This window comes from Apus apus, chromosome 14 (genome assembly GCF_020740795.1).
Source record: "Apus apus isolate bApuApu2 chromosome 14, bApuApu2.pri.cur, whole genome shotgun sequence".
NCBI lineage: Eukaryota > Metazoa > Chordata > Aves > Apodiformes > Apodidae > Apus > Apus apus.
This window is the reverse complement of record NC_067295.1, coordinates 3301014-3370223: the sequence shown is the minus strand read 5'-3', so window position 1 is coordinate 3370223 and position 69210 is coordinate 3301014. Positions and strand designations below refer to the sequence as shown.

Sequence of the window (69210 nt, the reverse complement as noted above, 5' to 3'; positions counted from 1 at the left end):
TTGGCTGAATGCAAAGTTCCTGTACGTGTGGTGGAGGGTGACCCAGAGTCCTCCTAGGTAAGTCACACTGTTTCATGCTCAGAGGCATTAATAACCCAGAACTAGCAGCCAACTCCATGGAAACCAACTGGTACTCAGTGACAAGTTCTCCTGTTGCTATAGGAACAGGGCCCAAACAAATAAAAATCACCTATCGTTTTTCCTCCCCAAAGTTCTCCCACATTGCATCTCCATAGCGACTAATTAGCTCATTAGTGATCTGAACCAAAGCAGTGGACTGGTGGAAGTGCCCAGCTCTGTCCTCCTCACAGTTAGCTGAGAAGAGCCATGAAGGCAGGTGATGGAAAGGCTTGAGCACGAGGAGCTGGGTATCTCAGGGCTGGATTCCTTCACACCTTCCTCATGACACCTCTGATACAAGTATTACTTGATACCTTCTATTTCTAGCTGACACCTTACACTGCAGTTTCTTGACCTTGTAGTTTCCAGGCTCCTCATGTCTCCTGCAGGCTCAGGATCAGTCTGTTTGACAGCTGCATGGCTTGGTCCTCTCATCCTTCTGGCCACGATATTCAGGTCTCTTGGCTTGTTGTGATCTTCTGCACCCAGCTAACACACTTCATCTGCAGGGGCCTTGCAAGGCTCTCTCTTTTCTCATTTACACTCCACAACTACATCCCTCCATCCTTCCCTGGCAATTTACTCTCATGGGTCTCTTCCACCTCCCAGCTACACTGGATCATTGTTCAGCCATTTCCACCTGAGTCCCACGAGTCTGAACCCTGGGGAAGCCACCACTCAACTTCACTTGGCCAAACCAGTCATGCTGGTCTGAAGAGACCCACCACTGCCTTGTTTCAAGTAGCACACAGAATATTAGGGTTTGCAAGGGACCTCTGAAGATCATCAAGTCCATTTATGTCACCTTCATGGCCAAGGAGAGAGGGCAGCTTTGCAGATGTAGGGCTAGAAAGATGCATTGGGTCATTCTCTCTTGATTTCAAGACATCCTGGACACAACGTAATCCTCCCCCAAGGTCAATGGACACATTCACACCCCAAGAACTGCCTGTTGGGCAGAGTTCAGGCTGAGCAGCTGGAGCCAGGCTGGATGGCAGCAGCCCATGAGAGCCATGTGTCCTGCCTGAGCTCAGTGGTCACAGGAGGCGAGTGATGACAGGTGGCAAACGTTGTCCAAGAAAAAAAACCAAGAGAAGACAGTGGCAGAATTGCTGTTGACAAGCGTTGGTGTAATTAACACAAACAAGAGCATCCAAGTAGATTAGGCCAGTTACACCACAGCTTCGTGCCCACTGAGAGGAGATGCTACCTCTAATTAGTGCCAGGGACTTTGGAAAGCAGAGAAGGAGCCTGGTGGCCTTTGCTGTCACAAAAACCTGCTGAAACCTGAAATCTGCTGAAAATCCCCAGAAATCTGCTGACTTGCAGCCTGAGGGAAACACAGCCCAGGTCTGCTAGGGTTTGTTTCCTATGACAGGAATATTTTGGCACCTCTTGAGGAGTAAGTTATGAAAATAAGGTATAAAGGGGGGGGGGGGGGGGGGGGGGAACAATCAGTGATGAAAGGCAAGGAACTGAGAGTTATTCCTTGCTCCAGAGAGCTGTGTCTCCAACCCTCCCTGGGAATCATGTAAAGCTGCTGTGCCTTCTCCTTTCCCTTCATCATGGTGATTAGCAAACTGCTCCCAAGGATAATATAAGTTGGTATCTTCTGGGACAACCTTCCTTTAAGATCCTTTCCTGGGACTTCTGGCAGAGTCGTCTGCACTGAAGGTTTCTCCTGAGCCCCTGGTATAAATTGTTCATAAGGATGAGTCAGTGGAAACAAGAGATCTGAGTGCTGGTTTCATCTAAGGCAGGAAAAATTACTCTAATTTTTGTGGATTGGGACTAACCAGATGGGAAGGAATCTGTTGCAGAGACCATGGGGACCAATGGGAAGCCTGCCCACCCTTTGCCTCCTCAGCTCGTGACACTTTCTGGTACAACCTCTGCTCCCAGACACAGCAAAGCCTCTTCCATCCCACGCTCCTCACCAGGCACAGGGGGTAATTCACCCCTTGCAATACATGGTTGTGCCATTTCTCTTGGTTAGATGCTATTTGCTCTCCTTGTTCCCCCTAAACCTAGTCTGGTTTATCTCTAGCTCTGCACATCCTTACCTGCTCATGGGGAGCTGTTTATAGCCATGGGGTCTCCACAGCCAACCCTGGACCCCAGGTCTCACCATCATACCTCTGTGCTCCTCAGTGCCACATCCCCCATCTCCACTTCTCCACTTTCAAACCAGGCCTGTATTTCTTTACCCAAGATCATTATATTAATCCCCAAAAAATACCTCATTTTTCATGGAATAACTGCCTGCTGCTGTGACCTGCATAAAACTAGGGCTGTACAACACAAAGAGAAGTAAAACACATTAGCCATAGCTACCTGCCCCATTAGAAAAACTGCTGTTACAGCTAAACCAGGTGGAACAAATCTGAGGGAGGTCAGGAAAAGCTCAGGCAGAGCAGGTCCCACCAAGCCTCAGTCCCCAGGCCTTGCAAACTTATGGCAGCACCATTTACAGGGCTGCAGGTACCAGGGGTGCATAGGGGAGCCCCTTCTGCTCACCCCAAATACCACTGACACCCTGGGGTGGGGACAAAGTGTCCCTCCCGTGGGTCCTTGGAGAAGGTGAGGTCAGGGTGGAGGATGATAGTTTTCACCCCAAGCTGGGGGATAAATGCCCAGCGTCTCCAGCAAGGAACAACTCAGGATCTCTGATGCCTTCACTGCTGCATCCAAGCCCTTTCCAGGAGCAGGGATGCTGGCTGGCTCTTCCCTGCCTGCTTCATTACTCCAAAATTACACACACAATAAATGCCCAATTAAGCACTTGCTGACAGAAAAACATCTGGAGCAGCAGCTCTGTGAGGAATATTCCCCCCACCCCAGGGGCTGCTCTTCCAGGTGAATCCATGTAAATCACACATTAATTCCCATAATTAGTCCCGCGTGGCGGTGCAGGGGGTAGCACAGAGCTGAGCCAGGGCAGGGTGAGGCCGGGCTGGGCACCACAACTGCTGGAGGGGCTGGAGGTGCTCCCCAACAGCCCCTGGCTGCAGGGAGATGGAGCCACCTCAGGGTTTTGCCAGAGAAATTGGCTTTTTTTTGACCAGAAAGAACACAACCTGCCTGGTGAAGCCCCCAGGGAGACACGCAGCCAATTCACCTAGCCCCAGAGTGGGAGCTGACCCCAGGATGGATGGAGCCTGGCTCCTCTGTAGCTTCTCTGGTGGCTTGTAGGGATGAGGCAGCATCAAGACGGGCACACAAAGCCCCCACCTTGCCTCCACCAGCCCCCTCTCCACGTCACCCATGGGAAGCTGATTACCAGCCAGCTCTGTGCCGCCGTCAGATGTGATCAAAACCACAATTCAATTAAATTTGATTGGATTGAATGCCAAGGTTTTCGAGGAGACAGGCACGTACACCCCGAGCGGGATGCCATTCCCTGGGAAAGTGAGCTCAGATCTGCAGGGTGGTCACCCCCAGCTGAAGGAAAAGCTGGGACGTGGCTCTGGCCTCAGGATGAACTCCATTCCTTGAGGCCAGGAGCCTTTGCCAGTTCATGCATCCACCTTCTGGAGGTTCCTGGGCAGAGTAAGGTGAGCTCAGCCTCCCTGGAGACGCTTCTAATTCTTTCTCATCTTTTGAAATCAAATAACATGCCAAAGGAGAAACTTTGTCATCTGAGCAACTGGAGGGGGTGGGAAAAAATAAAACCCACGCCTGGAGATGAAAGGGAATTCTAGATGGATATTTCATCTCTTGCTCTTGTACTGAACATGAAAACAAGGGGAAAAAAAAAAAAAGAAACAAACAAAGAAAAAAACATCCCAGACACAGTTAATGAGCTTTGCATTTAAATGTGGCAGCAATGTCACCACACAGACTGTTCCCCCAAGGCCCCACATTCCTGCTCACAGGACGACCCCGTCGGAGCAAATATTGGAGGAGCTCAAATTGCACTCCTGTTTACTAAATAAAACCTTCCTTTCCAGAAATCCAGAAAAAAAAAAAAAAAAAGAAAAAAAGAAAGAAAAAAAAGAAAAAGAAGTTTGTTAAATATTTTAGTACATCTGGTCTCCTCTCCCCCACCCATATATGGACTTAGAAAATGCTTTGCATATTTATTTTAGCATGCACTAGATATATTTAAAAATAGCATCACCAGCACTGGAAACAGCCCACTTGCTTTTCATCTAGATCTTTGCATTGAATCAATGAATCCAAAATTAAACAATGTTGGGTGAACTAAATGTGTACAAGGACCTACTTGCTGATCGATAGAGAAACGGTTGCTTGGGATCTCTTTACTGTGTGAAATATGAGGCCTTATGAAAGAGAAATTGCTTTTGTTATTATATTGAAAAAAATCAGATTTAATCTCCCCACATTAAAAAAAAATAATATTATTTATGGGAGAGACGTTTTGTCCTAAATAATTCATGCTGGTTGTATAGTACCCAGAAGAGAGAAGACTCCTGTCTTCCATTCCTAATGAGAGGGCAAAAGACCTCAAATATTTTTCTTGGGTTCAGTATCATCAGTGGAAGGAGATAAAAATTTACTTGGCTTCTAGAGGGTGTCCTACTCTATGACCACAGGGGAGATGACTCCCCCAAAACACAAGGAGAAACCACAACATGCTGCATATGGAGGGAGAAGAGCTTCAGACTCCTCTGGAGGCCAAACTCGGATCATCAATAAGGGGCACGTGGCTCTGGCATTGAGGTTCAAAGGATGATGATGGCTACCAAGTAGCCAGAGCCTACCTGACAGAGGGAAGAGGATATCTTGAAGAAGCCACCTCAACATGCCCATAATATAAATCTATCCACCAGTGTCTGTGTCTGGATGTGTTCCTCCAAAGTGGGGTGGAGTTGAAGCCACCCTGGGCCACACCCAGCACAGGGCAGCTGGAAGACCACCAAAAGTCAACCCTGGCCACCCCATTTGAAGTACAAGGGAGACAGGTCAGAGGAAACCACTCCTGGCCCTAAACAGGAACAGAATCAAGGGGTTAAGAGCGTGGATTTGGGAAAGATGACTGACCTCTTAAGCCTGTCTTGGGGACAAGATTTAGGGCTGGCTTTGGGAACTACCATGCACAGCCATGTGCTGAGCCAGGTCCCTTTCTCCTAAGTGTGCTGCAAGAATTGACCCATCCAGGGCTGTACCTGCTCTGCTCTGAATAAATCTACATATCAGCTGCTTCAATGAATGAAAAATGCATGTTCCAGGAAATGGCAGCTGATATGATACATCTGTTGTCAGCACTTCTCTTGCCTTTTTTTCCCCTTCTACGAGTTTCATTAAGAAGAGACATATTGTCTCTCATAAAGTTAACACCACCAGTTCACTAATTGTTCCTGACACTTCCCTGTTGCCTTGATGATGGATGGCTGCAGAAACACCAGCCCCAGGCAGGCAGGGAGGGATAAAGTCACCTCTTTGGGCTATTTCTGGAAGAAAACACAGCGAAGCGGCAGAGCCTGTGCCAGGGAATTGTCCTGAGCCGTGGTCAGGCTGGGGACATTGGGGTGGCAGGGGTGATCCAGGAGCCCTGCAAGGTGCCAGCACTGGGTTTGGATCCTGCAGTGCTGGGTCCAGAGGGCAAACTGAGCTCAAGGGACAAACTCAACCCCAGCTTCCCCAGTCACCTTCATTCACCTGCAGCTTTCAGTCCTTTTCCAGGCCAGGAGTTGGGCAAAACCAAAACAACTGGGATGGAGCCCAGTGCCCTCACCCCAGGGTGCTGGAGACCACGTGCACCCTCATGGGGAGGGACTCCATGGTGGGAAGGATGCAGAGGGACTAAGTGCTCCATTCCCACTCACATCTCAGATGATTCCAGCCCTCCTGTGGGCAAGGGTGGTGGTAGCACCCAGCTCCACTCAGCGTCACCAGCTGCCTGGAGAAGCCAGGTCACACAATGACCACACCAGTGCCCCCCACCTCTGCATGATCCCCACCCCATCCCCATGCTGTCCCCTGTCCTGTCCCTGCGTGGCCAGCAGGCAGGTTGGCAGCTTGCAACACACCCAAGCATACAGCAAAGAGGCAACAGCTGCTGGCCCAGATCAAGGATTTTAATTAAGGAGAAGATTTGGGGGAATAAAGGGAAAGATTCCTCCCAAAGCTGTAATTAAAGAAACTCAGGGCGAGGCGGGACGAGGAGAAAGGACACGTTCAGCTTCTGATGGGGCTCAGCTCAGGAATAGTGACCTCCCCCGTGGTCCTGTGGTGCTGGAGCAGCTCCCTCCCTGAGGATGGATATCCTCCCCTGCCACAGGTCACAGGGGCTGCTCTGCACCCACACTGAACTTTCAACCATCTCTGAGGTCCCCAGACCTCCAGCAAGTTGTCCCAGGACCCAGAAGCACTGCAGAAACCAGGGCTGTGTTCTTGGATGTGCCAGGAGACATGGCTGTGCCCAGGGCTGTGGGTCTCCCACCACGTTAGGGGTCAAAAAACGAGGTTCTGAGGAGAACAGTGAAGCAACAGTCCCTTGTAAAGGGGAAGAGCCCCTGGATAGGGCATGGAGCAAAGCAACAGACCCTGGCACATAATAGCCACAGGGGAAGTCTCAAAAAAGAACCAAACAGCCCAAAAAATAACCCTCACAGGGTGGGAAGTCAACCTGGAGGTACCACTCCCTGGGAAGTGCTGCTGCCACCCTGACACTGCGTCCTAAGAGCCACCAGCACCTCTGCATCCTCCTGGCTTCCCCCAGCCTACTAGAAACCACACCCAACAAAGTCACCCGTTGCTCCAGTTTGCTTTTTCCAGGTCAATCCCTGTCTCCAGAGCAGCACAGAACCAGCCTGGATCGATCTGGGTGAGGCAGCTCCGGATCCTGTGTGTATTTGCACAGCGATCACCAGCCCTGCAGAGGTGTGTGTGGGGGGGAAAGCATCTCTGGGGGCCCCCATTCTCAGGGTGGTGACAGCTGCTCTGGCTAAACACCTCCTGCCACCAGCATGGGCTCACCAGGCACAGCTTCCCTGGCACAGTCACAGCCTGGGGCACCTCCAAGCTCATTCAACAGCTTCTCACCGCCAACACAGAGCAGGACCTGTTGCAGGCAGTGATATTCTGCAGGGCCTCTGCAGAGGGTCAAGATGACCTAGGAAATAATTAATTGCCTCCCTGAGCCAGAGCAGAGATGCTGAGAGAGGCCATGCAGGCTTTATGGTATTTGGGGCAGCTTCAGGCCCAAGCTGGGGTTTTTGTCTGAAACCTTGAATTTTAATTATGAAATCTCAGCTTCCAGGGCGTATCACTCTAAAAGAGACATAAGCAGCCCTGAGCAGGGAATGACACCAAGCAAAACACAGGGGACATCAAGGTAACTGCTTTGGTTGATCAAGGTTCCAGTCTTTTCTACTCTGAGCTGCTCCAAGATGTAAATCAAGTGCAAAAGCCACGAGACTTCTCTGCAGCCCTCTGCCCACATGCCTGCAGCACCCGCTGCCGCTCCCGGCGTCTGGAAATAAACAGCCTGTTCCAGCACCACTTGGTATTTGAGAAAGGTTAACGCACCATCTGAAGGGCCAGAGCCACCACTCACAGGGGCTGGAAAGCCTCCAGGCAAACCTGCCAGGAGCCCAGGGGCTCCCTGCACAGGAGGTGACCTCCTCAGCCCCCCTCCGAAGCGTCGGCATCAACCTTTGGTATTTTCAGGCTTTGTGCTGCTCAGGCTTCCTTCTCCCACCCCCACATTTCCCCACCTCTGAAAAATCAACAGGAATTTCAAGCCAAGGAAGCCAGGAGGTCCACACTCACTGGGCAAGATGAGTGTTTACTCCCTGCTTCAGTGTTCATACTGGAGGAAGCAGAAAATCACCCCAGTTTTCCAGCATCCCATCAAAAGGGAATTGCCTGGTGCCAGTCCCAGGGGAATGCATCAGCTCCATATGGACCAGCCCCATGGCTTGGTCCATAAATATGCACACGCAGGGTCTGGATTTGCAAACCAGGCTTCTAGGATGGACACAAAAGGCTTAGAGATACTTAATCCAAGCCAGTGGTGAAGACAGAGCAAAGCTTCACACCTCATCTCCAGGAGGAGAAAAAGGGAGGGCACCAAAGCACCTAGATACCAATGGTTAAACTAGACCTTGAGCTCTCCTCACCCCAAAATGACCCACTTACTTCCCCTTCTGCTTGAAGAGACAAGCTGGGAAACATCACAGCATCTCACCACAGGCAGCAAAACCTTCTCCAGCCAAGTGCACCTCACTCAACCCCTTCCCCCTCCAGCTGGGCTGCACCAGTCCCTCCAAAGTACCAGCTGAAATGAATTTTAAAGCCTCTGGCCAGCCTGGCTGGGCCTGGAAAGGCTGATCCATATTCCTGAGGTCTCATTGGTATTCTGCAGCTTCAGCTCATTAGCACTTAGGTGCTACAAGAGCGGGAGCCTTGGAAGTTTCTGGCTGAGACAGCTATTAGGGGAGGATTGAACACATCTCGCACAAACCGGTGGCCTGTGTGAACTCTCTCATTTATGCCATCGATCTAGAAGGTGCCCACAGGCCACCTGAACAGGAAAAAAAAAGCCCAGAAAAAAAAAAAACAACCCACACCAAAAAAACCCTGCCCTAGATACAGCCTCAGCCACCTTTGGAAAATAAAAAGAGAAATTAAGCAAAAATAAATAACCTGCAGCCCTAGAAAACTGGCTGCATCAGCCCACCCCCTGCTCGTGCTATTAGCCAGCCCTCCTCCACACACTGCTCCTCGGGAACAGCATGAGCTCCAGCTCAGCAGCTCCTGGAGAGACCCACCAGCCCAGCAAAGGGCCAGTATGACCAGTACAAACTCCCACGCTGTACTGGTTCAGCCTATTTGGGGGTCTGCTCTCTTAGAGGGACTGTGCTCCCAGCACATGCTGCTTGCTGAAGGCCAGGGGAAGCTGCTGGCACCTAAACTGGGGAGAGCTGAGCTGCTGCAGCCCTGACGGTCCCAAAGTCCTCTCTCTGTGTTGGATGTGCTGAGTTTTCCCTTCTCTGCAGTGGGGGCTGTGTCCTCCTCACCCAAATTTGAGTTCAAACCTCATAGTAGACCTGCAAGGAAGTCACTGGGCAGAAGTGACTTCTTGTTGCCTGTATTTGAAACAGACTGGGGGACACACACACCCCTTTGCTCCTAATGAGGGAACTCAAAGTGATGAATTTTCTGCTTCTGCTGAAGTTGCACCGATGCATTTTTAATGGCTTTCAATGTAGTAAGATGGTAATTGAACCAGAGAGCCCTCCAGCTCGGCCCCAGCCCCACGACAGTCTGGCCCCCTCTGAACGGGTCCCCCAGGCCACGCAGGTGGCCTCGTGGCTTTTCCTGAGGTCCCCCAGAGCATCCCTGACCCTCCTCAGCCCCACAGGGCAGAACCACCCGCTCCCCGGTGCTTGAGGGACCCGATGTCCCCGGCTTGATCCTGCCTGGCAAGAGGTGACAGGGAAAAACACTTAAGGAGAGATCCATTCCCCTTCTCCCTGTCCCACTGCCTCTGGGGGGTGAAATAACACACACACCCCCCCAGCGAAACGGAGGGAAGGATGGGGAGGATGCTCAAGCGGCGGCGGATGCCCCAGCCCTAATCCCGGACATCCCCCCGCCCCGAGGAAGGGCTGGAGGGTGCTTGGGGGGGTCGGCACAGGAGGCTGGGGGGTCGGCACCGGAGGTTTTGGGGTGAGAGGGGAAGGGGCGATCCCGCCGGGTCCCGGCCCGGCCGAGGCGCGTTCCCGCGGGGCCGGTGCCGGGCGCTGCCTCCCCCTCGTGGCCGCGGGCAGCGCGTGCCGCCCCCGGGACCCCCACCCCGGGTACCCCCGGGCAGCCAGACCCCCGATCCCCCACCCCAACCCTGCGAGGGGGCTGTGACATTCAGGATGTTCAGTGCTTGTCTCGAACAACCCAAGGGGCACGTGCGTGCTCAGGCCCTCGGGATCTGCCGCCTGTCCTGAGACGGACTGAAGGGGCGTCTCAGCAACCCACCTAAACCGTTTTATCCCCCCTCCCCTCTGCCCTGTGTGCCTGAAAACCGGGGACTTTAGCGTGGGACATGCTGAGATTGGAGACAAAGGAGTTCTAGGGCAGAATATGGTGATAAACAGGCCTTGATATCTCATGGAAAGCACCGACTGAGCAGGAAAAGACAGAGCACCCGTCTCGAGCCGCCTCCCGGGACCGAACCTCCGCTGCGATAAACTAACCCTGTGGTGCCACTTGTCTCAACCTCCTGTTTTGCAGTGGCTGATCTCCTCAATTAGCCAAACCAAGCCTATCTGCAGGGGGTAGCCCCGGCACCACAAGCCCCCCCCCCCCCCCGCCCTCCTATCTCGGAGGAGCACGGAAAAGATAGAAGGATTTTCTCCCCTTTACAGGGAGAAAAGTGGGGGTGCAGTGGGCAAGAACTGTATAAAAATCTGGGACACTGTGGCTGCAGGGAAGCACTTCCCCACCGACGACGTGGCTGGACCGTGGTGGTAACTTCTCTCCCTCGCTGCCCTCTGGATCTCTGCTTTCTCCTTTCTCTTCTGTCCCTCTTTTCCTCCCTCTCCTCCCCGCTCTAGGGACTTCGTTGTGTTACTCCAGTAAAGTTTGTTGTGCGCGTGACATCTGACCCCGTTTGCGCCTTAATTTCACCCTTTGGGATTAACTTTTAAACCTTTTCACGGGTCCCGCGGGACAGCAAAGGCAGCAGCTGCCGCGCGGTTTATCCCAGGGGAGGGAAGGCAGGATCCAGCCGGACCAGCCTCCCGCGGCGGTGAGGAGGGTTAGAAAGCAGGGGGGTTCTGCCCGTGAGGCCGCACGCCAGCCCCACTGCCCGTTTGTGCACCCGATATCGTCTTATCTTCGTTTTGTCCAGGCAAAATCATAAGAAATTGCCCCGTTATCCAAACACCGGGCGGTGACAGGGACCCACCCTCCTGCCCAGCCCCGGGGGGATCGCAGAGCCCTGGGTGCCCCCAGCAGTGGCCACGGGGAGAGATCGGGGGGTCCTGGCATCTAAAAACCCTGGACAGGGACCAGCAGTACCCCACAGCACAAAGACAAAGCAGACAGGTGCCAGGACCCCATCCTGGGACACCCACCCATCCCTGGGGAGCTCAAGAGCCCGACTGGACCAACTCTGGTTCTCAAACTGCAGCAACTGATGGAGAGCAGCCCTGAGAAGGGCTTGGGGGTGTTGGGTGATGAGAAGCCCAACATGAGCTGTCAGTATGTGCTCACAGCTCAGAAATCCAACCAGGTCCTGGTGTGACCCCCCTGCAGTGCTGGGTCCAGTTCTGGAGCCCCCAACATAAAAAAAGGACACAGAGCTGTTGGAGCGAATCCAGAGGCACAAAGATGCTCAGAGGCTGGAGCAGCTCAGCTCTGGAGACAGGCTGGGAGTTGGGGTGTTCAGCCTGGAGAAGGCACCAGGGAGACCTCAGAGCACCTTCCAGTGCCTGAAGGGGCTCCAGGAAAGCTGGGGAGGGGCTTGGGACAAGGGCAGGGAGGGAGAAGACAAGGGGGAATGGTTTCAAACTGGAAGAGAAGAGATTTAAATGAGATATTAAGAAGAAATTATTTCCTGCAAGGATGGTGAGACACTGGAACAGGTTGCCCAGAGAAGCTGTGGCTGCCCCATCCCTGGAAGTGTTGAAGGGCAGGTTGGATGGGGCTTGGAGCAACCTGGGCTGATGGGAGGTGTCCCTGCCCGTGCAGGGGGGTTGGAACTGGGTGATCTTTAAGGTCCCTTCCAACCCAAACCAGTCTGTGATTCTACAACAAAAGAGACGCCAAGAAGCAGATCTGAGGGTGAATTTTATTGAAACCAATGACTGGGTTTAATGGGTACAGACTGTTCTCAAGAACACAAGGCTAGAGGGGTTTCCACTGCAAGTCAAAATCCTCGTCCAGCTTAAAGCCAGGCTGGTTCCCCCCACCCTGGCAGAGGGGATGCAGCAGGACAGGTAAGCCCTGCATGGCACACAGAGGGGTTGTGTTTGCCTCTTCAGCAAAGCCTTGCTTCATCCACAGGGTCCCAAGCCCACCCTAGAGGCATCTCCCCAGTGTTTGAGAGGGCAGATGCTCCCCTTCCCCAAAACACAGGAATTGGGACTTTATCCAGGAGAAATGCAAGGAGAAGGAAAAAAAAAAATTAAAAAAAAAATAAAAATCATAATTTTCCAAAGCACCAAAAAAGGGTGAGACAGAGGAAGGGGAAAGGGGCTGAAACAAGGAGAGAAGAGGGAGGGAAAAAATGTTCAACCTCAAAACGAAAAACAATCTGAAGTAACCAACTATGAAAGAAGAAAAAAAAAAAAGACAATTGTACATCTGATGCAAAAAGCTGTCAAACCAAAAAGCAGGTGCTCCTGGAGAGCCTCGGGTGGTTTGCAGAGCAGGACTGAGACGTGGGGAACATCAATTATTTCCTTATTTTACACGAAGAGGTAGGGTGGGGGCTTCAAGGTCAACCCAAAGCTGAACAGGGTTTGTCCAGCTTGCAGCCTGGGCTGGTTCTCTCGGGGTTTATCAACTCAGAGAGGAGGACTGGAGCAGTGTGTGTTGGGGGGGGGAACTGTGCCCAGCAGGGGGGCACAAAGCACTAAAAACCATTTGCTCTGAAGCAGCTTCCCCTGGGAGCAGCTCACAGGAATAGATGGTGGAGCAGCCCTGTTCCCAGGCAGAGGGTCCCCAGCATCGCCTTCAAACCCTGAGCTCCAGGAGTGGGGAGATAATTAATTTAGGGGCACATCATTCTTCATTGGGTGGGGGGCCCTGAATGCTGGAAATGCACCCTGAAATCCAGACCTCCAGGGTGTGAATTTCAGGAAAACACATTTTTAAAAGATTCAGCTAAAAACCAGATGCATTTCTTGTTTTGTTTGGGTTTTTTTACCAAGAAAAAAAAAGTCTTAGGGCAGGGTGTCTTCTAATGATCCCTTCCCCTCCACCCCAAATTTAGCCAGAAAAACACTAGCCATTTCACCAAATCTGCTGGCCACATAGACATTCACACATTCATCATTGATTTAAAAATATAATATATATATAGCACACACATACACACACACAAATATATATTAGAAAAGAAAAAAAAAACAAAAACCCCTCTGAAAACTCAATCTATTAAAAAAAACAAACAAACAAACCCCAACAAAACCCACAGCCCGTGCATTTATCCCGTGATCATTTACAGTAGAAGACAGAAATCCCGTTTGCTCCCGGAGCTCCGTGCAGGTTGCTCAGGCTGGGAGAGCAGGGAAACACACCAGGTTTTCACAGTGGATTTGTTAGTGGAGAAGGAACTGCTCCTCCCTCCTCCCACGCTGAAGGGCTTTAATTTATAGCAAGTTAGATTAAAACTAGGAAACATGTTACAAAGTCCATTATATATAGATATAAAATGTACAACTGTCGCAGCCCCCGCGCGAGTCGGTGGGGTTTGGATCTTGGCTGGTGCCTCGGGGGGCAGCTGGAGGGGTTGAAGGTAGTTTGGGACACAGGGGTGAAAATACAGCCTCCAAAATGAGCAGGTGTCACAGTGCGAGGTCTTACGTGAGCCCCAGCTTGGAAGGGAGATGGAGCAATTGGAAGGGAGATGGAGCAACGTAGACTCCAGGTGCCAGAGCTGTGAAAGGCGTTGGATGTCTGGAATGGGGATGTGTCCTCCCAGGCCCAGGGCTTGAAGGAGGAGACAGGCAGTGCCCAGGGACCTGCTTGTCCCCCTGTGTCACCTGGTGCCAGTGTGGGGAAGGGAGCAGTGTGTGCTGGGTGAGGCCCCGTGGGCAGGCGCGGGGTGAGCGTGGGTGGCAGCTTCTGTCCAGGTGGCTCCTTGAAACATGGTGGGTTCCCCCCCCAAGGGAGCAGCATACGGATTGAGGGAGGGGGACAGTCTGGTGCTGCCTTGGAACATCATTCAGATGTTGAGCCAGGCATTAAAACAGCCCTTGGAGTGAACAGTGGGTGTGCTCAGGGAGCCCCACAGCCCCCCAGAAAGCTGTGCAAGCTCCTGGGGGCCTCTAGAGCTGGGCACAACGGGCAGGTGAGCAAGCCCTGACAGGCAGGGGAGGGGAGTGGGGCAAGCACAGCAGAAGGTTATTTTTTCTCTCTGTCTTCCTCAGGCAGCAAAGACACACAAAGCCCTGCACTGTACCCCGTGCTGCTGGGGAGGGGAGTTGTCTCCTGGCACACTCTGCCCTGGCCCAGCTCAGGCACCAAGGACACCATCCTCTCCCCAGGAGGGATATGCTGGCATCAGCAGGGAACTCCTGAGCCTTCCATCTCCATGGCTTAGTTGGAAAGGTGTTGGCTTCAAAAGGCTCATCCTGGGGGATTTCGTTTACAGGGCAAAGAGAAAAGAGATGGCGAGGCCAGATGGGGCCACAGATGCCCACGGGCTGGGGAAGTGAGATTTGTGCAAACCACCATCAACTCGAGTCCTCAGTCGCTCTTGTGCGGGGAAGCTGGGATGGAGGGGACTGCACGAAGCCGTGAGGTTGGAGTTAGGAGTCTTCCCCGAGGATCTCTGTCACAAAGGAGGCCATATCAGTCTCTTTGGTGTCGTGCAAGGTAAAGAAAGGGTGTTCCTGCCAACAAGACCAGAGGAAACATCAGCTGACACTGAGGACAGACAAACCCAAGAGACCAGTCACACAGCTGGCAAGGTGCTGAGGGAAGGACACCAACCTCCTCCCACAAACACCATCCTTTAGCTAAGAGATCAACTAACGCTTTCAGGCTTGGTGTTTCTAGGTTCAGCCCCAGCAGGACAGCCCACTTTGGCAGCTGCACTGCCACCGTTTGAGGTCTAAACTCGCCAAACAAGAGCAGAGGATGAAAACACCTGGAAACCCTGACCCTAACACCCATGAAATTAACACACCCTTCCACCTTAGACACACTACACCCATCCTACTCCATTCCTGAAAAATCACCCACACATCCCATTGTCCCATTTTCCTAGCACCTGCTGGACCATTTGTTTGACTTGTGAAACATGTTGTGATGAAGACCAGCAGAAATGGCTTCACACTTACCATAAGTTCTAAATAGTTCATTCGCTCAGCGGGGTTCTTCCTTAAGCTGGAAGACAAAAAAATGGGAGAGAAGGGCTCTTTTTTAGGGTCTATCACAAGGCATCTCCCCTTCCCAACCAACATGACGTCCTTCTCAAAAGCAGAACTCCCTCCTTGGCCAAGCAGGTTTGAACCACCAGCAAAGCAGCCAGGCAGGTAACTGGGCAAGGCCAACTCATGGTGGCTTTGCCATGAAAAGCACCAGGCAAGCAGCCTGCTGCAGTCTGTCCTGCACAGACCAGCACAGACAGGGAGGAGATGGTTTCCCACCATGTGAAGGGTGGGCAGATCATCTCAACGCTCGTTTGAGCCTTGCCTGGGTGGGTTGACCCCTGCCTGGCAGCTCCAAGCAGCACCCAGGGAGCAGAGGGACACCCTGAGGAGCAGCCACTGTACGCAGAACCCACAAAACCACAAATCAGCTTTCACCCAGATGCTGCCAGGGGTTCGTTCTTGTTTCATTGCTGCTTTGCCAGGAACCACCAAAATTTCAGCAGCAACGACCTCAAAGGAAGAAGAGAAACCTCTGCACCTTCCACAACCAGCCTGGGTGAGTCAGGCTGAGAGCAAAACCAGCTTGGGCAGCGCTTCCTGCTGGGTGAGGTAAGGTGTGAAGAGGAGCACCAGCCTGGGTAGGGTGAGGTGGGGAGAGGTGGGCTCTGAAAGGACAAACCCAGCCCCACGCTCTGCTCCAAACCCCCACAGATCAGGCCTCCTGTTCAGCCAGGCTGGGGGAAGCCACCAGTCCCTGCTGGTCACTCACCACTGTGCCGTGAAGTCCACAAACTCCTTGGAGAAGCGATCGGTGGGCAGCTGGGGTGAAGGTTCCTCCACCACCTGCTTGAGCTGTTGGAAGGGGGTCCCCCAGGACTCATATGGGAAACGAAGAATGGCCAACTCGATCTGAGGGTGGAGACAAGCTGACATGAGACACCAGGTTGAGCACAGCCCCAGGCAGCCTACCTCAGCCTCTGGATTCAAAACAAAAAACCTCTTTCCTTACAAACCATTTTCAATTTGGGTCACACCACTTTTTTTCTTCTTTTTTTTTTTTTATAGAAAGACCCAGAGGCCAAAAATACTTCCTTTTGAGGCTGGTTCAGCATATTAATGCATTTACAGGAAGCCACCAAAGATATGTAAAATGGGATTATTTAAAAAGATAACAACAGCACGCTGTTCCTGCACCAGCTTCCAAAGTGCTTTGCTCTCCATAATCCAGCCTCTGGGCTTCAGACTAATACTGTAGGAGCTAGACTGATAAAAAAATCCACAAACCCAAGAAAAACTAAGTGCTAAAACATCACTTGGGAACAACTTTGCCTTCCTACAAGTCACCTCTGTTCTGTCACCCAGGAAAAAGCCTGTCACAGCTCTTGGGTGGTTGCCTCATGCAAAGGATCAGCTCTTAGAACCTCCAGATATGCCTGGTCAGGTGGGATGGGATGGAAGGAATGAGAAATCCAAAAGGATGCAGGGTAGAGCCAGGGACCCCTGCCTCTGGCTCAGGCCAGGGGCATCTCAGCCACCAGCTGAATGAAGCCACCAGCCCAGAACAGCCTGGAGTAGCCTCGCAACTCAATGGTCCTAAAACCAGCAATCAAATCCCTTCAGAATTATTTTTTTTTTAATTAAATATAAAGAAATAAATAACCCTCAGGAAGCCAGCCCAGGACAAAGAGGGAATCAGCCAGGTCAGGGTTCCACTCAGTTGCAGGCTGGCAGTCTGTCAGCAAGGTCCCCTCTCTCCCATCCAGCTTTGGAAAGGTTGAGATTTGTCATTCAGGCAATCTCCCATCCCACAGCTTCCTGCACCTTGGGAGGAACACTGGAGCTGATTACATTTCCAGCTAGCTCTGCTCTGGCATGGGGACACCAAGGAGAGGGGTTTGGGTTTGGCTCTGTGGCCAAAACTAGCTGGGGCAGAGGGAATATCTGCCAAGAGATCTGTGCAGCTCACAAAAACACAGGGACACGGTGCCCAAAACAGGTCCCAGCTCACAGGGTGCATTACTGAAAAACAATCTACCCACAAAGAGACAGTCTCCTGGAAAGTGAAGAACACGTTCCCAGGCAGCATCCCCTCCAAGCCAACAGCTGGGATTTCCTTTGTCCTCTGGAGCCAGATTTCAGCTGCTTTCTGCACGATCTGTTTCTTGCAGGAGGTAGATAAACCACCCTGAGCAGCTGCGATTTTGGAACTGAAAGTATTTCCCCTTCCTGTTGGCTGTTCTGAACTACCCTGCAGGCAGGACCTGCTGCAAACCATGCTCAGCACCCCTTGCTGCAGCAGGGCAGGATAACTCACCCCCATCCTGCTGCAAGGCTTTGCTAACTGAGTCTTCCTGCATGTGGGAAGGCTGGGACCCAGCTCCAGCAAACCCTGCTCCACTGGCTGCTTCCCCAGCCAGTGCACAGGGAACTGCAGAGCAATTCAAAGCCAGACTCTTGGATGTCCAAGCCCAATGCCATCCAGGTACTGCCTGCTGGGAGTCTGTCATCCACACCACCCTAGTTCAGAACGAACTGGAGCTGTTTGGAGCTGGCATTGTACACAAGCAACCCTGTGAAACCAAGCAAGGGGGTACAAGGGACCCATGTGGGTATATCAGACCTTTGGGTATCCCCCAGGATCCAGCAGGAACAAGCAAGAAGGGAGAGGAGGAAAGGGAAGGGACAGAAGGTGGATTATGTAGGGGGGCTGGAACTAGATGATCTTTAAAGTCCATTCCAAACCAAACAATTTCATGATTCTACGATCCCCTAGCAAGCTTGCAAGAGCCTGCAGCAATGCTGGCTGCATGTCCCAGCTCACAGCAACCCTGCTGAGGGCTGAGGGACCCCTGAGTGCATGGGGCAGCACCCCCACCCTGTGCCCTGGCTAATTCATCTCATGCCCTGTGCTCCCACGCTCACAGTTCAGCCCTGCTGGGTGGGAACCCACCCAGGGGTGAAGCCACCAGCTGCCACAGGGCAGGGCTGGAGCCCCACCAGCACAGACCCCAGCCCAGGGCTGCAGGTGTTACCATTGTGATCCCCAGGCTCCAGACATCCGACTTCACGTTGTAGCCCTTCTGGTTCAGCTCAGGGTTTATTCTTTCTGGCTGTAACAGCAAGATGGAAGATATTACAACTCTGTCTTGTTTTCCCAGTGTAAATTCCCCCAGAGCAAGTCTCTGGCTCCAAAATCCAGGTTGGGTGGATTTCCCTGGCTCATATCCCCATGGAGACAGGGTCAGAGGTTACATCTAGTACTGATTGCTCCACACAAGCCACATAACTCTCTCCTCCAGCTCCTGAGTGAGACTTGGACTGTCCCTGCAGCCTGATCCTTTCTCCAGGAGCACGAGCTACCCACACAGATGCCACAGATGGCAAAGGGAAACTCATGCTGACTTGAGAGGATGAAAATAAATGATCCTGCCAATAAGAGCCTCAGCATTTTCTCGCCAACAAGAGCAGCCCTTCCAACCACCACAGCCAGCACCAGCCAGTCTTTCACCCTTCTGCAAATGGAAGGTGGCAAAGGAAGAGTCTGCTGCAGGATTAACATGCTGAGCTGGGCCTACAGGCAGGTAATCCCACCCATGGAAGACTTTACTGTGTCAGGAAGCCCGGAGCACTCTGAAGTGCTTTCTATCTCAGGACAGAGATGATCCAAGACTGATTCCTAAGCAGCAGACTCTTCGAGAAGGCAGCTGAAGGCTGCCAGCCCCACAAAAGCACACTTACAGCCATGTATGGTTTGCAGCCAGCATCCATGGTCTTGGCCACAGAGTCCACCAAGTAGCCACTGATCCCAAAATCACACATTTTCACGTGTCCCTCCTTGTTGATCAGCACATTGGAAGGTTTCACATCTAAGAGAGAAAAACATAACAGGGCAGGTTGGGCCTTTGCAGAGCCTGACATGGCTGTCCACCATGGTCCCAAGGACCACTAGATCCCAATGTAGGCATCCCAGAGGGACATATCACAGATCTCCTGGGAAGGGGTCCTCACACAATTTATTTCAAGGCTAGATCTCCAGCCACATCACACTAACCTCATCCAGCACCTACCTCTATGGATTACGGACAGTTTACTGTGCAGATGCTCCAGAGCTCGTACAATCTGGGAACAAACACAGCAAAAGAGCCTCCATTAATCACTCACAGCTCCAGATTTCCACCACTAACACACCACCTGTTTCCACATGCCCTGGGGTTGAACACAGACCTCCAACGGGCTCAGAGGATGCACAAAACCATGTAAGAACACAAAAGGCACTCACAGACACGGCCATTTTCCCCAAAATGTCCTCAGGGATGGTTTTCTTCTTCTCCAGAACTTTCTTGTAGAATTTATCTAGGGAGGTGTCCATGAGCTCCATGCAGATCCACACATCACCCTGCAGATGAAGAGGAAGCAGCTGAGAGGGAATTTCCTGAAATCCCCAGGATAGGAAGGGAGAGGTGGGGACAGACGGGACACAGACACTGCCCCTTCCACACGGGGAAGCCAAGGTCCCTGCCATGCCCAGCACCAGCACACAGGCTCTGCACTGGATAGTGATGGGCACAGATGTCCAAGTGCCACTAAAACCACCTGCAATGGCTCCCTTTGAGGGTCTACACCAAAGCCAGTCCAGGCCATGGACAATGTGCTTGGGCACCTGCCATAGAATGGGACCTGCTCAACACTGCCCGATAGAGACAAGCCTTTGACTTGAGGTCATGGCAACATCTCAAATAGCCCAGGTGGGCTGAAGGAAGCAGACATGGTTTGGGACACTTTAGTGGCTTCAGCACAATCACAGGGGCCCCAGGAACTGTGCAGCCCACCAGCCATCCACCGGCTCAGTACCTCACGGAAGAGGGCTCCGTAGAAAGTGACCGTGTAGAAGCAGTCAACTGTCCTCATGGAGATGTCCAAGTCCATCAATAACCTCTTCTGCTCCTGAGTGTTCACAGTTGCTCGAATCCTCTGAGACAAATACAAGAGAGGTCTGAGGTAGGTGGGATGACACCACTACAACCCAGGCTGACACAGAGGACCTGTGGTTCTGAGACCAAGGCGGGTGTTTTGGGGATTATTTTGCAGCTAGTAGCACCCCAGAAGATGCCCAGACTCCCTCTTCCAAATGAATGACAAACCCTTGGCAAGCTCTTCAGTGGATGCAGGATCAGGCCAGCAGCCTGGACAGGCACTGTGACATCCAAACCCTGGACTATCCAACAGCAGGCACCAAGCCTGGCTTTCACAGCCTGCTGATCAACCACACAGTGTCCACCTGGTATCAGCACAGACCCTCCAACAGCCACACCGGGGATACCAGAGGCTGCCAAACAAGAGACAAGCCTGTCTCCATTTTGCCACAAGCAGTGGAGTTCAGTAGAGTCTCTCCCCTCCCTCCATGTCCCTCAGCAAGCAGCTGTCCTCACCTTCACAGCCATGATGGTGCCGCTCTGCGCGTGCCGGACTTTCTCCACCACACCATAGGCCCCACGGCCCAGCTCTGAAATTGTCACCAGGTCATCAGCTTCCACCTCGAAGTTCTTAAAGAAGAGAGACCAAAAAAAAAAAAAAAAAATTCAGATCCAGGCACGCTCATCACCAGGGACATCAGCAAAGGTCCAACACTTGCAGAGTGCTTCCAAATAATGGTACCTACAGGACTCAACCAGCTTCTGTATGTATCACAAGCACCACACTTAAGAGAAATTGGGTGTATTTTTTGCTCTATAGAACCAGAGCCCAAACCCTCTCACCCTGTACTCAACAGAGCTCATTTAATTCCCCCTCTGCAGCTAGAGATCAGGACTTTCATCCTTTAAGCCAGGGCATGCTGCCACTGGAAAGGGCACCAAAGGTTGGTGCCTCTCTGCCTGCTGGGGATCCCCCACACGAGGGTGTTTCTGCAGTTGCTGAACTACCTGCAGGATTTTAGCAGCTCCTGTGCCAGCACGGGCAGCAGTTGGAAGCCTCTGCCACAGCTCCAAATCCCCACGTGCAGCTGGGATCCCCCCACCTCACCCTGCAACCCAAGAGATCACGGGTCATAAACACACCTCCCTGTCTAATAACACCTGTGCAAAGCCCTTCTTAGATGGGATGGTAGACCCAGCCACCCAGCAACTCCATTCCTAATGACTGGGGAGTTTTACCTGCTTTCCAAACTTTCTCCCACCACCAGAAAGCAGCCAGCACCATAAATCAGGAGTTAGCACCAACAAAGGAACTCAGACAAAGTGCAACTACATAAATCTCACTTCAAGCTGGGAAAAAAAACCCATCTCCAGTGCTCAGACAAGTGGGTGCCCCAGGCAGCAGGGAGCTAGGGAGCTCCTGCTCAAGCTATGAACAAGTTTCCCTCCAGACGTGTTCCCCTGCAATTGCTCTGCTGGGCAGGGCACGAACTGTGCAACGAGACACGGGCTATTTTTGGTTGCTGCGTTCATCGCTCCTAACAAGTCACAGACCTTTCAAGCCAGGCTTTGCCCTGCCTCCAGTTTTCCTCCGGTCTCAGGGAACACAAAAATATAATAGCAGGATGCCAAATTGCCCCAGTAGCCACAAAGGCAGCCAGGGTGGGAAAACACCCAGGGCACAGCGCCGGATACTGTGCCTGCGTGCTACGCCCAGAGCGGAGAGGAAACAGCTTCTGGTGTGAAGGAGCAAAGCTGGGAGATGCGGCTGCTGGGCTCCTGGCCAGCAAAGCTCCCCTTGGCGCTGGCCGCAGCATGGCCAGCAGCGACCAGCTCCAACAGACCTTCCTGCCAGCCCTGCCTCTGGTTATTGGAGCCAGATGTGGCTGGCGGGCGGCCGAGGGAGGGAGCAAGAGAGGTCTGTGCCTGAGCTCAGCTCCGAGTTATGCGCTGCCCGGCACAGGAAGGGGCCGGCCCTTTCCTGGGCAGGACTGGGAGAGGCCAGAAAAGAGGAGAACAGGGCTAACGGGGACACATCCAGCCCCCCGGGCAGCTGGCAGAGGAGCAGCACAGGCTCACAACTCCTGCAGGGGCCTCCAGGAAGGATCTGGTGGTGCTTTTCAGGACACGTGTTCTGTAGTTGTTCCAGGTTATTGTTTGGGGTGTGTTGGTTTTTTTTTCCTGGCATTTACCCTAAGGCTTCCCCAGAAGCTGGCGGTTCCCAGCACGCTCCAGGAAGCAGCATTGCCCTGCCCAGCAACAGAGGCACCGACGGAGCTGGTGCTCCCCTCCCCAGCATCATTCCTCCAGCCCCAGAATCATTCCCCCCACCCCAGCATCATTCCTGTCCCCAGCATCACTCACTCCGTGCCCTGGGGTGTTCGGTGGTAGAGCGGACACGGCATCACTTCCATGAATCCCATGGACCCAAGGTCATCACCCACACCCCAAAGCTGGTCTTCCCCCCAAGCCCTCTTCCTCCAAAAATACCTGGGCAGACCCCCCCTGCCAACACCAGTGCAGGGTGCAAGTCTAGAGAGCTTTCCACAAGCTCCAGCACTCCCTCATGCACACCCTGTGCCCAGGCTGGTACAGAGAGCATCTCTCCCCAAGCTATTAATACACACAACACAATGGCCAGAAAATGACACAGGCAGCAGGGCTGTTCTCCAGACCCAGCCAAAGCTTCTTCTCCTCTCCCCTTCTCTACTATTGTATCAGTCCCTCAAACCTAAACCCTTGCACAGAGGCCAAGGGGCCCAGATCCCATCAGACAAGCCACCTCCCAGCCTGGAAGATAAGCAGCTAGATACAGGGCTGATCCAATGGTATTTTTAGCTCATCTGCAAACAGCCTCCTGCAGCCCCAGGAGAGCCAGTAACAAGAGAAAGAAATAAAAGAGAGACCCTGGCTATTTCTAGCAGTGTTTTTCATCAGGTCAGCAGGAAAGGCTTTGGAGAGCAGGAGAGAAGCTTTGTGTCCAGCTTTCTCCTGGGCCAGAGGCACAGCCCTGCGGGTCAGTAGGACAAAGGGGACTTTGTTTTGGGTAGCCAGAGAGCATGGGGAGGCCATGCTGATTCAGGGTGGATGGGCTGGGTCCCTGCATTCAGATCACTGCAGCCAGTGGGGCTGCCAAGGGACCACTGTGATCTCCCACTATGGAGAAAACTGCACACCCAGCCTTGGACACCCACCTGCCTTGCAGGGACTGCCTACAAGCAGAAGGCACCAGCCAGGGAGCACAAAGGCTCAGAGACAAGCTGTCTTGCAGGCAGGGTGACATGTTCAGCTCCCCCAGGTAACTGCTCTAAACACACAAAGACACCCCATTGCTCCACAGGGGAAAGGTCCTGCTGTGGGAAGTCTCAGCCCTGCAAAGATGCATCCCATGAGGCTGCAGCACCAGGATGGCACTGTCCTCGTGGGCTGCTCTGAAGTGTCAGGATCTGATTTGACAGGTTGTCAGGCATGATCAATGAAACTCCCCATACCAGGGGCAAACAAAACTGGAAGCAAGCAAAAAAAATAGGCCCCATTGACACGTACTTTATCTCCGATGGTAATGAACGTTCTGGAGTCCAGGTTCCTTGGGGGCCTGCAAAAAAAAAAAAAAAAAAAGAAAAGAAAAAAAAGAAAAAAAAAAGAAAAAAAAAAGAGAGAGTCAGGAGAAAGCCCAACTTCATTAACCCTCTTGGCCAGAGCCAAATTTCACGTTCCTTCAAGCACTTTCAGCTGCTGCTTTCCACTGTGCCTTGTTGTGGGTTGAAACCAGCCCCCCCCAAAAAGTCACAAATGCTTTAATTGTGCCAGTGCCACCTCAGCTGCACACAACCAGCAAGAACCCCAGAGTCAGCTTGGTGGGATGTGCATCAAACCAACAGGCTACAAAACTATCCCTGCTCAGGAGCCCAAGGAACCAAGACCGAGGAGACGAGACACTTCTGTGACAGAGCAGCCCAGCTGTCATGTTTTGACAGGCAGGTGTTGTAACAGGACAGCCACGTAGCCCGAAACACACGCCGGGGGAGCAACAGGTAATTCCTCACCCCTGAGTCATTTGTGTACACTCGCCTGCCTGTTTCAGGCAGAGCAGCAGGCAGGGCAGGCAGAGCAGAGCAGCAGGCAGGGCAGGCAGAGCAGAGCAGAGCAGCAGGCAGGGCAGGCAGAGCAGAGCAGAGCAGCAGGCAGGGCAGGCAGCACCTCAGTGTCACACTTTGCACAACACAGCGCAGGCGAAAGTCTTTTCCTTGATGACTTTTTTCCTCTTTGCTGCCCACTTCCCATTATGGGCAGCACGGGACTTTTAGAGCCGGCACCAGCGTTTTGTCCCTCGTGCCTCACATCCCTGCCCTCCCCATCCCCTGGGACATTCTAAGAGTGGAGACTGCCCAACTGGTTCAGCCTCGCAGCTCCCATCAAAGCAATACAACAACCTCCAGCTTCAAGGAAGTACTTCAGGCTCACAGAAAAAAAAGCCCTGTGCTGTGCAAATATTTGCACTGCAGCTTGAAAAGCACAAAGAAAACCTGTGGCTAGCTCATACCAGCTTTTACATGAGTGCTCTGGGCATGCAAGAGCCCTGCAAACTCCAGGGTGATGCCTTCTCCAGGGGAAATTCAGACACTGATAGGAGCAGAGACAGATGCACCCGTGGGGGAAGGAGGTGGCTGCTGCGTGCAGGGCTCGGCGTCTGCATGTCGGGCTGCACGGGATTAAATGAAGGAGCTCCCTTGGCTCCCCCTCTGGCAGATCTGCCCTCTCTACCTGGGGTTTTCAGTAGTGTTATTTCCCCTCCGGGGATTTCACTGCTCTCCTGGAGCTGGGAGGGTCTCTAGAAAGTTTCTGGAGCAAACAAGGCCCAAGGTGTTTTGAAAGAGCACCATGGGAGAGGAATTTAAGCGGCCTGCTCTTTGTCAAACCAAGTGTCACTACCCTGGGCTCTCCTCCACAGTGTAACAAGCATCAGCCGCACAAAACAAACAGGGCAGAGAGAAATTCCAGTGCCCTGAGATATAGTTGGGCACAGGACCCTGCACCAAGCAGTGTGTGGCATATTCCTGTCCTCTTTGCACCAAGGTGGGGAGCTGCAAACAACTCAAACTAGCCCTGATGCACAGGCCAGGGAGAGGACACACACTCTTCTCTTCCCTTGCATTAAAAACCTTTCCCTCTTCTTCCCTCGGGCAGATTTGCTCTCTCCACCACGACTTCGTCCTTTGGCATTGGCACAGCCATGCCAGGAAGACTGAAGGAAGTCTCCCAGCAGCCTCCTGGCCTTTGTCTTTCAGCCATTTCAAGGCCAACAGGCACCTCCCGGATGGACACAGGCTGTATGCGTGTGCACGCACACGTGTGTAATTCCTTCTCATCACCCACAAGCCAGAGCTTAAGAGAAAAAATTAACTATCCTGGTTCTGTGAAATTTACAGGAGCCATTCCTGACACAGGGTTGAACCCAGCTTTGGAGAAGCTCCAGCTGGCTTTAAGCAACAGACACTTACGTTGTGTTGGCGACGGGCTGTTTGATGGGGACACATGTTATCCTCAGCTCCCGTTTCTTCTTGCTTTTCACTGGAAGAGAAGATGCACATGTGAGCAACTGGCATTTTTACTTTTCTTGCTTCAAGCATCCCCTTGCCTGCAGCCACCAGGCAGGGGAGGCAGGGCCTGGACCCCTTACACTGCAGCTACAGCGAGATGACAGGAGGGTCACAGTGCTCATGACCATTTGCCCAAAATTTCAGGCAAGAGCCAGAAGCACAAGTGGGTCTCAATGTCCCTGTCAAGCACCTGCCTGCAGCAATACCCAGGGGTGCACTGACAGAGACAATTTTCCAAGTCCTGCAGCCAAGGACCTCCTCACAGTGCTCCCCAGGCACCCCATAACTGATCTTTACCCTTCGTGGCTATTAACAGTCCTCTCGTTTGGGGGACTTTAACTGCTGATGTTTAGGGGACAGGTTAAAGCTGCAATATCTGCTGGGCACTCACCTGGTTTGTGCGGCTCCAAGGATCCTTTGGAATCTGCAAGAGAAGAGGGATATTGGCTCAGCCTTCAAGCTCCCAAGGAGCCAAGTGCCAGCCCTGCATCCCTCAGGGTCCCAAGGAGAGCAATCCGAGGGATGCAGAAGGGCTGCCCAGCCCAGCCTGGCCCGATCCCCGTTTCCCCAGCCACAAGAGGTCCCCACACCATTAGGGATGCTCCTGAAAACGCTCCCTGTCCAGCTCCTCCCTGCCCCCATCCAGGCCTTCTTGCAAAGAGCCAGACCCCTTCTGCAGTGTGGGTCAGATGTGGCACAGAAGGTGACAGCCACCAGACCTCCAGCAAAACTAAGGAGTCACTCCCAGCAGGAGAGGGGACAATTGACACCCAACAAAGGGAAACCAGGACGAAACTAGACACGAGCTGACTATAAGAACCAGTAGCAAACTGGCCACAAACCCAGGCTGGCAGAGGCTGAGACCCCACCAGACAAGACAGGACCCTATCAGGAGTGACTGGCAAGAAGATGCTCTCTTCCTGCTCCTCCCCAACTCCAAACAGCACAGAAGAAACAACCCACTGCTGCCAAGAGAAACAGAGCTCAGACAGGTCCAGGGGTTCCCAAACACTTGCAAATGAATCCCAGAGACAAGAGAAAACCAGCACAGGGGCAGCAATGGGCAGAGGAGACCTGTGCAAGGCTGAGAATCACTGAAGCCCCAGCCAGCTCCTCCAACAGCCACCAGCTCTCCACCTACCCCAGCTCGCTGGAAAACAGATCATGAGGGGCTGGGGTGGGGGCTGAAGGGTTACAGCTGAGAACCTCCAAGTCCTGATCCCCCTAAAGAGATGAGGGAGCCACTGTGCTTTGCAGCTGAAGGTGCCTCTGGCTTGCACAGACCTGGAAGATGCATTAAAAAGCACAAAGAGCAAGGTGTGCTCCAGGCAGGGAGCAGAGGGCTTGGGTGGCCTTGGACAGTCCTTCAAAACAGCTTCTACTTGCCTGGCTCCCAAGAACAGGCATGTGGACAAAGTCCAGCATTCCAAAGGGTGCCAGGGAAGGGAGGGGAGAGGCAAAGAGCTGGGATTTCAGCAGGAGACAAAGCACCATGCAAGAGCTCCTGCAGCAGCAAGACAGAAGGACGATACATGTCCAGCATGTTCCCAGCACACAGTCCCTGTCTCCATCCCTGTCCCCTGCTCACTGCAGATGCCTCAGCTAAGATGGGTGCCTGAAACCCATTTTTCCAGTCCCATCCTTCCCCAGACTCAAACCCTTCTGAGGCTCCAGGTGAAATCTATTCTGCAAGATCCTGCAAAGGTCCTAGCTGCAAGACCAGCAGCATCCCTCCCTGCTGAGGGAATCAACACTGATCAATTCAGAATCAGCACAGATCAGTCCATATCCCCATCTTATCTGCCATCTTTCCTGCATCAGGGCTGGTCCATAAGGTCTGGAACCAGCAGTTCCCACGAGTTATGGGAGTGATGTGAACTTCCAGCTCAAAGAAACCAGCCAGGGAGCTGCTCCCCCCCAAACTGGTCCCACTTGGCTGGAAACCATCTCTGGAGGCTTGACCATCTTACAACACCCCTGGCTTCCAATTTGTGAGCCTGTACATTTCTCTCCCCCATCACTCACCCAGCAGGGCTAGAAGGGGGCCTCTCACTAGCCCAGCATGTCCACTGCTGACACTGTGCAAATACCTGGTTGAGGAGCAACAATAGGAGCAAACGCAAAGCGGAGCCGAAGGGAAGACACCGTCTGTGGGCTGGGAAATGCCGCCCTTTCCCACACCCAGCCTCTCGCTACCCAGTGTGGGGGGCTGACCACAGAACCTAAAAAGTGCGGTTCCCAGAGTCCTTCTGCACCCAGGCAAGTTGGGGAGTTCATGCTGGGTGCACATCCCAGCCCATCCAGGGGGATGGATTTCACTCCCTGCTGCCTGGAAGCCCTGCACGCAGCACTTCTCCCCCACGACCTGCTCTGAAACACAGACAGCAGTTTGCACACAGCCATCCCAGGCAGTTACCAGCCAGACCTCTACACCAAGCCCTGAAACGTCCCCCATCCCAGCTGGTATTTTGCTTAATCTGTTTGCTCTCCTCTCCCCCATTGCCATAGCAATCCTGCAGCCAGCACAAAGCACCGTCTGTGCCACCGGCTCTCCCGGCAGCGCCAGCCGTGGCGCGGTGACTCACGCAGCGGGAGCAGGGTGCACAGGGTCCCCAAGACAGGCATCTATCCTTCCTTACCCCCGGCAGCAAGAGCCAGGCCAGAGGGAGCTGGGAGTCCCCAGCCTGGGGTTGGGAATCAATGGGGTGTGTTGTTCAGTGGAGTCTGAGCTCACAAGCAGGAGGATTTGCCAGCATGGGGCAGAGAGGGACAGAGAGATTCCTCATTAGGGATCCCCTGCACCCTGCAGGAGTCATTTATCAGCTCTGTGCATCCATCATACCCTGGGAACAATTCTGTAACAGGGGTCCTGCACATCAGCCCACTTCCTTGCACTCCCAAACCACTGCCCTTCACTTGCGAGCATCATGCTGCCAGGGTCAGTGACAATTCCCTTCCTGCCCTGCCACTCCAGCCCCAAAACCCATTTCCTAGCTCCAACCTGAAAAAGCACTGATTAAACAGGAGATATTCTGCCACCACTCCCAGGCTCTGTCTATGCCACCAGTGGAGAACCCAGCTCGGCCCGTGCCTGTAGGAATAAAATCAGTCACTATGCTGCCCTGCAGCCAGGGGAGCTGAGGGGGAGATTGGATTTGCCTGTCACAGCTTTCCCAAAACTTCCCACCAGCTTTCCAGCACCTTGCAGGCTGGTCTGGACTCTTGCTTCAAGCTTCTGCCACTGCTGGCAGCAACAGCAAGGGTCTGGCCAAGCAGAGGTTGAGTGGGCAGGCACCACTTCCCCTTGTGCACAGCCAGGGAAAAAAAGAAAAGAGGTGGGGAAGGGGGGAGAAAAATAAAATGGGAGGAACAAAAAGGCAGTGGGATGGGCATGGTGACAAGACCTTGCAATTCAAGCCCTTCTGTCCTGAATACATCCCAGGGCAGCATTTGCTTTTAACCTCTGCAGGCAGCTGCCAACTGCTCCTTCTCACCAGCAAGGCCTCAGCACCATTTCTCCCACATTTGAGATCCTGGTAGGGTGCAGGAGGAATTGCTGTAACATGAAGAATGGTTTATATCCCCTGAAAATTCTGGAAACATGCAGGTTTCCCAGGGCACAGGGCTCTTGCAAGAGGAGTGGCTGAGCACAGAGCAACAAGGCTCCCCCTCTAGAGATCCCTCCAGGGGGGCAAAAAGGCTTCAGAGGGACAAGGGGATTTGGGGACACATGTCCTGGCTATCTCTGGAAGCCCCAGGGCTCTGCAGGCAGCAGAAGGGGCTGCCAGCTGCAGGGACACACAGCACAGTGCCTTCAACCCAGGCAGGGGAAATTAGCTGACAGAAGTTCCTGGTGCTGCTGAAATTGTAACCCACGTGATGCTGCAGGCACGTAACTGCATCCTTTATGCTAAGAAAGGAACCATTTCCTCCTAAAGAGACCAAGAAAAAAAAAGCCTCACAATTTATTTATTTTTCTCCACCAGCTAAGAACTGACACAGACATTTCCTGGAACTGCTTAATTCAACATCTGAATCCTTGTCTTTGCCACCACCGACTTCAGTCCTACTAAGCTGCACCTCTCCCCAGGAGGTTTATCCTTCCCACTCTGCTGGCGTAGGTGGAGAGAAATGAACAGGACAATCTAAAGAACTGTAAATAAAACTATTTGCCTGAGCCGACCTTTGAAATGAAACCTCTCTGCTGCCTCCCCAGGGCTCCAGTTCCAGCCACAGGTGAAGTCCTGGGGAAGGCTGCAGCACAGGAAGCTGCTCCCAGAGCCGCACCACTTTGGTAGCGCTGGGGCAAAGGTTTTGGATGCAATCCCGGTTCTCCTCCATCCAAGGAGGAGACTCAGATGCCATGGATGGGGCAGAGAACTGGAGGGTGGATCCCAGCCCTGCTGCAAAGAAAGAGCTGGAACAAAAAAGCATCAAGGAGGAAAAAAAAAGAATTCAATAGATAAATTAGAGGCAGGGTGCAAAGCAAAGAGGGGAATTTGGTTGCTTTGGTCATGAGAGCCACCTCCTCAGAGGCACACTTTGTGCTATTTTCCACTGTTGAGAGTGGAAAAAGCTATCTGTGGAAGTGGAAAAAGGGCTCTCAACCTGCTAAAAGCCATCACTCATCAGCCAGCCAAGGTCCGGCTGCAGAGCGGGGCTCCTGCAGGTCATCGCCGCCCCACGCTCGACTTCTGCAAAAACTCAGTGAGGAGGAGGAAAAAAACACGCTCCAGAAAAAGCCCCTTGCAGCCCCAAAACGACCTGTCAGCCCATGCTGAATCAGAGCTCCTGACTGCCAGGGCCATCGTGAGCACCCGCCTTCTCAGTGCAACAGGAACAGACGACCATGCAAGAGCTGCTGGAAAACCCTGTGTCCCAGGAATGCAACCAAAACCAGAGCCAGGAGCTCACTTTACCCTCCAAATATTTTCCTTTAGCCACGCTAGGCTTTACTATTTATTTATTTTTTTACAATTAAGATGCCAGTTTTCAAACATCCCCCCCCAAACATGCAAGTTCCCAGCGCTTTCAGAACAGAGCCCCAGCTGCAAACGCCAACCCCCCGCCCAAGCAAGCAGAAAGTAAAACCACGTGGAGGGACCCAAAAAAGTTCCACAGCCCCTTTTAGCACCAGAATCAGCCTTTCGCTTTCCCCCACCACGTGTTTTGGAAATTGCAACATCTACCTTGCTTCTTGTCCATGGTTTCCCAGAAATGAAGAACAACGCCGGCACGCCTGGCAGAAGAGAGGGATGGGGGCGGCTGGAGGAGGGAGGGGAAGAAGAAAAGAATCCCGCAGGATCCAGCACACGGCACTTCTTGCAAGCACTGGTGATTATTTTCAGGGGGAATGCATGGCCTGAAGTGCTTGCTGGCTTCACGCAGCTCTGCTCACCCGGTGTTCCCGGAGCAGCAGGGAAGGCAAGCGGGGGCAGCCGGGGAAGGTAGCGCCGCGTTCCCTCATCGGCAGCTGCCGAGGTTGGCCGGTCTGGGCTCCGATTACCCTTGAAAGCTCAACAGTTGTAAAAACTGCAGCAGCGAAATAGCAGATGACGTCAACAGGAAACTGGGGGGAGCCAACTCCAGCTCCAGGAGCCATTGAAAGGCTGAACTGCTCCAGCGCATCCCAGGGGGACACGTTTTCTTCCGACAAATTAAACCATTCAACCCCAAGCTGCAAGCAGAGCCTGCTCCTGCCTCCTCCATCCTCCTTCCCAGGCATCCCACCAGAGCAACCCTGGCTCCAGGACAGTCCTGCTGCCCCCCAGAACACCAGAGCAGAGGAAAGCCCAGGCTCACTGGTTTTGGCTCCCAGGGGGTGTGCCAGGATAGAAAGAGGTCACATTTCTTTACGCTGCAGGTGACACGCTAATTGCTTTGCCACTAACAACTATTACCACAACAAATAGTAGAAATATTGTTCCATGACAATATCAGCACAAAGCTTAGCAGCTATTCCAGGGTGACAGCCGAGACGGCAGCTCTGGTGGCAAAACAGAAATTGCTCCATGGATTTGGGTGGTAATTCGGAAGGGAGAGAGATGAAGGAGTGGAAAAAACAGAAAAAACCCAAACATCCCTTTCTCTGCAAACATGTGCGAGAAGAGTCGTGGCCAACTCCCTCAAAACCAGCCCAGCAGAAGGCAGTGCCAACATTCCTGATCAAAGCCAGACTGGGCTCTGACAGGCTGCAGGTTTGTGTTCGATTTCCCTGTCAGCCTGGAGGGGAGATACTGTACCAGCTTCTTTACCTCCAGCTAATTATAGGAAACGCCTCCCTTTGCTCCCGAGCCGTTCCCTAACTTGTCGGCTCCGCCAGGCCACGCACATTTGCAGGCAGAAAAGTCAGAGGTCAAGGTAAACGCACATACCAACATAATGAGTGACTCTAATTTTAATAGTGTTTATATAAGCCCCAGAAGGACTGCGGAAGATATTTTCTCAGGCGTGTTTCCACTCCCAGGGTATAGTTTCAGGCACAGATCATCAGCACACAGGGGATGCTGACGCAGGAGCTGCTATCGCAGACGGCACCAGGAGCCACCGGCACCCGTCCCCAGCAAGGACGGTGCTGCATTGTCCTCCTGTCATTAACTCCCTGGCTTGACAGATAATTCCCTGACTCAGGCATAAGAGGCTCCAAGGATCTTTTTACAGACACCCACAAATGCTGCCTTGGAGCAGAAAGTCCCTAGCCCAGCAGGTGGGACGGGGAGCACTTTTGATTTTGATTTCCTTTGAATTAGTCTTGTTGGGTGTCAGTGCCCAAGGAGCAGGGTCAGTGGGAAGCAGAGCTTCTGGGCATCTTGAAGGATCATAAGAAAAATAATTTAAAAAAACCAAACAACAACAAACCCACAACAAAAACCACAAAGCCAAGCATCCTTTCAAGTCTCAAGCAGAAGTTTGCCAGCACAGTAGGAACTGCCCAGCCTTGAAAGACGCACAACATCCATCATTAATCATCCAGCCTTTTATGTGCTACAGATAATCCCAGAGGAACAAAAGGCATCAAGTGTTTCACTGGTGTTAATGAACCCTCCCTGCCCCTCAGTGCTGGGATGTCACCTCAAAACTGGGGAGGGAAGCCAGGGAGCAAATCATGCAACAAGGAGAAGCCAAGGCACTTGATGCAGGTCCAGGGACACTAGGGCAGAGCTGAGGACAAGGATGGCTCCCAGCAGCCTCCTGCCAGTGGGCTGGCTTGAATAAGTGGAAGAGCACACCCTTAAAAACAGCAATGAGCTCAAACAGTGCCCTGCCAACATCAGGCCCCTCTCCCCACCCTTCCCCTGCGGAGAGGCAGCGTCTCCCGAGACCAGTTTGGTTCAGGCTGGGTCACCATCACAGTCAGGGACTGGAAATGAGCTGCTGAGCCATGAGTGGCAAAACAATGTCCCATGTGGGGTCAGCAAGGAGCTTTTTATAGAATCACAGACTGGTTTGGGTTGGGAGGGACCTTAAAAAACCATCTAGTCCCAACCCCTTCCATGGGCAGGGACACCTCCCACCAGCCCAGGTTGCTCCAAGCCCCATCCAACCTGCCCTTGGACACTTCCAGGGATGGGGCAGCCACAGCTTCTCTGGGCAACCTGGGCCAGTGTCTCACCACCCTCACAGGAAAGAATTTCTTCTTCATAGATGTGTATTTGGGGTTGAGCAAAAATTTAACAGTTTCGCCTGCCCTGAAAGAAGAGTCACTGCCTCACCAGGGGAGGGAGTGATTTTCACAGGATACCCCTTTCCCTCTGATCCAAGAAAAGTCCACACACCAGCTGGCTGCATCATCCCAGGGCCATGCTACCTGATGCTCACACCTCAACATCTGACCAGGAACTGCAGCAGCTTCCCCAGCCAAGGCTGTTACACAGGCACTGCCTCTCACCCAGGGTGCACTTGCCTTTCCACGAACAAGGTGCACCTCCCATGGGAAAGCCCCACGTGCCCGATCCATGCATGGGACCCACAGCCTGGAAACTCTCATGGCAGCTCTATTTTTAAACAAAGCCTTTGAACCAAATCCAATCGGAAAGGGAACAGGGTCATCTTCCTCATCCCCTCGGATGGTGCTTGGGGACAATCAATCACCAACACCACACGTGGCTCATCTCCTCGCGGAGCAGGATGTCACACCAACAGTACCACCAGGGCTGGGTGAGATGGGTGCAAGGGAGAAAGGGGTGACCTCCTGGTACCCAGTGAAGGATGTGGGGATGGGCACATTAGCAAAAGCTGCCAACATCCCCGCTGCCACCTCTGGGGCTGGGAACCACACCCGGGCTCTGTGTGCCAGCCAGATAACGCGGTGGCGAGCCGGGGCGCAGCTCCGGGAGGATGTCACCGCCCAGGCACATTCCAGCTGTATTTTTAGGTTACCTGCACAACCCCGAGGGCTGGAAAAAAACGCTTGAGTTTTGTTCCCAGGTGGCAGTTTGCTATCCTGCAGCCCTGTGATGGTGGAGGCTCCACTCCAAGAAACACATGGCAGCAGAGACCAGACTGCCTTTAGGAAGCTGAAAGGCACCGTTTGCATTGAGCCTTTATAGGACACATCGCCACGTGCCAAGAGTCAAGCTGCTTTGCACTAGAGCTTGTGCAAAACCCCCCAGTCTGAAGGTGGTTATGGTCACTGGGACACCTCTTCAGAGCAGGCACTGAGCTGGGCTGCAGGCAGAGCACCCTCAGCAGGGCTGGGGACTGTCCTTTGAATCCATCAGTACAATTGGGTTTCCTCCCCAAAAAAGCAGATGCTGCACCTCCCCAAAGCTCAGCTGTGGTGCAGCACCAATGCAGACCTACTGAGGGGAGGAGGGGGTGGTGGGAAAATGCTTGGGATGGGTAATTAACCCAACCCACAGGTCACTAGGAACCATGGAGCTGGGCAGCTCTGCAGGCCCAGCCAGCCCATGGGGTGCACGGCCAGCGTGACACCCATGGCCACAAACCATCCCGTGGGACCAGCACGGGCTGCACCGACCCAGCTGCAGACACTGCACTGCTGCCATGAGACAAGAGGTCTGGAAGCAATCCCAGCCCCAAAGCTTTGTTAGGAGAAGGCAAAGGAGAAGGTGCTTAGAGAGAAGTAAAGAGGATGCTAAAAACAAACCAGAGAAAAAGGAAGAGGCAGAACCACTGTCACCCGTGCCCGTCTCCCTGCCAGCAGGTACCCAGCCCTGCAATGCTGCTCCCTTTGACTTCCCAGCTCATAGGCAAAGCCATGAAAAAATAAAACCTGTTTGGAATGGATGGGGACAATTTCCTGACAGGAGAGAAAACTCAGATTGCTTTTGGAATAGGTCAGCCTGAGAGGAGGCACACCGTTAGCTATTTTTCTTCCTGAGAAAGGAAGAGAGTAATTTTACTTTTTAAGTGTCAGCTGTAACTTAACTCCAGAGTCAACAGACACACTTTTTCTATCCAAACTGGTGCAATTCAAGTACTTCCAGGTGTCCCTAAAACTCTGTAAACCTGACAACACAACAAAGTATTCCCTCTCTGCTTCTAATGCAATTATTTTAAAATAAAGAAAGATCAGCTTTCTACCATCTTCCCTCCAATTTCTTTTGGGCAGGGATACAGCAATTTCATCTCCACAAGTGATGTAAGACAGAGCAGGCACCTGATCTGAAAATGGAATTTAGGGAAGGGAAATAGAAAACAAGGGAGGCCACAATGTCTGCAGCTGCCTGCTCCAGGAGAAGGGCAGAAACAAGAGACTGCCCCAGGTGCTTCCCTGGCCCAGGGGTTTTCAGGCAGGACTTTCTGGAGACCAGCAGGCAGCTGCTCCAATGGTTCAGTGATGTGACCCTCTGGGACCTGGAGGGTGACATCCTGTAGCTTGGTGCTTCTCACCTCCCAGTGCCTGGGGACCAAGCGTGCACAGTTCACAGGCTTCAGGGCTGTTATTTCACTGCAGATGCTGCAAACTGGGCTGGGGGGACCCAGGAGTCAGGACAGGTCTGTCCACCCCCACCAGCCATAACACAGGCAGGACCGACCCCGCGCTCTGCCCACTTGGACCAACACACACGTTTATGCCCAACAGACCTAACCAGCTCACATGCAATTTTTACTGTGTTTTTCCTCAGTTACATCCATGCCAAGACACTCCCCAAACTGGGACAGAGGAACTCAGGAAGAGCCCAGGCACAGCTCAGGAAAGAGGAGCTTCTCCACCACCCCAGGATGCCCCAGGGATGCTGCTGTGGCTCAGGCAGACAAAACCTGCAGATCTTCAGAGGAAGACCTCCAACCTCCAGCAGTGACCTGGCATTGCATCCAGACTGAAGGAGCAGGGAGAACCTTTGATTATCTCTTTTGGAGCAGGGTGCCAATCTGGTGGCTTATGGAAAGCAGCAGGTGAGCGGCACAGTTCACTCCCCCATATCTCCTGCTGTCCCACACCAATTATTTGCTCTTTTTGGTGAACCTTTGGTGCCATCCCTTTTCCTTGCCTGCCTCCGAGCAGGAGTCACAAACGGAAAGGGCTCATCACACCAGAGAGCTGGTGCAAAGCAGACACAGCCAGCTGAAGCCCCCAGTTCCTCCACTGAGAGAAAAATCCACCCCATCATGAGGTGAACAGGGAGCCAAGAGGCTTCTCCAGGCTTTTTGAATGAGACAAAAGAAAACCACAGGCTGAGAGCAACCAGGGAATATGGAGACTGTCCATTTCCCCTCAGGCCGCTGCTCATCCTTATCCCCATGTAAAGCCTGTTACAGCACACAAACCTCAGCGCCCAGCTGAAAAGCTTCAGCCTTAACCACTAACCATGCTCCCCAGTGAAGAGAGGTGGCAGGTGACCTCTTTGGTCCCCACAACCTGCTTGCAACAGGGGCTGGGAGAAAGAGCTGGTATAGCAAGGGGAGAGCTGGCTCCTGAAACCCCCAGGAGAGCTCAGCTGCAGGGAGTAAGACCTGCAGCCTCTTTTCCTGGCATTAACCACCACCCCTCTGACCTGCACCCTTTTTCTCCCATCACTGCTCCTCTGCCCCAGAGGACAGAGAGATACCTGTTCACGTTTCCAAAACATGTCCCATGTCCAAGAGGTGCAGATTACCTCCCACTGCTCAGGAGGTTACAGTATGATCAGTAAGATATACCTACATATATCTTATAAAGTAAGATATATATAGAGAGAGTGAGAGATATCTACATATAAAGGGAAGCACCACATACTTTCAAAGTCTACTTCTCTCGAACCCAGTTATTGCACTGCAGTTTTTGAGATGCTCAGGGGAAGTGAGCCCTGCAGGTTTTTCCTAGTAAAGCCGGATTACAGAGCTGCCACCCTGTCCCAGGAAGCCAGAGGTCTCTGCAGATGAGCTGGTCCCAACACATCCGGCTGACGTTCCAGCTCAAGAGCTGCCAGGCTGTGACTCAGCACAGCTCAGCCTGCAGCTCCTCGTGGGGCACACTTAGGGCTTCCAAGAACTGTTTCCCATTTAAATAAGAAACAATACATTTAAAAAAAAATCCCCTTCACCCCCGGAGAGCAAGCTGCACGTCAGCAGTTTGGGGAAAAGAGTAAGGGAGAAGGTAAGGAGAGGAGCTGGAAGATGTGTGAAATATCCAACCTGCTCAAGATGAAGGGAAGCCCAGGCTGGCTCCCTGCCCTGCCACGGCTACACACCGGTTCCCTTCCTGAGCTGCAACTGTGAAACCCCACGGGGAAATCCACAGTTACCAAACCAGAAATTCTTTGTGGATCCAAAATTAAGGGTAAACTCTTGCAGCAACCTGGAATGTACACAGAAAAGGAAACCACGCGTGCAGCTGAGCCACTGGACGAAGAGCCGACCTGTCTTCTAGCACCTTAGCAAAGCACACACAAGGCTGGCAAGTTTTAATTCATATTCACCCACAATTTCTGCCTGGCAAATTCCAGAGGCATCTTCCTCCAGCCTCTGCTTTTCTTTCATCACCCAGGTGCCCTTCAACAAACCAGGCAGGGGCAGGTGTAACTAATACCTGCAAAAAGCTTCTCTTGGGCAAGAGAGCAGTGTCTGCAGAAGACAAGAGGCAGCCTGGCCATGGCACAGCCATGGGTATCCTCAGCTCAGAGGATAACTCCAGCCAGGTGCCAGCCATCTTCTGGCACCCAGTGATCCCCACTGATGCTCCAGGCAAGTGATGCTCACAGCCAAACTAACCCAGGGATGAAACAAAAACCTGGAGGAAATGGGGCTGCAAACGCTAACAAAGGGAGAACACGGGGCTGTGGAAGCAGATCTAAAACACCCACTGCTGCCTCCTTCTCTGGCAGCCTTAAGGCAGCGTGTAGCTCCTTCCAGCTTAAAGGAAAAGAGGTGATGTCAAAGAGGGAAAGCTGGAGCACAAAGGCTGGTAAGGTCCCTGCTTGTACCCTGGCAGCATCTCCACCCACATCCCACCCCAGGCACCTGTATCCTTTTATTCTGCACTGTGAGATCATCTGGGTCCTCTGACCACCGAGCTCCCACGGATGGGGACAGCAGTTGGCAGGGAGCATGATGGGCAAGCTGGTGTGGGTCCAGAACAGGGTGGGTGATTTTAGCTTTGAGGAGACCAGGGAAACCTTGGAAGCCAGCCCAGCACACGTGCACAGACACCAGAATGCCTAGCGCTGCCCTGCCCTGAGCCAGCAGGGATTTTCTGGGTGCAACCACGGGGTTTTACTAACAGGCACGTGGAGCTGGACTTGCCACCTACCCCCCCTGAGCACCTTCTAAAGGTGCTTGGAGGATGACCAAGAGCAGCCAAAGCAATGTATCAGCACAAGGTCATTTCATCTTTGGCTGAGGTGCAACTTGGCAGCACGTCAGGAGAGAAACCAAGCGCTGCGCAGTGGCAGGGGATTTTTAACTATGCAGAGCAGCTTTCTTAAACAGCCTTGATGGTGACAGCACACCTGGCACTCAGAGGAAAAAAAAAAAAAAAAAGAGCCACTTCATTTTTAGTGACAAGCTGCAAAGACATCCTTCAGGACAACACACCCCCCTGTGCCATGGGGCACACGTTCAGGGCTGACTCAGAGGGACCGTCCTTGGGGCTGTGTGCTCTGCTGCTGCATCATCTCCCTCTCCAGCCTCAACTTTCCCACCCCAACACCACAGAAACCAAGATCTCTGTCCTACAGCAAAAAACACCTCCACCATGTGTTGTGTTTGCCCTTCTCTACCTTGATGAGGAAACACTCCTGCAGGAACAGAGGCGTGCAGGAGGAGAGGACATCTAAGACAAATGCCGTCCCGCCAGCTGGGACAGGATGGTGCCATCTCCAAGGGCTGCTGGTAACACACACCAGGACAGGCTGCAGCACTGGGGGGCCACAGCACCTGACCCGCCGTAGGCAGCTCCTGTAGCACGAGCAGGCTGCCTCCTCAGCCTCTCCCTGCCAGATTTGGGCTAGGAGGGAATTTACACACACACACAGACCACAAGGCAGTATCTAACTGGCCTGCAAGCCCAGACAAGCTGACACTCCCTAGATAACCCTGTCATCTTCCCCTAAACCACCCCCAGCCTGTCCACATAACCAGCCCTGCATGTTTATGATCTGTCACACACATGACTGTCACCTGCCAAGCCCTGACGATGGGCTTCTTCCCCTCCTGTCCCTCTGCCCTGCACCCTGGGTCACCTGAACCCGTCACCATCAGGTGGTCAGGGAGGACACAGCTCCCACCATCACCGAAGAGATGCCAGCAGGACCTCATCTCAGCAGCAGGGCTTTACATATTCCTTATTGGAAGTCCCTGAGGCCTTTATGGGTGTGAAATACAATCATCAAAAGCTGCTTTTTGCTTTCCTCAAGATCCAACAGGCACAAGGCAGGAGACAAGACAGCAGGGCAGAAACACCCCATGACAAGGGGCACTCGGTGTTCAACAGGCAGCTCCCAGGAATGAGATTTTCCAAGAGCCAACAAGCATAGGGAGCAAGCACCATCATCCCCAGAGAGGTTCATCGGATACAAGTAGTTAGCCTGATGCCAGTGCCAAACCACAGCTAAGGTTAGCAGCCTCTGATGGGAAATTACTTGTATTGAGCACTCTGGAGGTTTCTTCCTTTCCAAAAGTAGATTTATTTTTTTTTTCCTTTGGTGGTGGTGGTGTGGGGGGAGGAAGGGTGGATGCTCTACAAACAACTTCTGGTAAGTTTTGTCTCCTCCTCATCCTGCCTCCTCTTCCACTCAAGTTATGTTTTTAACAGAAATGTATCTTAAAAAAAAAAAAAAATCCTTTCACTTGAAATGCAGGTTCTAGACCCTCCTTGTGCCCCCTGCCAGCTCCCAGAGAAGGAGGCAACAGCCAGGCCACCATCACCCTCACTGGTTTTCCAGGGATATGAAGCCATTGCTCCCAAGGCCAAGGCAGAGACATCCCACTGCACCACACCCCCGTGCACCAAACAACTCCCCAGGGTCACAACACTCGCTTTTCTGAGAAACCAAATTCCAGCACTGAATGTCTTTAAAAACAAGCTCGGGTGTCTCTTTACACAATCTGGCTTAATTCACCCAAAAGCTGTTGGACCAGCTGCAGTAATTCCTGGAAACAACGTCGTGACATCCAGCCCAGGACAATGCTCTCCATCACCCCTCCTGACCTTCAGGCCTGGGATTCACGTGTTTCCCCATTTCTCCCTATGTTAGATGCAGCAACACAAACTCATGCCACACAGAAAAGCCCACCAGCCTCCAGGGCTGGAAAGGGATGTGCTCAAAGTGCACCCCAAAGGGCTGCTCATCTTCTCTTGCAGCAGATTGATAGGACAGACACAAAGGGGCTCCGTGGTATTAAGCCCATGGATTAATTAAACAACGTGGACAACACAGCACAGGATTACTGGGAGAAAGGATACTGAAGAGGTTCTGCCTCGCTCTCACCTTCAACCCACTGCAGGTCTAGAATCTCCCCCTGCATTAGAGAATGATTCCCTCCCTTCCCTACCCCCAGGAACCACACAATTCCCAAATCCTGCCCTTCCCCTTAGCCACACCATAACCCCCTGCATCCCACATGGGCAGCAACTCTGCTCCAGCCTTTTGCTGGACAGAGAAGTGGCTGCAAGAGAAAGGTGCAGGCAGGGAGCTCCATCCCAGCTCCAGAAAAGGGAGCAGAGGCTCAGATCCACTGCAAACCAAGGCCAGCTGAGCCACAAGACACTACCATGACACATGGGATAGCTGCAGTGTGCCCAGTAATTCAGGTATTCCTTGGGGCAACAAACATTTAGACTCTCAGTGCTCCCACAGTATCAGTGCAGCATCGTCCCCACACAGATAAGGGCCTGTGGGGAGATATCGTATCTCCCAGGCTGAAAACTGAGCAGAAATTTCCAGTTTCCACCATAGAAAAATCCTCTCTGCCCTCTCCCCCACTCAAAACCCCTGGATAACACTCAGCCTGCACCACAGAGCTTTGTCAGCAAGAGGCAGTGGGTAGATGTAGCTCCATACATACCCACAAGCTGCCCTGAGTCATGCCAGTAAAACCCCAAACTTTTTGTTGGTGGAGTAAAATCACTTCCCCAGCAAACACAAGTTCCTCTCCCAGCTCCCCAATGAGCAAAAAGCCTGCCCGGGCAGCACCTTATTACCACCACTGAAAACCATCTTCCACCCAAAAACCCACAGAGCCCCAGGTCTGCAGCTCCTCAGGTCACAAAAAATCACCAGGACCAGAAACTTCCACCCATTACCAGGCACCCAGAGAGAAGCTCTACAAAGAACATCAGTTTCCTCCAGCAATGACCACCTTTACAAAGCCCAAGGGCAAACCAAACTTTGGCTCAGTCCTGGTCTGAAGCCCAGAGCTGGAAAAGAAAAGCAACAGCCCTCAGGGAGAAGCATTACACACTGGAGAAAAAAAAAAAAAAAAAAAAAAAAAAAAAAAAGAAAAAGCAGGAGAGCATCCCTCCAGGGAGGGAAATAGATCTCTGAAGCACAGCTAAATATTTATCATGTCCAACATGATATATTCCAGGTGCCCACTGTTTTGCTAGCAGAAAGCACCATGAGGAGGAGAGCAGGAGCAAAGAGCTGAGCTCTCTCTACAACTGTTAGAATTAATTGGATGCAAGTGCCATGATGCTTCAAGTAGAATTAAAATAAAAACCTGGCTCTGTGGCTTCAGAGCTCCCAGCCCTGCCAAACCCAGGTGACACCAGGTTGGTGTCTGCTCTGCCTGGAGGCAATGGGAGCCTGAAGCCAAAGCCCTGGTTGTTCAGGTCACAGCCCTGGCTGTATTTTCAGTAGAACTGCTGCGTTTTGGTTTGTGGTGCAGCAGAAGAAGTGTGAATGGTACATGAGACAGTACAGGATTCACAGCCGACTGAACTGCAGCAGGGTGCTGTGCTCCTGCCAAGGGCACTGGAGGGACACGTCCCCACAGCTTATTTACCTCCCCAGAATAGATGCACCACCAGAACAAGCACCAGTTCATCCCCGAGCTCTGGCATTTCTCTCGGTGTCAGAGGAGAGCTGCTGCCTGCCCAGAAACACAGCCTGGCTCCAGCTGGGTCCTGCCCTCTCTCCCCAACTGCACCCGTCTACCCAGACGAAGATCTCTCCCATTAAAAGAAGGGTTTGCTTTTGAATTACTCAGGCCTCAGTGCTGGGTGAGCCCAGGGGAGGCCAAGCAGGTCTTCTCCCTTCAGCCCCACCCATGCACCCTCCCTCCCTGCAGCCGCACAGCTGATTTCTCCAGCAAACTCCCCATTTTCAGCAGACACATGCACATGCTCCTGCCTGTCCTTCCAGCAGGGGCTTCCCGGGAGCCACACAAGCCTCAGCCAACAGCCACAGCAACGTATGCACGGGTCTTCATACACAGGCAAAAAAATATGCCAGGAGCCCCAGGGGAGAGGCAGCAGCCTGGATCTGTACACAAAAGTCTAGCACTGACCCTCCACCGCGCTTCTGCACACACCCGAGGGCTGCAGCTCCACAAGGCTTCCTCCTGTTCTGCTTTAACCTCTCAGATACAACACCCTTGCCTTCACAGCAACTATCGTCCCAAAAAAAAGGTGCAGACTTTGTTGGAAAATCACATCCAGGACCAGCCACAGGTTGCAATCCCCAGCTAGAGGCTGCATCCCTTGCAAAGCTCTGCCAGGAGGACACGCGGGCAGCCCCAGAGCTTTGCAGACAATTCCTTTCCCCAGTGCCACCCATTCCGTGAAACACAGCTCGAGGAGCTTTGGCGACCTGAGATAACAAGGAGCTTTTGCATATTTTAGTAAACACCAGACTTGACAGGGCAAGATAAGAGCGAAACCAAGCAACCTTTTCCCACACACCTGATCCTGTGAGATAACGTGGATCAAGCAGGGATGGGCAATGGGAAGAGGAAGAAAGACAAAATCCTTCCTAAAGCTTCACATAATCCCCAGAAGGTGTTTATCTCCCTAGCTATGTTTAGAGCAGAGCCAAGCAAAGCTCTGGCCCAGCACCATTCCTATCGTGCGTGTCACAGCCAGCCACGCGCATCCCAAAAACTCCCGGGGCAGGAGACAACCCCGTGACTAAGTCAAAATGACCAGGCAGGGTCTGTGTCTATCATGGAAACAGCCAACCTGAGAGCTTCAAGGCAGCAGCCTCCCTTTACAACCCTCACCAACTCTAGCCCAGGAAGGGAAAGCAACTAGCGAAAAGAAACCCAAGACCGCTCGCTGAGCTTCCCTCAGAAAAATTAGGGAAATTTAGCTTAAATTCAGGCTGCCCTAAAGGAGAGGCAGAAGGAACTGCCACGAGTGCTGCTGGCAGCATCCTCAGTCCCAGCAGTGGATGCCCACGCCGGGACCATCCCTGGGTAGCAGCCGGCAAACCTGCTTGGAGGCAGCTGAAAAGCCAGGGGAGGCTCAGGGAGCAGCCAGAGCGATGAGAGGAGACAGCTCTGGGTAGGCAGGTGCATCACACGCACTCAGGATTGATTCCCACACTGGATGCTGCCCCAGTGGAGACGAAGGAGCTCAGGTCAGACGGGGACCCAGAGCTGTCAGTGGTACGAGGAGCAACCGGGCACCAAGCCACGTGTCACAGCCAGAAACCCGCAGACACAGAACGCTTCCAAACCTCCTCCCAGGCCGGCACCAGGCTCCCAGGTGCTCCCGCAGGCCTCACCTTTTGCCCGTCAGCCAGACTGCAGCCCCCAACAATCCTCCCGGGCCCACCCGGGGCTTCATCTCACCTCTTCCCTCCATCCACACATCCACGCGCTGCCGCCGCCCTCGCGAGCCGAGCCGGGGGTCTGGGCTCTGCCCGTCCCGGCAAGAGGCTTTTTAAGAAGTCCGGCTGGTCCCTCTCCAGCACGGGACGGCCGCGGTGGGAGGCATGTGCTCCTTCCCACCCGTGAGTCAGCAGCTCCGCTCAGCACCGTCAATCGCTGCTGATTCACCCCCTGCTTACACAGCAAACAGGAAACTCGGGTCCACATTCCCTCCGGTTAAGACACGGATCATTTGAAAAAAAAAAAAAAAAAGAGCAAAGACCGGGGGGAAGGGGGGGGGAGATGGGGTGGAAAGAGTCACGCCAAGGTGCGTTCATCTCCTCACATGGCTCCTGACGGCGAGTTTCCAGCGCATCACTCCCGAACAAGGAAAAACCCTCGAATCTTATTCCGGTGCTAAGAGAGAGGCAGCAGCCGTCCTCCCGGTGCTCCCTCCGCTGATGCAACCGGGAGCACCGGGGCAGCAGCCAGGCCGTGTCCCGGCCGCCCTGGATCCCGGCAGGCTGGCGCGGCCAGCCCGGGCTCACCTGGGGACAGCACCGGGCCACCTGAGTCACGGCGAAGCGCTATAAATAACGCCCGTGACACACGGTCACGTTCGGCAGCCGGAGACGACGGGAAACTGCAGCGGGGCACCCGCCCAGGGCAGCGGGGGGTGCCCCAGCCGCCCCGACGCGCGGCGGGGAGCGGGACCCTCGTCCCTCTCCTTCCTCACCCCTGCCCGCCCGGCCCCGCCCGCGGCCCCAGCCTCGCACGCCGCCGGGCGCCTTGAGGGCCAAAAGCTCCACGAGCAGCGGATGAAACTCGGGGATTTTTACGGTTCTGCACCCCAGGAGCAGCTTCGCCCCCTGCCCCCGCAGCCGTTCGCCCCGTCCCCTCCCCGCACACACGCCCCGGTCTCGGCGGGATCAGGCAGCCCGGCCCCGGGGAGCAGCGCGGCCCTCAGCCCGCCAACCGGCCCCGCGCAGCCCGGGCCCAGCGCGCTGGGCAGCAGCCCCATCCCCGCCGGTTCCGCCAGAGCGGAGCAGGCGGCCCCGTCCGGCCCGCAGAGCATCCCCCCCCGGCCCCGGTCCCGGTCCCGGCGGTACCTCTGGGCAGGGACATGGCGGCCCGCGGAGCGCGGCCCAGCGCGGCGGCCCCGGGAAACAGCGGCGGGACGGGCCGTGGGACCCGCCCCCCCCGCGCAGCGCGATTGGCCCGCGGCGGGGAGGGGGCGTGGCCACCGCCTTCCGCGGGAAGAGCTTCGCGGTTCTCCGGCACGGAGGTGCGGGTGAAGTCAGGCGGGCGGGCGGCAGGCTCCGCACCCCGGAGCGGTTCGGGCTGGCGGGGGATCCCGGGGGGATCCAGACGGGTAACAAGGAGCGGTGGCAACCGGAGACAGCCCGTCTCTGCCGCGGCCTGGTCTCCGCTTCGTGTTTTGGATCAGTCTGAGCGCGGCAGGAGGGAAGGAGCTGGGCGGACCGGGGCTTGTGTCGCACGGCAGGGCCTCGTCAGCTCCTTTGGGAACACGCGGCTGGACGTGGAGCTGTGAGGGGCTGTGGGACTGGCTTCGACACCTGGCCTGAGAGCTGGCAGCCGCTGAGGTGCCACTGCAAGTCCCCAGGCACCTCGTGTGCTCCATCGCTCCTCCTGCATCCCCGGGCACGGCTGGGGATCACCCCTGCAAGGGGTGGGTGAGGCCCAGCTTTTATTCACAGAATCCCAGACTGGTTTGGGTTGAAGGGACCCAACCACCGTGGGAGCACAGGTGGAGCCAAGGGAACGAGGAGCAGGACAACATCTCACCGCCACTGACGTTTTCCAGCCTTCCATGGAGCAGGAGGGCAAGGAATCCCTCTTCCCTGGCAGGCACCCACCCCATGGGAGCAGGACCCCAACACCCACAGCCTCCTGCCCCAGCACCAGAGCAGCATGAACCAAACCAATGGAGTGGCCTAATGAATCAATCAGCTGATGGACACAGGGAGCAGGAGCCAAAGGGATAAACAAAGGCCAAGGAACACAAAATGGTTATTTGGGTGTAGAGTAGCTCCTGCTGAACCATTAGGAGCTCCAGATTAATTATCAGGGTTGCTGCTTTTCCTGTTGCACAGGCAGGTGGTGTGCAGGTGCCTGGGGCAGGCTCAGCTCCTGCCTCCAGAGGCTTTTTTGGCTCAAATACATCGAGGTGTTGCTGCTCCACCTCCACGGGCCCCCTTCTTTCCTCCCCAAATTTTGCACATGATGGATACACTAAGGTTACTGAGCAGAACCTGAGGGACATGATGTGGTGTGTGGAAGCTCAGGTTCCTCCTGGCTTTGAGGGTGCAGTTTGTGCAGCTGTCCCCCAGACACTCAGCACCCGTGGTGACCTGTGACACTGGACACACGAGATTTCCTTAGCTTGCTGGACTGCTGGGAGGAGCATCTCAAAGGCCACCCTGAGGAGCCTCCTGGTGCTTCCTGGGGTGACAGGACATGATGTCACCCCCCATGGGGCACTGCCAGACCCCCTGCCCCAGGAAAAGGGCCGGATCCTGGGTGGCAGAGCATTGTGCTCGGGGGTGACCAGGGGCTTCCACCGCAGTCCCACAGTGCTGGTTCAGAACCAGCGCACCAGCTCAGCACCGGCGCAGCACCGGTACACCGGGGTCATCACCACCGTGGAGCAGGTGGCACGGCAGGGCGGTGCCAGCGCCCCAGCACAGAATACCCACCGCAGAACCAGTTGGGGACCGCTACATCGATATGGGACCAGCAGAAGGCTGGGACCAGGCCAGGACCAGCGCAGCGGACCCCACCCCCCCCCCCCCCCCCCGCCGCCGTTGCCCCTTTAAGAGCCGGCCGCCCGTACCAAAACAAAGCGGCCGCGCTGCCATTGGCCGCGGCGCGGCACGTGCCGCACAGCTGGCTTCCTGCGCCGGCCGCGCCGCCCGGCCCGGGCCGCTCCCGCCGCGTTCCGGGGCGGCACCCGCTGCTGACGGGGGCTCCGGGGCCCCTGCGGGTCGTGTAGGGCCCGGTGTCCCAGTCCGGCCCGTCTCGGCCATGGCGCACTCGGCGCCGCTCGGCCTCCTGGAGCAGGGCTGCCCCATCCAGGTGGAGCACGATCGGAAGCGGCGGCAGTTCACCGTGCGGCTGAACGGTAAGGGACGAGGGGCGGGGGGTCCCCGAGGCCTTCCCTGCCGCCCTCTGGCCCAGGTTCTACCTCCCTGGAGTCCCCAGTGACTACAGCCCCTCGTTTCTCCCCAGCCTTTCCCCCCCACGCCGCGGTGTCCCGCAGCACCTTCCCTTGTACACCCCACCTTGCTACCCTGCCCCCCCAGCTTCCCCCTGAGCCCCTCTGTACCTTTGTACCCCCCGGTTCCTGCTGGTGCCTCCCATCTTCCCTGCCCCCGTAAAAGCTTGGCCCGGAAGATCTGGGGGGGTCACTCAGCTCCCTCGGTTGTTGTTGAGGTGCCCCATCTTGGCCTGGGCAGGTCTTTGGGGGAGCTAGTTTGGACTTTTAGGTGCTTTTGGATGATGTGGGGGTGCCACATCGGGTCGGTGTGGGAGGACATTCATAGGACTATTCGGGTTGGAAAAGACCCTTGGGATCACAGAGTCCAACCATCATCCCTACTCGACAAAGCTCTCCCCTAAACCATCTCCACCAACACCACATCCAAACGACCCTTCAACACATCCAGGGATGGTGACTCCACCACCTCCCAGGGCAGCCTGTTCCACTGTCTGACCACTCTTTCTGTGAATTTTTTTTATTCTAATGTCCAGTCTAAACCTCCCCTGTTGCAGCTTGAAGCCCTTCCCTCTTGTCCTGTGGCTAATTCCTCAGTGTGTGAGCTGCTTGGTGGCTTTTCTAGTGGGGCTCCTGCAGGGAAGCCCCTCAGGGGTGGGAGCAGCCTGCAGTGAACCTGGTGTTGTGGGATCCTACCTGGTTTAATGGGACCCACAGCATGGAGCCAAACTGCCACCAGTATCCATGGGACTGGGACTACAGGGATCTGGTGACGTGGGGACCCCCCAACAGCTCTGTCACCCGTGAGGCAGAGTGAACAGCAAAGGAGGTGCCACCAACATTTATTTGGGGCACGCCAGTTCCCTTCCAGCCATCCTCTTAATGGTTGATCCCAAATATTCAGCAATCCCATAGTCTCTTTGTCATGTGTCAGAGAACCACTCTGGGGAAAACAGGCTGCAGAAATTGCAGGGTACTTGCCTTTAGAAAACAAAAAGGGTAGTTGGGGAACGATGCTGTAGGAGGCATTCTCAACAAAACAACAGGAATAGTCTGGATCTTATTTTAGACTCCTCTCCCCCTTCCCCCCCCCCCCCCCCATCCCATTTTTATTTCAACCACTAATTACAAAGTGCAGGCTGGAGGCTCAGCAGTGGTGGAACAAGGGAGGAGGAGACGTGTGTGAGGAGAAAACAATGTCACCAACTGCTCATTTCAAAGAGAGGGAAAAGATCAAACGAGGTCCCAGGTGCCGGGTCCCCACGGCCATCGCGAGAGCTGACGTGCAGGAAAGAGGGAGGAGAGCAAACAACTAACAGTTATTAGGGAAATTTAATCTTTTTATCGTGGTTTGCCAAGTAAAACCTCCTCCAGCCGCAGCGTTTGGTGGCTGAGCAGGGAGGAGTTGGGTCAGGAGAGGATGAACTTTGAGAGTGGGAGAATCAGCTGTGGGACCCATGGGGGGAGTTGTGTATGAATCAGCACAAAGCCTCCTGCTTCAGCTGGGGATCAGCACAGCTTGGGGAAGCCACAGCCTTCCCAAGGTGGGCTTTTTTTTCCCTTTTCCTGGGAGTTCAGGGAGACTGCGCCCTTTCTTCAGGGCTGCAGCACTAGCCACGGCAGGAGGCTGTGCTGAGCAGGGTCCTGGTGTGAGGCTGTTGCTGCTGTTGGGCTAACTAACATCTACGCAGGGTGGGGGATCTGTCTCCTCCCCTCAAGAGGTGTTTGCTGATACCAGCCAAGCCCTGGAAGGTGGTCAGGAGATCACCATCTCTGTGGGAGTGTCTGGCGGGGTGTTTATTTCCTGCTCTCCTCTTCACTCCCTCTTCTGGCACCATCAGCATCTGTGATGCTTAGTGCTCTGGCAGGTTGTCCCTGCTGCACGCATGGGAATGACAAGAAACAAGCCAGGCACAGCTGTTTAGCTTCATTGTGACCCACGTGTCCCTCTGGGAGCACTTTTGTCCTGTGTTACTTGCAGGGATGAACAGCAACCCATAGGGTGAACCTGCGTCTTGCTTCTGGACTCCAGGCTCAGCTTATCTCTGGTGTCTCAGTTCCAATGTCAACTAGATATCAAGTGTGGGTGATGCTCTGGGGAAAAAAAACATGGGTGCGTTTGGCTTGTGGACCAAGGAGCTGAGCCAGGCTTTGCTTATTTTCCAGTCTCTGGGCCTATGGCTTGGTGGTTTGCAGTAGTGGGATGTTGGGTAGAGAACTTTCTGTGGTGATGTTCTCATGGAAATCCCCACAGCAAGAAGCCTGAGGCTCTGTGAAAGCTGTGAACTAGCTGTGAAAGTGTTTGTTTTCATCACTGTCCTCTGCACCCCCCGTGTAACCTGGTGTTGGGACTCCTTCCTTCTACACCAGGAGGGTGAACTGTGTTTGGTGTTTTGTGGGTTGCTCTGCCTTTCCCTTCTCTGAGCTCTCGTTGCTGCACATGGCTCCTAAAACGGGGGTAGAAAAAGCTGCTTCACTTCAGCATGTTCCCTTTTTCCTTGCACCCCAAATGCAGAAACATTGAGAAGCTGAAAGGAAAGCTGATTATAACCAGACCTCACTAAGCTTCGTTATCCCTCCAAGAGGAGGGTAGGAAGAAACCCAACTGGATTTGTAATCAGCTAAGATGTGACTAACAACACGAGCCAGCCAGAAACCTCCCTATGCACCTAGTGGGTTGGAAAACATCAATTTGTCAAAGATAAAAACTTCCATGGGAATCACATAGGCTGGTTTTGTCAGGGATAATTGGGGTGGGGTTTTTTTGGATCAGAGATAACGTTTGAGTCAAAACAAGAAACCCAAGGAGACCCCAACCCCAAAATAGCCAGCGGGTCAGTCCAGCTGCTGGCACAGCTGCCTGGGGCAGGGGAACTGCACTTTTAGCAGTGGCCTCTATAACTTCTTGATGCTTCACCAGGCTCTCTGGGTGGGAGATGAGCCCACCATGGGGACTGTGGGGCTCGGGTTCCTCAGGGATGCAGGGGTTCCTCACCCACCCACGCTCCCATTCATGCAACATGTGGGTGCAGCAAGACACGCTTCCCAAACCTCCCACTCCTCCCCAGCTGGGTTTGGGCAGGATCCAGTGGCTGGAAGCTCCTGCTTTGCCTCCTGCTGATCTGAGTCTCAGAAGCTCCTTGTCAGGAATCTGGGCTCGGGTTTATCAGGAAAACCAGAGCAGGTTGTGCCTTGGTGCTTTCCTCCCTGCCCTCCAGGAGGGGAAAGTGCTGCTTTTGCAGCAGGGATGAGGGGACCTGGCCACTGAACACTGTGTCGAGATGTCCCGGCTCCTCTCCTGTTCCTCAGTTGCCTGAGACAGCTCCTAAACAGGAAACTGCTTCAAACCAGAGTGTGTCCCCCCGGCTGCTGCCAGCGAGGCCCCTCGGTGAGGGTTGTGCTGTCTCTGTGCTCTCTGTTGTGCTCTGTTGTGTTTTCTCTCCGTAGTAACGTGCCCGCAGCATGCACCGAGCCCCGGCCTGGGCTGCTTGTGCTCCTCAGGACATCTCGTCCTCCCAGCTCACCCCAAACGCAGCTTTCAGCAGCCCCCTCTGCTCAGCAGCCAGAAGCACTGAGCTGCTCACCTGCCTCTGGGCTTTTCTGGCTCTGAGAGTGGGAAATGGAGTTGGTGTCTGTTCTCTCCCCACTTGCTCTTGGGGAAGGGCTTTGCAGCAGTTCCCCGAGGAGGCTGGAGCTCAGGGGCTGCCTCCAAAGGCTGATGAACACAGAAATCGGTTCAGAGGCAGCCAGTCCTTGCTGGGCCCCTGCCCTGCTCCAGTCCCAGGCACACAATGGTGTATTGTGGGCTGGGGCCAGTGCAGAGGGACAGGGAGGATTTGGGCTGGGAGGACAGGTCCTGCTGTGTTGGAGAGGGTCCCCTGGGAGAGGGGACCAGTGAAGGATGGGCTGGAGCAGGGTGCCTGTGTCTTCCCAGATGCCTGCTGTGTCCCTTCCCCAGCTCGGGGCTGGGGCTGGACTTGCTGCTTGTTCCCCTGAGGCTCATGAGCCACCCAGCCTGGAGACTTGTGTCTGGTGGCAGGGCTGAGCCTGCACCTCTGGGCCTCATCTGCTGCCCAGAGCTGTCCACCCTGCTTGGGCAGAATCTCAGTGCCACTGGTCCTGGTGGGAAGTCTCCATGGAGAAGAAGTTTAGACCTGGTCTCTCTTCTACCTCCTGGAAAAGCTTCTCCATGCACCCTGTAATTGGAGGGAGGGTTGTGCTGCCATTTTCACTGTGGAGCCTCCTCTTGCTCCCCTTTCTTGCTGGGCTGATTTGCATTGACTCAGACTTCCTCGCTCGCTGTGGCCTTGAAGCTGAGGTGCTGTGCAGGGAGTGCCTGAGCAGCCATGGCCAGGCTGGCAGGGCACTGCTGGGGCCACGCTCAGTGTGTCCAGTCAGATAAAATCCCTGCCCTGAAGTCTAAGGGGGGTGAGACAGACCAGCTTGTGGTGTCCCTCTTATGCCATGTTTTGGGGTGGTTTCTGCTTGTGTGCCCTCTCAGGGGGGGATTGAGGCAAGCTGGGGCTGGGCTGTTCCTGTCAGCTATGGGCTTGGCACTTTCTTGCCTGGAGAAGCTGCAGGATGTTATCTCTGGACCTTTAAACATAACCACTCACCTCTGGCTGTGCCCTGCATCAGCCCCTCTTGCAGCCCAGGGGCATCCCCCACCATCCCATAGCAGGGAGCTGGAGATGAGGGACCAGGAGACACTGAGTGCAGCCCAGCCCAGCCCAGCCCCAGGGCTGTGCAGGAATGGGGACACAGCAGTGATCTCCTCCCAGGCCATCAGTGTCACCTGCAGGGGCCACACCAAACCCTATGGCAGGAGTGTCCCTGATTTCATGTGTAGAGTGGCTCAGGGGCCCATCCCTGAGGTGAGCACCTATAGATGTATTTACATCCTTGGCTGAACTGGGTTGTTTTTCTTAGCTGGGACCAGTTTCCCAAAGTGTTGGTGGCACTGGCTTTCTCTGCAGAGCTGGCTGTAAAACCCTCTGGGCTCTGTGTACGTTCATTTGTAAACTGGTGGGATGCTGCAGCTCCCATCCCAGGTGGGGTTTTGTGGTGCTACTGGGATACAGTGAGTATGGAGGGAAAATCTGCCCAGGGCAGAGCTGAGATTCTTCAGACACTGCATCATCTTCTGCTTCAAAAGACATTTCTGTAGGTGATAGTTCTATATGGATCATATATATATATATATTTATATAAATATATAATTTATAAAAGTATATTAAGAAAACCAACAGCCTTTTCTTCTGTCAGAACTTAGAGAAGGATTTAATGTTGAACTTATCAAAGCTTCAGGCAGAAGCTGTGGAAAGTTTTGGCCTGGGAGGAGAGCAGAGTGGAAGGGCTGTGAAAGCCACTATTACCAGAGTGTTTCGCAGCCTTTGCTGCTGCTGGCTCTGATGAAAGCAGCTCTGAGAGCTGCCACCAAATGTGTCACTTCTGATGTGAGGGTGAGGGCACCCTGCTTTGCCTGTCCCCTGACCCGGGCAGGCTCTCTCTCAGGTGAGACAGGTCTGTGCTGCTGGGGAGGAGCTGGGCTGGTGGCTGCTCCCTGGGCTTTTGGCTTTGTTTGGGTGCATGGATCCACGCAGGGAAATGCTGCAGTTCTGCCTTTTTTTTCCCCTGCAAAGATTTATACAAATGGGGCTGTAGGATCTCATCTGCACTGGTCTTGCTAACAGGGAAGAGGCAAGCACCCCTTCAGTCCCATCCCTCTGCCCATCCCAGAGGTTCACCCCAAACCCTCTGTCCTGAGACAGAGCAGAGAGTCTGGGATGTCTTGGGAGACTAAAAAAGCTTGGCTTTTTGATGAACTAGAGGCTGAGAGGGGCAGGACTGATGCCTGTAAGTACTTGGGGGCTGGCAGGCAGGGAAACTATTTATGTCCACCCAAGAACAATGTTGGCACAAGAATGAGTGGGTAGAAACCAGCTGAGGATGGAAATGCAAAGGTTTCCATCTGATGTAGGAGAACTGAGCCTAAAAGGAGCAGGAACAAGAACTTGAGCTGCTCCTGTTGAAACACAGAATTCAAATGCTCACATTTCTAGCGCCCTTCAAATACAGGTGCCTTTCCCCACTGCTGGGGGAACTGGGCTGGAGTTGTCAGCTGAAATGCAATAATAAAGCTTATTGAGCTCAGCTAAAGCATTTAGTAAATGCAGGTGAAACTTGGGACCCTTTACCCTCCAATAACCACTGGAGGGAAAGGAAAGGTTTCCAATATTTTAATGGAACTTGTCTCTTTGATTGGAAGAAATCCCCTAGAAATGAAATGTTTGCTTTTGATTTGAAGACAGAAACTCAGGTTCTGCAGAGGAAGGCAGGGAGGTGTTATTAGCTCTCTCCTGATTTACACATGTGCTGAAACTTCTTTTTTCCTGTACTGAGCTGCAGCGAGAAAGCTCAGGGTGTTGCAACAGGAAACCTCTGCCTGTGTGTGCATGTAAATGTGTGTGCACGACCCCCCTTGCACACCTGGGTGTGCTTTCCTGTGTGCCTGTTGGATTAATCTCTCCCAGCATCTTCCCCAAGGTGTGTCTGTCCAAATGCTGCAGCACCAAGCCAAGAAATCTTGTCCTGTTTTCTGTGCCACGACAAAAATCTCTGTGCTGTAGAAAGAAAGGAATTCACCGTTACCTGGCTCAGCTTTGTCCTGGTTTTATCCCCCCTCTTCTTTTGGCTCCTTCCCCCATCAGCACATCCCACCCCTCCCCTCAGCTGCTTTCCTCCCCTAACCTCGTTGTGCTGGATGCCCAGGTTGCCACGACAAGGCAGTGCTGCTCTATGAGTACGTGGGGAAGCGGATCGTGGACCTGCAGCACACAGAAGTGCCGGATGCCTATCGGGGGAGAGGAATAGCCAAGCACCTCGCCAAGGTACAGCCCCCACCACCCCTCCTGCCCTGGGCAGAAGCTGTCACCATCCCAGCCATGGCTAGAGACCCTGACTGAAGCCAGGCTCTGTCACGTTGGCATTACATGCATGGGAACCATTGGGAACCACCCCTGCTCCAATGGGAGAGAGGGGCTGCTGGCAGGACAGATGGAAATCCATGGGCAGATATTTCTATTTGGGTGAGTGGCAGCACGTCCAGCTGCTTGCCCAGGCTTGACCTGTTCCTCCTTGCAGGGAACAGCCCTCGTGCCCACCTTGCAGGGGCTGATGCAGTGCCTCCTCCTCTCAAAGCTTCAAGCCCTTGTGAGCCCTTTTCCTGCTTTTGAGGCCCACAGCCATGCAGGGAGTGCTGAGGAGCCATGAGCACAGTGGTGGCAGGGACTGTGAGGTGATGCTTTGGGGTTCTAGCTGCTCCCTGGCCCCCTTAGCCAGGGCAAATGGGTGACAAAGGTGGCCTTCAGGTGATGTGGCTGGGTCACCTGCAGTGCAGCACCTGCCAGGCAGGATACATTGAGGGTTACCCTGGGGGGTCCCTGCATGCCTCTGGGTTAAACTGGGGACCCTGTGGGGGCTGTGGCAGGATGGCTGTGCTCTCACCCCAGCCCTCTCCCTCCACCTGCCTCCCACAGGGGGTACACGATGGCAACCTGCTGCTTCCCCCAGCTGCACAGGGGGTTAAGGAGTCCAGACCCTTGGGGGGTTTCAGAGGAGAGCGTAGGCTGGAGGTGCTGGTTGTAACCCATCTGTCCTCTCTGTTGGTTGCAGGCAGCCCTGGACTTTGTGGTGGAGGAGGACCTGAAAGCTCACCTGACGTGCTGGTACATTCAGAAGTATGTCAAGGAGAACCCACTGCCCCAGTACCTGGAACACTTGCAGCCTTAAGGCAGGACAGCCCTGACACCAGCGCGCCTGACCCTGACTGTTCAACGCAGCCTTTGCTTCTCTGCAGTCTCAGGAAACCCCCCTTCCCACACTCACAATTCCCATTTGTTTGAGGGTGTCCATGTGGTCCATGAGTGTGGGCACAACCTCCTCCTGTCTGCCCACCTGTGAGCATGGCTGTGGCCCCTGGGCCAGGCTCCAGCCACATGTGGTGCCCCCCAGTGCTCTTTTTGCCAAGCCAAGGAGTAGAAGAGGATGATTTTTCCACCAAACTCCATCACAAGACCAGGGGATGACTTGTTCTGTGCCTCATCCCCTCTCCTCTGCTTGGTAACAGCTGTGAACTTGCTGGGAGATGTTGGTTAGGGGTGGTCGTGGGGTACCAGCCCCTCCTTTCCTCCCAGTAGCTGGGAGAGATGTGGATTAAGCCTTGTGGGACAGAGGGAGGTGCTGGAGGAGCCCCAGCCCTGTTGCAAGTTCATCCCCTGCAGCATCTGTTGGACACCAAGCCTTGCCCAAGCCCATGCAGGGCACAGGTGAGAACATGTGGGCCATGGTGGTGCTTTGGGGGCTTCGCTGCGCTGGCTGTGGAGACACTCGGACAGTGACACCTTCAAGCCTAGAGACAGGAGCCATGTGAGGAGAGGGCTTTGGCCACAGGGACTGCAGCAGAGCATACACAGTGTGAGTGTGGAGAGGAGAGGGGTTGGGGTCACAGGTGCTGCTCCCTAGAGATGCCAGCTCCTGCCCAGCCATCTGTATGTAGCCCCAGCATGGCATCCCCACAGGGTCGTGGGCCATTGTTCTTGTCTCTGCTCCTTGCTCTTGGTGTCGACTGTGCTGGTGTGGACACAGCCTGCTCAGGAGAAGAACATCAGCCCTCAAGGCCAGCCCTGGCCTAAGCAATGAGGACACAACCCATGCTTTTGCAGGCACCAAGGTGGTTTCCTGCAGCTGATGAAGAAGGCTCCCCCCATCTCCCTTGACTTCAGCCCTGCACTCCAGGTTGTAAGGCTTGAGCCGTCATCGCGTCCTGAGAGCATCAGGGGTGAGGCCTCCAGGGCCTGGGCCTCGCCTGTCTTCAGGGCTTGACACTGGAGCTGCCTGCCTCATCCTGGATGCTGATGACTCCTTACAGCCATTGGAAAGAAGTCCTGGCTCAGGGCAGTCCCTGTCTGCTCACTGGCCTCCTTGCAGCTCCAGGCCCCGGTGCTGGCGGCAGCGTGGGGTCCTGGGCCAGCAGCAGGAGCACCCTCAGATCACACTGTTCCCTCTGTGGATGGTGACCCCGTGGCACAGCTCAGCATTGCTGCAGAGGATGTAGAGGTAACACTGTGAGGGCAGGGCACTGCCTGCCTCCAGCCTGCTGCCTGTCCTGCCTTGCCTGGGCTCTCCAGGCCTGAGCAAAATCCCAGAGCATCTCCTGCTGAGCATTGGGGATTTCATGGTGTCCCAGGGCTGGGCTGCAGTGGGGGAGATGGTGCTGCTGGCACACCAGCCCTGGGCAGCTGTTGGAGGCTGCAGCCAGGCAGAACAGAGATAAAGCCCTTTACCTGGAGGCTAAATCCAGACCTACCTTATCTCAGCAGGGACTAAAGTTTACAATCTGTGTCACGACCGAATGAAGCCCCAGCCATGAGGCAGCTCAGCCTTCTCTTAGATCCCAGTGCAAAGTCCATGCTGGCAAAGGCAAAAGTTCCTACAGCCTTTTCTCCTGGTTGGGTTGGTCAGAGATGGAGACGGTGTGCCTGATCTCAGCCAGGGAGGCCCTGAGCTGATCCTCCTGGCCACAGGCTCGAGGTGAAGCCCTGCTGCCTGCCCCTGCTTGTCAGCTGCCCACTGCAGCCCTCCCCGCCCTGCCACCCTGCAGGCTGCCCATGTCCCTGCCTGAGGAGGGACCTGTGCCTGGCAGCAGACCCAGCTCCAGCTCATGTTGCTCAGGAAAGGCAGTGGGCTCAGCCCTGCTGCTGCCTTGTGCTTCTGCCCTCTTGCTGCCTATTTCAGCCTGGCTGCCACCTTCAGGATATCTTGGAGGAACTGGGAACGGGTCACAACTAAAGAAAAGGGCTCAAGAAGAAATCTGGGCTGCTAAATGTTTATTCTTTAACATGCAAAATACACTTCAATGTCTAGTTACAGGAGCAAGGCTGGCTCTGTTACACCCCAGTGCTGACAGAACTGTCCCTGCTCTTGATCTCAAGGTGAAACTGAACCGTCTCCTCTCCTGCAAGCCAAGCCAAGACACCATTGTATCTTTGTCATGGGGCTGGGTGCTTTGTGGCAGCAGTAACTGCAAGCCTTTGCCCTGGTTCTGTGCTCATTTCCACTGTGTGACAGTTCCCAGAAGTACCCTGTGGTGTCTGCCGTGGGAGCGTGGCTCGCTGTGCTGTGGTCACAGGAAGGTCCCAGCATCCAAGCCCTGGAGCCCATCGTGCTGCTTCTGCAGAAACCTGGTGCTGTCTGATGCTGGATCACAAGTGGCATTTGCTGCCTTAAATCAGGCACTGCACACAGTTTTGCTGCTGCTTCCTTTCGAGGTGCTACAATCCCCGCGGTGTCTGACCCGATGGAGACGTGTGCCGGTGTCCGTGCCAACCCTGTCAGTGCTGTGCCCATCCTCCCCCCCAGCCTTGCCTTCCCCGTGGTTTCTGAAGAATAGCAATACCCTCAGGTCACCAGCGATGCCACGATGCTCCTGTGATCTGGCACTGCCAGCTGGGAGATGGCTCGGGGTCCCTTGGTGTTGGGCAGCCCTCCCTCCTGCCTCCCTCGCCCAACTCGTCTCTGCAGGAAGGAGCTGAGTCCTGCACTGCCCCTTGGTGCTGACTAAACCTGGAGGAGTTGGGGATCCTGAACTCTCTCCAGCAATGGGAGCGTGGAAGTGGTTTGGTTGAATATTGAGGTCCCCAAACCCAGCTGAACTACAGACCTTGGTGGGTGGGGAAATGCAGATTGCTGTCCAACCTGCTTCCACATCACCCAACTTGAAACACCCCCGTCCACTTTCCACTTGTCTTCCTCTGTCCGAGGTTTCCATTCTGTTGACTTCAGTGGTTACGATGTGCCTTTCCTTCTCAGGACCTGTTACAAACGACCTTTCTGCTTTTGTTTACGTCTAACATTTATCTTTACCCCTCCCTCTGTCATACTATAAAACATGAACATATTGCATGAAATTCAATACAATAAAAAGTGTGGCTTAACTGTCCTGCAGTGGTTGACTGTGCCACACTTGGTGGGAAGCAGGAGGAGGTGTCCGTGGAACCAGGGGACCTTGGGCATCCCCAGCTCTGTCACCACTGGGCTGAGAGCCTGTTTCTCAGGTCCTGACAAACAACTGCTCTCCAGTCCATGTCCTGGGTAGGATTTTTGCTGCCTTGTTGCTGCATGTTAATTTTTCTACATAAATCTTTTGGCAGATCTGCATGTTGGTGCACTCAGCAGCTACTCTCCTATGCCCGATGTTACTCTCAAAAAAAAAGTGGAGAAAATGCTACTTCCTCATGAGGAAGATGATCTCGTGCAAGAGGGACCTCACAGAGATGGTGTGGATGATGGAGGGTCCATGAGACCCTTGCTAGGTTCAGGACAAAGGATTCCTGGCCCCAGGTGTGGTGTTTGCCACAGCTCCCTGTGGCCACTCTTATCATCACCTAATGTGGATGCTCCCTGCATCACCCTTCTCCCATGATGGAGCACCTTGGAGCCAGGTCCATGGTGAGCTTGGCACAGTGCCATTGCAAACGGGGAAGCATGGTCTGTTGAATTCTGTTTCAGGACTTAGGGCTGGCTGACCTCATGAGGACTGCACAGAGCTTGGAGTGAGTGGGACCACAACTGGTTCCTCTCCTTTGCTGGCTGATCCCACCCCTGCTCACCATCACCACTCCTGCCTTGAGATTTCAGGCCAAACAGTCCTGGGGAGTTATCCTACAAATTTAGCCTCTTGTGTTCATCAGTTTGAGATGTTTGAAAACATTAAGGCATAAAAACATTTAAAACACCGGGCAGGCTCTCTTCAGCCCCCTCCTGGGGCAGGCTCTCCTCAGTATCCTTCTCCGTGTTTGCATTGTCTCCCACAACTGGGTGTGATCTGTGGAGGCTGAGGACAGAGTTTCAGTAGCTGAAAAAGCCAGGGCTGGGCAGGGGGAGAGAAGGAGCACGGCTTATTTAGAGTTCTGATTTGATCCGATACCACAAGTGGCCCCTGGGCTGCAATTCGAGCAGGCAGGAGCGTGGGTTTTGCTCCTCCTCCCCAGAGACAGCGCGGTAGGTTTGGGCTGCAGCAGGAGCTGGGCTGCTGCTGGTAACACGCTCCGTTTACATTCCACATTCCAGACGGTCCGATGCTCCGGCCTGTCCCAGCAATGCCAGCGCTCAGCCACACGCTCTGCCAGGCTGGGCACCTTTCCCAAACACCTCTTGCTCATCCGAAGGCACCGTTTCCCTCGACTGAAGGAGCCAACCCCCAAATGACAGCTGAGAAAGCAGGGATGCAGGAGGGCCTGGCACTCTGGAAGCGCAGCCTTGCAGTTTCTGGGAAGGTGGAGGCAGCAGTGGGTTTGTTCCCTTTAGTCATATTACATCCCTTGGAAATAGTGGTGTCAATCAGAGGCATTTTCTAGGAATGAGAGGTGCAAAGGCAGGACTGCTCTCTTCCGAAATGCACTGTCAGGCAGGAGAAGGGCTAGTTGTGCTGAAGACAGCTGGCAGCACCGGGCACCTCCAGGAAAGGGGAGGCTGTGGAACAGGGAGCTGCTGTGAAGGGAAAAATTGTTCCTGAAAAAAAGGCTCCTCTCCTGGAAGAGGAGCACTAAGAGCTGGAGAGAGCCCCAAGATAACCATTCCCCTCAGCACAGACCCCCTCGGGTGACCCTGCTGTGCTGGAGAGTGGCCCCAGGGACAGAGGCTGAGACTGGGGGGCCCTGGGACCCCCACAAAGCCTCCAGCACTGACTGCTGCTGGGAATCCTGTGCCAGTGGCAAACCCGCATTTCGTTTGCTAGTGAAGCTTTCGGCTAGGAACTGTTACTCCTCAGAGGAGCGGCACTGGTTGAGCCTCTCCATCCCCTGCTCCTCATTCAGAACCGACTGGAAGGGCTGTACTTGTCCCAGCAAAGCCGTCCCCTCCTCCCCAGGGAGGGGCTGCCTCCATTCCTCCTCCGCCTGCCAACAGGAACCGTGTGTTGCTTTCCGAGCAGGAAAACAAAGCAGCGCTCAGGCCCCGGAACCCTGTCGAACCTCAGCGAGATCCGACCCGCTTCCACCGAGGCCGCATCGCCTCACGGCGGGACCGCGGGGCAGGCCGGGACCGCCGCGGCGCTCCTCCCGCGGCGGGAGCAGGGCCCGGAGCAGGGCCGGGAGCCGGGGCCGAAGCTGGGGCCAGAGCAGGGGCAGGGGCCGGAGCAGGGGCAGGGGCAGGGGCCGGGCAGGGCAGGGCCCAGGGCAGGGCCCGGAGCCGGGGCCGCTCTTCCCGCCGCTGGTGGCAGGAGGCCCCGTCCGGCCCCGCCGCCCCCGCCCCCGCCCAGGGGACTACCCGTCCCAGGGGCCCCCGCGGCCGGGTGGTGGCGCGGGGCACTGTGGGACTTGTAGTCCGCCCCTGAGGCTTCCCCGCCCTCCGGGTGGTTCCCCCTGCCCCCGCGCACTACATTTCCCGTCGGGCGTCGCGGCGGGCCTGGGGTCCCTTGGCGGAGACATTTGCGAGCCGAGTGTCTCCAAGATGGCGGCGTGGGGAAGGAGGCGCGCTGGCCCCGGCAGCACCAGCAGCGGTGGCGGCCGGGAGAGGTGAGCGGCGGCTGGGGCGGGGGCTGCGGGGCGGCTGGGGCGCCTCGGGCGGGCAGCGAGCGGCAGGAGGTGAGCTGCGGCCGCCCGGGGCTCCCCGCGACCCCGGGGCAAGGGCGGGGGCCCTGCTGAGGAGAGCGTGGCCGGGTAGGGCGGGTGGGGGAGGCGGCCCCGCTGAGGCGGGCCCGGGACGGAGGGGCTCGCCGCGGCCCGCGGTCCTGCTGCTGCTGCGGGCGGGCGCGGGGATGAGGCGGCAGAAGGGGCCGGGGAAGGTCAGCGCGGCCCGCAGGGGAGCGGCGGCCGCAGCCCTGCCCGGCGCGGGGATGCGGCGCTGGGGGTCGGGGTGGAGGAGGGAGGGCAGGCCCGGGGAGGCTCCTTCCGCGGCTATTTTTAAAGGCAGCGACGAGTCCTCCAGGGTGACCTCCTGCTGCGGGCGGCTGCGGCGGTCCCGGCCGCCCGGGGGGTCACGGCGGAGCTGCCGCTCTGCCCCCACCCGTGGGGCCGGGGATGGCCGCTCGCAGAGAGCTCGGTAACGCTCTCTCTTTGCCTCTGTCAGGACGGAGGAGCAGCCAGGACATGCTGGAACTACCCACCGAGTAGCTGTAGAAGTTTGGGAATCATAACTTTAAACCAAGAAAAAAACAGACAGAGGAAAATCTTGTTGAGCTACTTTAAAATCTGTATGCAGAGTTCTTTACCTACTTAAAATGTCTGGTTAATTCCTGTATTTCCTTACGTTGGCGTTTTCCCTGTTTTGCCCCAGGGCTGACTGATGTAACCAGCAGCTGCTGTGTTTTTATTGTGAGGAGTTTTCTTTTGTCCTTACTGAGAGAATCTGATTATCTCTTCTACTTTTTTGCTGTGCCTTTTGCTTATTTTGTTTCCTTGCTGTAACTCAACACTGTTGGTTTTGATGGTATTGAATCTGTGTAGCCAAGGAGAGCCACAAGTAGCCCTTAAAATTCTGGCGCTGATTTGAATTGCAGGAATGCTGTCTGTGTTCAGGGAATTTAAAAGTAATTGAACTGGAAGGGCCAATGGAATTACTGCATCAGTCTAGTTGATATAAACAACTAAGAATACCCCAGAGCTCAGTGGTAAAGCTGCCTGCACCCAGCACTGGCACCTGCCCCAGCACTAAACACACGAGGTGGGGAGTTTTCTTGTGGAGTTTCCATAAGGCAGACATGTCCTCCCAGCAGAAGTGACAAAAAAAAAGAAGTAAAATATGGAAAAGGGCACTTAATAACCTCAATGAAAATTATTCTACCAGGATGAAAATTGATGCAGACTTCCAAATGAGTTGTAAGCTTGTAAATGTGAAAGTTTCAATAATCTAATTGTCGTTTGAGGGGACTGTTTAAGCCATGATTACTCTTGATCTTATGATCAAAAATGCTCATTCATAAACATGAGTTACTTCATGAATCTGCAGCATTTATTATTCTTCCCTTGGCAATGAGAGCTGTATGAGAAAGCAGAGAAGTGACAAAGCAGAACAGCAGCCACACCAGTCACAAGCCCATCAAAAGCTGGTGGTTCTTTGTAGGTGTCATCCTGTATGAACGTGATGGAAGGTCATCCTTTCATGGGTGTTGGGTGATGTCAGGTAGATACTGGTGCTTCCCTGCAGTTGCAGAGCTGGAGATACCCATGACTGGGCCTCTGCCTCTCTCCATCAGTGGCTAATCCTGAATCACACCAGCTGATCTGGTCTGGCTGCTGGCAGTGGTGTGAAAGGCAGCACTGACAGACCTGATGTCATCAAATGATGACATCTGCTTTTGACACAGTGAATACATTTCTCTTGCACTGGGCAGGATTCCTGTCCAAAGACACATTCCTTTGAACTGAATATGCTAATCCAGCTGTCCTGATAAATGAGCTACTTCAAGGAGTTGTTCTAGTTGTCAGCCAGCTAGTCTGAAAGGCATCTGTGTGTTGGGAGGTGGGGTGAGGAGACTCAGTAGTGAATAAACTCTGTCTCTTAGACCTAGTCCAGCTTTGGTTTGAAAAAAAAAAACCCAGAAGGTCTAGCAACTGTGCAGGCTGTATCCCTTCATAAATGACTTTATTGATACAAGGAAGTCTGTCACTGGTCAAAAAGTGCTTTCCTCAGTAGGACTAAGTGTAAGGACATAAATTTCAAAGAATGCTGGCTGTGAACTCCAGCTGGCACTCTGGTGGTGAAATAATAAGGTTAAAGAAAATAACCCAAAACACTGAAGAGAACCAAATAAATATTTGCTTTTTCTTCATTCTGGATAGACTCTTTAATGGAGACTGTCTAAAGGGAATTGTTAATCTGTAGACCAAAACAACTTTTTTATACAGAACAGACACTGAATTGTACTTAGTGTTTTTGTATAAAATTCAGCAGGCCAGAACACAGGACAGAATAGTATTTGTTCCCCTGGGAGATGTTCTAACAAACTCCAGAAAGAGCAGCTTTCATGTCCCCACCACTGCTTGGATTGGCTGCTCTGCCCCCTTAAAGAGGGCTCTGCTTTCACTACCTGCACTGCTCAGATTTCTGGTGCTCTGTTTGCTTGCAGCAATGATTGACCTGTTTCTATTAGCCTGGCTAATCATTAGTTGACTTAAAATTGACACCTCCTACTTGTCTGGAGGCTGGAGGTTTTTTTCTTATGATCTGGTGATGTTTTCCTTAGTTTTGTCTTCCCTTGCTGAAGCTACCTGAAGATCTCACCTCTGTTCCTCTGTTCTCTTTCCTATTTGTATCTAAGGTATATTCTTTGAACAAAAATCTTGCTTTCTTGCTACTTTTTTCCTGTTCTTTCTCCACTTTAATGCCTGTGTGGAAAGGACTGAGACTGGTGGATCATGCAGCCATTCAGCACAGAAACATTTCTTCAGGTGTTTAAGCTCAGATATGTTGGTACTTCCTGTACATCATATTCTGGAGCTCTCTTGAGTAGAAAAAATAGGAGGTGGGGCATTTCCACTGAGAATTAAAGCCCCAGACTAGAGCTCATTCCTTAGTATTGAAATTAAATTTCAGGAAGGTTTTATGTGGGGGGGAGGGAAGTTTAGTGTTTGAATTTGTCATGCCTTGACTTCATGGACATACTCAAGCTTGGCTGAGATGCTAATAGTGACACCAGGCAGTGCTTTGGCCACCTGTAATGTCCATTTTCTGCAGCTCACTTGCCCAGCCAGCACAAAGTCCCTCTGTGGATTGTTAAACTAGATTTTGTGCATGTGTTGCTTGTGTTGGGTGTTATCACACACTGCTGCAAGCCTCTCCTTTCTTGTTTTTTTAACTACTAATCAGACTAGTCTTCATTTGCAGCTAATCTGAATGTATGTTTGGTGCTCTGGGTGGTACTGCTGTCCAGGAACATTCTTCTTGAAACACAAAACTTGTAAGAACTCTTTTGCACAGAACCCTGCCTGTGCCTTGTGCAGATGGAGATTGTTTCCAGTTGTGGTTCTGAACGTTTTGCAGCATGGAGATAGCTGGATGACTTGAAACCCTTGCCAAAAGTCCATCTGGCAGGTGGAGGAATGCCATTAGGCTGAGGGCAGCAAACTCCTGAGGCTCAGTCATTCTCCCCTGCAAGTGGACAGTGGCAGGAGGATGCTGGCTTTTCTCCCAGGGTGTTGTCATCTGCCCTGTTTTCACCACTCTTCACTTGTTTCTCTTTTTGCCAGTTGGCACCTGGCAAAACTTAAGGTCTTTTCACATGGAGTGGCATCGTGCCTCCTCCTTAGAAGGTTGTTTATTTCTTCATACAGAAAGAGTATCCATTTCAAACTTAAGTAGAAGCCAGGCTGCTGTTTTCAAGAGGCTGCTCCCAAGCTGGAGGCCGAGCAGTGGAGCTGCTTTGAGGGCTGTAGCTGGGAAACTGCTGGAGCTGCTATTGTTCAGGCAGCTGCAGCACCCCTCTCCTGGAGCTCTCTGATATTCCCATGTTAGGAAGATAATCCAAATGTAATTTGAAGCTTGCCCTATAGCTCACACAGACACTTCTGCCCCTCCTGCTGGTGGTAGCTCTGCTCTCAACTGATTCCTTATTTATAACTTGGGCAATACCAAAATTTTACATCAGTGATTTTAAACTATTTTCATCCTGCCAAGCCAGATCCTTGAGAGCTCCCAAACATTCCCCCATCCATGCATTCATTTGGCACCAGGAATGAGAAACTTAACGTTTTTCAAATACAGAATGCATGAAGCTGCAGTAGGGTGAACTGTTTGGGGAGAAGGTCCAGAGCTGTTCTCTCAGAGCAGCTGTACAGCTTTTTACCTTAGCCCTCTTTTTTGGGGTGGGAAAGACAAGTCCTGGAAAATAACTTGATTGAGTAATATCAAGAACTGGATTTAGGTTCTGGTCTGTAGTAAATAGTGTGCTGGACTTGTGAACATGGGGCAGCATTTTATGACTTGGGGAGCTAGGTCCTCTCTGACACTGGTTATTTATTATTCTTTTAAGTAAAATGGAGTTCATATAAAATCAAGCCCGTTGAAAATGGGTGGAGCCCAGCATGGAGTTGATTGCATAGCTCTGCATTTTTGTGTGTCATGGCTGGGGAACAAGCTCAGGAAGGTGGACTCCATAGCCCCTGGTGTTAGAGCAGATCCAGTGTCTCTTGACTGGATTTGTTCATGTGCAGCTGCCTGTGCTCAATGGAAAGGCTGTGTCAGGAGAGATGGCCTCTGTGGAGCAAGGTCCTGGGTCCTGCTCTGCAGGCCAACAAGGTCTAAAACCTTCTCAAGCTCATGTATCTCAGCAGTGTCTCCTCCTGTATCAGCTGAAATCAAACCAGGAGCCAGTTCTGGTGTGGAAATACTACATGATAAACTCACTTCCTCTGCTCCAGAAGCAGAGACTTTCTGCTTGGGTTGTTCACTCTTCACATGTCCTGTTGTTTGAGCTCCTAGTTTTTCATTCTTTGTCCTTTGTTTTTTGATTGCCCATTTGCAGCTTCAGCACTGTGGTACAGATTTATTCTGATATTAGAGGCCTAATATGGGGGAACAGCATAATTAGGGGGCCTCTCAAGGATAAAGCCTTTGTGCAGTTTAGTTCCCGGTGTCTTTTTCAACAGAACATAGTTTAAGTTCTGCTTGTTTTGGCTCAGGAAGATTGTGCTTTTCTTGACTTTATTGTTATAAAGCCCCAGAGCCTGCAAGCCAAACGATTTCCAGAAGCGATGGACAGTAGTGCCTCTGGCCAAAGTCTGTTGGATTCCTGCTCTCTGTGATGCTGTTGCCTGTGGTATGTGTCTGCTTTTGAAAGGGTATTCAGAGGGAGGAACAGGCAAGATCTGAGCGAGGAGAAATTATGCTGATCAGTTAGTGCCATCTGGCCTGATGCTGAGCCTGGAGAAGTCCCACAAAATGTAGTTACTTAATTCTTAAGAGTTAGAAGCCCAGTTCCCTGTGGCTTTTCTACAGGCAGAGAAGAAATGTTCTTGCTTTACCCTTGTTGTTCCAGTGATGGCAGGGAGATCCTAGGGTGACTGGGCTATTGTGCTGTTCCAAAACTTCTGTAGAGTTCCTAATAGAATTTGGATTTTGCTTCTCCATTTTGCAGCCCTTGGGGGAACAAAATGCTGAAGATGTTTTTTGGTAGGAAATACCAGTTTTATCTGGAGGGTTGTGTTAACCCTGGGTCAGCTTCCAGCTTCAGAATGGCTTGTCCCTGAAGTCATGATGCCTCAGGAAGTGGTTTCACATAGTCTATTGGTGGTGTTTTATGGAGTTACCTTAAGTCTCAGCATGTGTTTTGCAACTAAACTGGAATTTTTTATCTGGAATAAGCTGCACTTGGAACAGTTGTCATCAAGAAAAAAAAATCCCTGGCAAAAAAATCATTCCCAGCTGCATCCCTAATGTATGAGAATAACACCTGGTTAACTAATTCTTTGTTAGGAACTCTGGAATGTTGGCTGAAGCACTTCTGTAGAGATGCAATACTCTAAAACTTCTGTGTAGGTGCTGTCCCTCAGAATTTTTCTTCAAATACTTGCCAATTCACTACAGAATGTCAGAGCCCACCACATCCTGTGCTGAAAGGGTTAACTAATTTTCCAAACAATGTCTGACAAGATGATGGCCTGAAAGGAGCCCCTGGGACACATTCAGGTGGATTTTTATTTGTCTTTCTACCTGTGAACAGCCAAGGGGGAAACACACTGCAGAGAACTCCATAACTAATCTGTAAGTTGAGTTTTCCTTGTAGTTTATATAAATTCCAGCCAGCCTTTTATTGAAACTGCTTATTATTCTGCTTGGAGAGGGGCTGGTGCAACTTGGGTCCTGCTGCTTGATATGTTTGCTGCTGTTCACAAAAGCAGCTACTTCTGGCAACAGCCTGTAATTTAACAATATTCCTGTTTCCAGATGGCCTTTGCAGCATGAACGGGGCTGCAGTTAGGGGGGATGTCTGGTGACACAGCAGCTTGCCAGTGGGTTGTTTTCTCTCCCTTATTTCCCAGTGCATGCAAAGAAGCACCATTGTACTAATGGAGCAAAAAGCACTAGTTCCATCCTCCAGCCCAGCAGTAGCAAGGGGTTCTAAATACTCTTGGGGTGAGTTTGCTTTGTCTGCTGTGATGAGGTCAAATGTGTGTGTGATTTGTTCTCCTTCTGCTAAAGGAATCTGCTTGACATTTTTATCCTTGGGGGGCCATGTGCTCAGTTTTGTTCTGGATAAGCACAAGTATGTCAGAAATGGTTATTTATTTTGCTTAGAAACAAGGACTTTGGGTTGTTCTAATGAACCAAGGTTTTACCCTTCCTCAGTGCAGGTGAACAGACATAATCCTCTTTCTTAGCAGCCTGTTAGGTTAATGTAGCTGCATCTGCAGTGGTGTGTGTGATGAAGGTGGAACCTGAAGTGATTTTAGGCACTTAAAAGCTGCAACAAGTGTTGGGAATCCTCTCTCAGAAGGGAGCATGTTCCAAGGTAAAGCCAGCAGCTGGTTCTTTGCTGTTAAAGCCTGCCTGGGTTAAAAACATCTTCCTGTCTTGCTTTGCTGTGCCCTATTTCAGCAGGAGTGGATTGTTCTGTAACAGTGCTCTGCTACTTTTTTCACCTTCACTTCCAGCAGTGTTTCTTGGCCATCCTTGTTGGATTTACTATGGGTTTACCAGGTTGGAGTTACTCTGGAGGACTAAATAGTGAGCTGCATCAGTGGCAAGGAGGTAGTTAGTGTGGGGAGAAAGCAAACATCTTCATCTGAAGGTGCTTCATCTCTCAAAACCTTCTAGTGCAACTTGACCTCTTGGTCGTAGAATCCTGGACTGGTTTGAGTTGGAAGGGACCTTAAAGATCATCCAGTCCCAACCCCCTTGCATGGGCAGGGACACCTCCCACCAGACTAGGTTGTTCCAAGCCCCATCCAACCTGCCCTTGGACACTTCCCAGGGATGGGGCATCCACAGCCTCCCTGGGCAACCTGGGCCAGTGTCTCACCACCCTCACACTACAAATTTCTTCCTAAAGTCTCACCTAAATCTCCCCTCTTCCAGTTTCAATCCATTACCTCTTGTCCTCTTGCTACAAGCCCTTGTCAAAAGTCCCTTCCCAGCTTTGATGGATGAGTCTTATTTTCAGTGAAGCCCCTTAAGTCTGTCTGGTTTGTTCATTGACCTGGTGTGGTTCCTAAGCTGTGACACTCCCAGTATCTCTAGAAAAACTGCTGGGGGATCAGTGTGAGGAACCACCTCAAGATTGTTAACGAGATTGTTGTTTCAAAATGTTCTAGTTCCTCCAAGTTAGGAAAAGGTAAGGAAAAAGAAGTTGCTTCACTTCGGGAGGACTTCATGTGCCACAGGTGTAATTAGCTGATGTGAATGTTGATTTTTTGAAAAGCTGCTGCTTGCTGATCAGAGGCAGGGACTGACCCCAGGGGGCTGCCCTCACATTTTTCTCCTCTTCCCACAGCCGGGTCGGGCAAAAAGTCTGCCTTGAAGCTCTGTAGTTTCAATTCTCTGTTTCCTTTTAACAGGGTCACCTTGTCCTCCACGGACTGTTACATCGTGCATGAGATCTACAACGGGGAGAATGCTCAGGACCAGTTTGAGTACGAGCTGGAGCAGGCCCTGGAGGCGCAGTACAAGTACATCGTGATCGAGCCCACGCGCATCGGGGACGAAACGGCGCGCTGGATCACCGTGGGGAACTGCCTGCACAAGACAGCCGTGCTGGCGGGCACAACCTGCCTCTTCACTCCTCTGGCACTTCCAGTAGATTATTCTCACTACATCTCCCTGCCCGCTGGTGTGCTGAGCGTGGCTTGCTGCACCCTCTATGGTATCTCCTGGCAGTTTGATCCCTGTTGCAAGTACCAAGTGGAGTATGACGCCTATAAACTTTCCCGCCTGCCCCTGCATACGCTCACCTCCTCCACCCCCGTGGTGCTGGTGAGGAAGGACGACCTGCACAGAAAGAGACTGCACAACACGATAGCACTGGCTGCCCTGGTGTACTGTGTAAAGAAGATCTATGAACTCTATGCTGTATGACTTCAGCAGGGAAGAGAGAAACCCACAAAGACAAGTGTATTAAGACTCCCACAGTAACGTTTTGTTTT

At 53.4% G+C, this 69210-nt stretch overlaps 3 protein-coding genes across 4 annotated transcripts in view; 2 read left to right on the top strand and 1 right to left on the bottom strand.

Annotated features, from left to right (window-relative positions):
* Nucleotides 1–11859: 11859 nt before the first annotated feature.
* Nucleotides 11860–45020, bottom strand: MAP2K3 (mitogen-activated protein kinase kinase 3). Of its 2 annotated transcripts, none has more exons than XM_051632378.1 (13): nucleotides 44949–45020; nucleotides 26036–26068; nucleotides 25546–25615; nucleotides 23591–23639; nucleotides 20561–20674; nucleotides 19983–20102; nucleotides 19411–19527; nucleotides 19199–19250; nucleotides 18870–18997; nucleotides 18164–18241; nucleotides 15901–16040; nucleotides 15099–15144; nucleotides 11860–14648 (listed from the first exon to the last, which is right to left on the bottom strand). In XM_051632378.1, exons 1-13 carry the CDS (start codon nucleotides 44962–44964, stop codon nucleotides 14565–14567), a joined length of 1047 nt encoding a protein of 348 aa, XP_051488338.1. In that variant the 5' UTR covers nucleotides 44965–45020; the 3' UTR covers nucleotides 11860–14564. The 2 variants fall into 2 exon arrangements, with proteins under 2 accessions (XP_051488338.1, XP_051488337.1); XM_051632377.1 differs by lacking the exon at nucleotides 44949–45020 and adding an exon at nucleotides 30834–31151.
* Nucleotides 45021–46772: 1752 nt separating this feature from the next.
* NATD1 (N-acetyltransferase domain containing 1) lies at nucleotides 46773–58078 on the top strand. Its single transcript, XM_051632530.1, has 3 exons — nucleotides 46773–46981; nucleotides 53846–53964; nucleotides 54749–58078. Exons 1-3 carry the CDS (start codon nucleotides 46885–46887, stop codon nucleotides 54863–54865), a joined length of 333 nt encoding a protein of 110 aa, XP_051488490.1. The 5' UTR covers nucleotides 46773–46884; the 3' UTR covers nucleotides 54866–58078.
* A 2469-nt stretch (nucleotides 58079–60547) lies between these two features.
* Nucleotides 60548–69210, top strand: part of TMEM11 (transmembrane protein 11) — a 9006-nt gene continuing 343 nt past the window's right edge. The window contains exons 1-2 of the mRNA XM_051631655.1: nucleotides 60548–60648; nucleotides 68626–69210. The exon at nucleotides 68626–69210 is cut by the window's right edge and continues 343 nt beyond it. Of these exons, the coding sequence (XP_051487615.1) occupies nucleotides 60584–60648; nucleotides 68626–69142 (582 nt within the window). The 5' untranslated portion in view covers nucleotides 60548–60583 and the 3' untranslated portion in view covers nucleotides 69143–69210. The remainder of the gene's footprint in view (nucleotides 60649–68625) is intronic.

Bases quoted from the DNA above. Each gene is read 5' to 3' on its own strand.
- NATD1 (XM_051632530.1), top strand. From the start codon at position 46,885: ATGGCGCACTCGGCGCCGCTCGGCCTCCTGGAGCAGGGCTGCCCCATC. The intron at 46,982-53,845 runs GTAAGGGACGAG...CTGGATGCCCAG, and splicing joins GTTCACCGTGCGGCTGAACG to GTTGCCACGACAAGGCAGTG. The intron at 53,965-54,748 runs GTACAGCCCCCA...TGTTGGTTGCAG, and splicing joins TAGCCAAGCACCTCGCCAAG to GCAGCCCTGGACTTTGTGGT.
- MAP2K3 (XM_051632378.1), bottom strand. The intron at 19,528-19,982 runs GTACTGAGCCGG...CTTCATCTGCAG, and splicing joins ACGGAGCCCTCTTCCGTGAG to GGTGATGTGTGGATCTGCAT. The intron at 18,242-18,869 runs GTAAGTGTGCTT...TTGCTGTTACAG, and splicing joins GCTGCAAACCATACATGGCT to CCAGAAAGAATAAACCCTGA.